The 72,089-nt window shown below is 48.6% G+C and overlaps 1 protein-coding gene across 1 annotated transcript; it reads left to right on the plus strand.

The window, feature by feature from the left end:
* Positions 1–220: 220 nt before the first annotated feature.
* On the plus strand, positions 221–54,576 carry LOC144125582 (ADAMTS-like protein 4). Its single transcript, XM_077659074.1, is given in 16 exon segments — positions 221–1,330; positions 21,937–22,003; positions 28,996–29,204; positions 33,435–33,513; positions 34,152–34,254; positions 36,528–36,661; positions 38,441–38,636; positions 39,163–39,221; positions 39,223–39,336; positions 40,481–40,673; positions 41,885–42,032; positions 44,728–44,977; positions 45,782–45,940; positions 46,578–46,727; positions 47,889–48,068; positions 49,596–54,576. Coding segments are annotated over 16 exon segments (2,370 nt in total). The 5' UTR covers positions 221–1,307; the 3' UTR covers positions 49,902–54,576.
* Positions 54,577–72,089: the final 17,513 nt, after the last annotated feature.

Consider the following 72,089-nt stretch of genomic DNA (forward strand, 5'->3'; position numbering starts at 1 on the left):
TTCAAGATGCAAGAGTAAGAGAGAAAGGGTGCGGACCCGCTGCGCTTCTGCTCGGCGGCGCTTTGCGAGAGCAGCGGCAGCGAGCCAGGCCCGTTCCTCTCGCGGCGTGTCTTGCAAGCGAGCCAACGACGACGTCGCGCGCCCCCTGTCGACCACGGAAGGGTGCTGCAGCGAGCACACACACGTCTCCTCCGACCGCGGCAGCGGCGGGAGCTCCTCTGTTTGGAAGTCGTGCGCCTCCACAGGTGGCCCGCGCGCACACACCCGCCGCAGCGTGCTGCCGCGCTCCTGCCTCTGCCTCCAGCGGCCGATGGATTCGTCAGCGGCGCTGGCCGCTCGGGAGGTTGGCGCGAGGCTGCTCGGACGACGACGACGCGCTTAGCGCTGCGGGAAGGCACGCCTCTCAGACGCCGCCGCTGGGTGGTCCCTGACGGCGTGCTGCTGGTTGCGCTTGCCAAGCTCTCCGTCATCGAGCTGCACCCTCCCCCAACCACCTCGCTCGGCAAGAGAGACTGCTGCGATCGACAACGGAACTCGCGAGCAGTCGCTCAGCGCGTCGACTCTGCAGCTGCTGATTGGTGTTCCCCGGCCGCTCCCGTGCTGCTGTAATCCCCTCCTAGAACTCCTCGCATCCGCGTCCTTTCGCCATCGCCCAACTTTCTTCGCCACACGCTTCGGTCGCGCTTACGACTCGCTGGAAAGTCGACGGGCAGATGCTCAATAAGACCGATAGAAGACGAGACGAGCCTCTTCCTTCGCTTTTTATTTTCGCTCCTCTATTTTTTTTTCCTTCCCGTTTCTCTTGAGCGACATCTAGCGCGGCGTGCCGCTGCGGCTCCTGCACCGCCGTTTTTTTCCCACGGGTGCGAGACTGTCTCCTAGGCGTCAGGCGAAGAGTGTCGTGCCCGCATCCCCCCTTTCTCCCTTACCGCGGGGGCCTCTGCTCTGCTACACACGCTCCGCGGCGTCGTCATTTTATGCCGAGCCATTATTTTCTTGCCCGCTTTGTTCCCCGCCAGATATGTGCCTCGGACGGGCGCGGTACTACCCCCTCCCCGTGAGTTGTGACCGGTGGCAAATTTAGCGCCGGCCACAAAAAACGGCCCCGTCGTCTGTCGGTCCTCTGCTATGCGGTGGTTCGCCCCGCGCCTGCTCCTCTGCTGAACAGGAAGCGTCGCGGCGCCCCGACCGCAAAGCGGCGACGCAAGTGGACGCGGCTCCGTTGCGAAAGGACTCGTCGCCGGTTGACGTCACCGATTCCGACAGGCTCTGACAGCCGCGGCGTGAACTTGAACTGCGCGGGAGCCATGGGTGGAGCCAAGCTGCTGAGGTAAAGTGTGCCTTCGGGTTCTCTTGTCTCCAGTTCGCGCGACTATAGTGTCTTCCTATTTAATACTGTACTCATCTTCAATGTTCATCTTGATTGTTTTAAATTCATTGAATAACTTATTGGTTTGAATCGGGTTGATGGGGTGGTTACGTTGGCGATCCTAAATGAGCATTTAGTACTAACATAAAACAGGATAGGAAAAGATAACGGCGCGTATCGTATACAGAAAATATTTCCAGGCGGCCGTAGACTGGTAGGAGGGGTGAGTTTTGACTGCGATAGCATCAATCGTTTGAAAGAATCTACGCTCCTGTACAGAATAATAAGTACGCGTATTGGCTCCCACAATAGCGTAAAGATGCTTCAGTTCAATTCCAGTCTCCCGCGATCATGAATGCTACTGACCGCAATACGACAGCGGTATACGCCACACGTGTCAGTGGTCCGAGTTGTGCTCCGTGTCGGCTCTCACTTTCAGTTGCAGAGAGCAGAAAATGTCACGCTCGGTTCACTGCGTGGAGCGTTTGGAACTCACGTCAACATGCGCACGTTCACTGCGCCTCGTGAGCGTCGTGAGCATTAAAGTCATCCCGCAAGTGTCACGCTAAACCGGATTCGCCGCATCCGCTGAAATATAGAGAACCTTGCATTCGCTACGTTCCGCGCCTTAGTTCGCTTGCACAAGATGCGAGAGCACTCGTAGGGTGGCCCACTGAGTATGTACACTTACGAAACAAAAATTTACATGATGAAGAGTATATATTTTTTTTCATTTTTCCTTTCGGTTTTTGGTGGTCAGCTCTCTTGCTCGTGGGGAGAAGGGCAATTAACGCGGGCCATAAATTACGGTTAATAACGGCTATTCACCGGGCCTTAAAGACTCTGCAGAAGGCGTGGGCGAAACCGGTCCAGGGCTATCAAGCGTGTCTCGTCAGTCCCGTTATACAAGGTGATTTATGCAGATTACGCGAGCATCGTCGTCTGTTTGCTTTTCTGCGCCCCTGGTGCTCGCCTGTGGCCAGCGGGGGGTCGTGAGTGCCAGCATAATGCGCTTCAAGGCAAAAACGCCTAATGACGGCAACAAAATGAACGTCCGTGCCGTCTACAAAACATAAAAATGGAAAAAAAGTCTTTGAGGCCAAGCCGGCAGAAACATGCTGCGGCAACAGAGATTGAGGAACCTTGCAATCTTTCCGGGGTTCAAAAAGTGCCTGGGCCGTTACAAATATAATGAGACCTCATTATTTTTATGAAACTATAGCGGCTGCAAGTAGCTGAACAGCGTTTCTTCATGATGCGCGTTGACACCTAAAACGCCGCTTTATGAGCATGGCCTCCGTCACTGACTATGCGTTTTTACTCACTCGCGGCGTTCGCAAACGACCATTTAGTGCCAGAATAAGTCTACATATGTCAGTGAATGTGTATAAACACTTCACATTGCACTTGGTAGCAACTTTTCCAGAAACGAAAAGAATTCCTCCACAGTCTGTCTGTCATCACCTCAAAGATATAGAAGTCACAGGCCGCCAAAAGCGGACTCTGTAACGAACGGGTTCACACGAAATTAGCAATGGGCTGCCTGGACTTCAAGCTGGTAAGGGGCCTATAGCTTTAACGCCTTGCATCAGAAAAGTGCCCTTTTTTTTAGACGTGACTCCGGAAAACGGGGCCTTTATCTTTACATTGGTTGTGTATCACTCAGGGAGGACAACCTCGCCAAAGTTAACTTTAGCGTCGCGTTGCTGCGGCGCTCCCTGAAAAACTTCCTCGCCGTGCATTACCACTCTCGTGGCATTCGTGGTACCCGACCTGGCACAGACATCGCAATATTGCAGCATTGCCAACACTGTTTCCAACATTGTGAACCCGAGGTGCAGTTCCATGCAGTGTTATTCACCGATCATAATCAGCTCTGTCGAGGCGCTTTTCATTTTGCTCTCTGAAAGATGAGTATTGTCTCCCCTAACGTCAACAAATTAAATAATTTCCGCACCTCAATAATTCAATTGTAGATATTTCCGTCATACGCGCGTCAATGCCACCCGCCATCTTTATAGTATTGCCCTCGTGCTGCGGACTGTAGCGCGGCGCAAAGTTAGCTGAGTATTGGCAGGAGGGTTGTTAACACTGCTGCAGTACTACGAATATTCACTAGCCGTCACCTTGAGCCAATATAATACCACCAGAGGTTCGACTTGAACGACTGTTCATGTAGGCTTTTCTATCTACGCCTTCATCATTCAGAAGCGCAACTAAACAGTTCGTGTTGGACGTACATAGGACAAAACACATGTCTAGAACGACCGAACTGCGTGTCCGCCAAAGCCGCTGCGACCAGGAAGGAAAAAAAAAAGTACGATTAAATTGTATGAGTTTAACTGCACATGATTGCATCGAGACCATTTTTAACCTAATTTTATCGCTAGATATCGTGTGTTCAGCCCAAAACACGCCCAGAACTTGTTCTAGGCAAGCGTTTTGCACTTTATACGTCATCCCTTAAAGTACACGCCATTGTTACTCTGAATTTACTTTAGTGCCATGATACATTAAGGAAAAAAAACGCTCGCTGATCATTTAGAATGAAAAAGAGCCACAAAGATAAATATGAGGTTTGAGGCGCTGACCTGTTTAACTGTGAGCACAAAACTTCCGAATAATAGTAACAAGCGTTCAGGTAGTGCGCAACGAATTCCAGCTCCTTGAAATTTTTCATTGCAGTTTCCTTATCACTTGCTTTCAGCGCTGGACTACTGACTTAGACATGCACCAGTTATACTAAAATTGCGACAGTGCTTTAGATCGGCGGTCAAAAGGTGAGGCGCAGGTTCCGGAAAGACTTTAATCACTTGGTGACTGGGCTCATCCGTTTCTGTATTTTTCGAATCATTTCGTGAACTGGGAAACTTAAACCGTGCGACGGTAATTGTAGTGGCGGTGAGCAGAAAAAAAATTTAGGTTTTGCGAAATCTCGACAAATAGACTGTGAACAATGCTTGCATCTTTTATTTTTCCACTCCTGTTGTACTACGCTTAGGAAATAAAATCTTACGAAATGGGATCATTACTAAAGGTGCCCTATGCGCTTCCCGTCACCTACAAGGTTTTCAAATAGTTGCTTAACCAATACGGGCCTTTTTTTATTTTTCCAAGATGCTCGAAGCAAATGGAGCAGAGAGCAAAACGGGAGAACATGTGTGCGAAGAGGACAAATCGTTTTATAACCTGAACTGCTAGCTGCATTGGCATAATTTCTTCCAAAGGCAATCGATCATACCAATGCCCCAAGCTCTTCTATAGTTTAATTTTGTACAGTCTCGTTCTCGTGGCAACGTATTACCATCCCTTCAGTGTACTTCTGGATTCACCAATTCTGATCAATTCGTATTTTTAAAGTGGTGCAGGACATGGGTGGATTAAGCCACACAATTCATTTCGTAAGTTTTCTCCTTCATCTAAGCGCGGAAATTGCTCGCAATGAAAATTGAATGCGTCCGCGAAGTTCAACTTTATTGGGCACACAAAACCCTGTAATCTGACGTCAGCAGGATCTCCCGCTTACTACAGCGAGGCCAGCGGGTTTCGGGGCAGTTATTGCGAATGCAAGTGGAACAATTCTTGTTGAATGAAAGACTGATGCACCATGGCCTTACCGAAAATCCCCTCAATTAGACGCAAAGCTCCGTATTTCAGGCCCTTTTTTTTTTTCTCGCAACAGCTCCAAAACTACGTCAATTTGGAAAAAGTGAGAAAATTTCGGTCCTCAAAATTAATTCCCTCAAACTACGTGAAAATTTTCTGTTCGCCAAATTTTGTTTCTCAAATTCTCTGACAAAGGAAAAATTTCTCGAATGGAGCACGACTGGTTAAAGAACGCGTTTGCAAATGATTGTCTAAGTTTTTCGTTAACGAGAGCCAACAAAGCAAAAAGGCCATTTCACAGTTGAAGGCTAAACTACTTTGGACGTCTGACTAGTCATGACTAGTTGATTTAGTCCCACTGTAACATACAGCATTGCTCATTTTTCTCCTAACCCTGCGTGTGTTTCTTCGTGATGTCAGGCAACTTCAAATGACCTCGTTTTCGGCCGCTTCCGCGAGCCGCCAAGCAGAGACGATCAATCATGACATGCCAAGTTTTGATCCTCAACGCCCAAAGTAGAGCCATGCACCCTGGTGGACAATAGTACTATGCAGCTAGGCGGATAGTGGAGTACCACAGCGTTCAGTTTTAGTTCCTTTGCTATTTAATACAGCTTTCATGCCAATGGCTTCCAAATTATCTGAAATATCACATGTACAGTTCGTAATTTACATAGATTATGTCACGATATCGCCCATTGATAAACACTTGGAGACGCAGAATATTCAAGCCGCCGCGGTGGCTGAGTGGTTACGGCGCTCGGCTGCTGCTGGCCTGAAAGACGCGGGCTCGATCCCGGCCGCGGCGGTCGAATTTCGATGGAGGCGAAATTCTAGAGGCCCGTGTACTGTGCGATGTCAGTGCACGTTAAAGAACCCCAGGTGATCGAAATTTCCGGAGCCCTTCACTACGGCATCCCTCATAGCCTGAGTCGCCTTGGGACGTTAAACCCCCATAAACCAACCATAAACCAAACGCAGAATATTCGATTATAAGAGGCCTTAAATACACTGCATGAGTATACGTCCATGAAGCAAGGTTAGAACGGTCTCCACAGAAGTCCAGCTACGTTCACGTGGCTAGCAAAAACGGAAGAAAGCAATTGGTAACTAAAAGTGTCGCGCTGAAAAGTGGCAACCAGATATTACAATATGTGGATGAGCTAAGAGTCCTTGACCTTGACATTCATTAGTATGGCCAAGGAACACAATGGCTCCGCAGGACAAAGAAGGCAGCAGCGACTACGTTACACTTTATCAAACCCGCATCATCCAGGGGAGTAGGAGTCCGGAATGAGATGGCCAGGTAGGTGTCTTGTACGTTCAGAACTTCAGCCCCGTATATATACTACACCAGGCTCAGTTTCATCGACTGAGCAGCCGAGAGTGGGCGGCGCTGGAAACGATAAATGGGAACGCAATGCGCACCATCACTGCCCTACCAAAACTTACACCCGTCCTGATTCTCCAGAAGTATGCACAGCTCAATGCACTGAATGAACTTTTTGAAATAACGAGTCTATTAAAAAGAAAGTGCGTTATGCCCATCGCAGCCGTTTTCAATGACCTAACAGCAAGAACGCCAAAATTACAGATCCCCTTCTACGGCGATACACGACTATAACTACAAACAAGACGACTAACTACGTAGTAAAGATAAGGCGACACCTCGAACAGCGATTGACGTAAGTCCAGGAACGTGTATCGCTTATACGGATGCGTCGGTCTTAGGGCCGTAGAACGGCTGCTAGTAACGCGACACACACTGAGTTAATCACACATCGGGAATGTGTCTCTGATCACCCGGACCGTCTTGCGATGGAGCTCAACGCTATCCGTGATGCTATGGAGTCTAAAATAGCTAGGTGTCTATAAGAAAACCCCATATTTACGCGGACTCTTTGGCGGCTATTAGGCAACTCAAGAGTGTTGCAAAGACATTAAGCATCACTCAACAGGTACGTGCCCTCAATATGAGAACGAAGAAACGCATCCAGGCACATTGGACACAAGAAGATGCGTAGAAAGTTCAGTAGAGGAGAGCAGACGCTTTAACACACCAAGTGCCTCACCAGCTAGACTTCATTTTTATCTCCCCTCCGCTCTTCCCACCTTGACGTCATCGTTAATGAGAAGCACGCGTGTCATGATTGCCCCGTGAATTTATCCCCTGTCTCAGAATTTGATGAGATTGGAGGAGGCGTCCCTTAGAAGGATTAGGGCTGAGGAGGCCCTTGCCGCATGTGCCGATGGGGCTCTCAAAAATATACAGTCCCGTAGCACATGTCCTAAGCATTCCACGTCCACCGCTGACGTGGAAGTTCGCCACCTTCTGTGGAAGTGTCCCGGAACAAGGGCTTCGAGACTACGGTAACCATGGAAAGTTGTAACGTCTGTCAGAAAGGAAGATTTCACCCTGTGGCTGACGGAAAACACTAAGAACCGGAGGCTGCTCACGTTTCTGGATGAAAACAGCCTCCACAGCCTTCTATGGTATACTGACTGCCCCATCTTATGCCATACGGCAGGCCCTAGAAATAACAAAAAAAAACACCCAAGTGGCTTATGACATTTTGTTCTCAATTGTACTCAAAATTCCCTCTTTCGGTCATTTTTTTCCGCGCAGCAGCTGGAACACTCCGTCAGTTTGGAAAAAGCGAGACGATTTCACTTATTAAAATTCTCTGAAAGTCCGTGCAAATTTCCTTTCCGCCAATTTTTTCCCCACAACGCGATAAGTTCGACTGTTCAAAGCCTTCGACCACGCGGTGGCAGCAAGGGTAACTAGAAGCGTTTGTCCCGGATCCCTCGTAATGATCGACAGAAGGCCTAATAACAAAAAGGTCCCGCTTGCACACGCGCGCCGAAGAACACATCCGCGACAAGCCTCGTCGGGCGAATCCTCTCAGCTTCCGCGTCTCGTCTGCACGCGCGCATACGCGACACGGCTTCTTTGCGTGCAGCGGCGAGGCCGATAATGAGGCGCTTCCTCTCGGTTCCGCCCCGGCGTCGTTGTCTTCGTCGTCTAGCGACGCGGGGCCACGCGTGAGGCTCACGCGTCCGTAGTACGGCCTAACCCTCGCGCTGCGTGGCTGTCACTCAATTAGCTCGCGCATTCATCAGGGCGCTCGGCGGGACTTGGCTGGTCGCGCGGCTCGTCGATTGTCGGGCCACCGAGAGGCCCTATCTGTCATCGCCGCCGGCCCCGGGCGCGCAGATTTACGGTCGGCCACACGTGGAGATCCACGCTGGAGCGTGCACACCATCCGCCTCCCGTTTTCCCCGCCGCGTATATATATATACACTTTCTGTTCCCTTCGCCTCTATTTCCTCTCCTATCGTTCTAGCTCGTTCCCCCGCTTATTTCCATATATTGCGTCTCTCTTTACGTCGCCGTTCGTTCGTTCCCAGATCCCTTCCCGGAATATAAAAGAAGAAGAAAAAAAGAGCTGCGCGTGCACGTTTTTCTGCACGTGCGGAAGCTCGCTGTCGGCTTTTACGGCCGCTGCCGCCGGGATCTCTCTTGGCCGTTCCTCGGGAGAGCAAGAAACAACACTTGCGGCCGCCTCAATCTCTCGGAATAAATGGCCGCTGTTTTTTCGCGCTGGATGAGAAAACAGGTGGCAGGTGCTGTGATGCGGCCTAAATAATCCGCCCTTATACGTGAAGCTGAGCTTCGTGAGATAATTTCTTTCTGGGAGCGACTGGGTTCTAATCCTAAAGCCCGGTGTGCGTGACGGTCCCTGGGCGACACTTTTCTTTTCTTAGAGGTGAGAAAAAGTGATGTGGTGGAACAAATCATCGAGGTGTTTTTCTTTTCCTGCACTCCGTCCCCTCCCCCCCCCCCCCCCGTAAAGAAAAAAAAACAGTCGAGGTGTGTTGTGTGGTGTGTAAGAATTTTTTAAACATGGCACAACGACAACAATTAACAGTTACGAAGTGTATACTATGTGCGTGCCGAGAAGAACAACGAATTGTTGCCTCTGAAGAAGGCCTGTCGTTGGCCTGAATTCGTGCGATAAGAATAACTGGATGTCACCATGTGAGGCACAAGGTGAAATGCGTGAACAAGGCTGTAATTCTGCCAGTTTCATCCAGGCTGTTTAGGCAAAAGAAAATAATAGGTGTCTCTTGGCAGCCTTTCGTGCACCGTAATTTACCGCTTGTACTCTTCGCTTTTTGCAGGCTGCGCGCCTCCGCGTGGCTCAGTGACTATGACGTTCTGTACATGAGCACAATGTCGCGGGTTCGAACCCGGCCGAGATGGTCGCATTTCTATGGAGGTACATTCGAAAAACGCCCTGGTATTCAGATATATGCCGCTGAGCGTTAAAAAATCCCCAGTGGCTGAAATCAATCCGCAGTCCTTCACTTGACACGCAGGCTTGGCACATAAAGGTTCATTAATTAATGAACAGCTGGAGCTTCACGTGCTGCAGGTCATTCAGGAGTGCAATTAGCCTATTGAGTCTATCCTTGCCCTCCGTGTCCCTACACAGCACATTTCTCATTCAGTAATCTCAAAAACTGTCCTCTTAGGACAGCACCGCTAATACAAGGGAACCGCTAATACAACGGAATAAGATATATCGCGTTCGAATAAATGGTTGCAGCAGTTCAAAGCGTAAACTTCAAGGCATTTTCTAAGTGAAACTTTTTTTCGTTCGTGGTCACGAAATCCCGAGCACGCTTCGCGAATCCACTCCAGTGTGCGACGTCAGTGCACGTTAAAGAACCCCAGGTGGTCGAAATTTCCGGAGACCTCCACTACAGCGTCCCTCATAGCCCGAGTCTCTTTGGGACGTTAAACCCCCCTAAAACCAAACCAAACCACTCCAGTGCAAACAAACTATTTATTTCTTAAGATATCTGGTAGGCTTATTATATTAAACCACAGTATTACTACTGAGAAGGGAGCAGACAAACGGAGTGCATATTTCCGCCCGCCAGCATTTAGAAGAGGAAAAAGCTAACGCATGATAAGAGGTTGCCGTTCGTTGGAGGAAACGTAACAACGTCAGCTGCGTCTGTATACGGCTGCCAATTAATAGTTCATGCGCGTATGCGCACTCGTGCATATATTTGCTTTGGAACACGTCCTGAGAGATCGATGCCTCGTTGACAAGTGTATACGTGTGTCCGGTATACGTGGACGTACACGCGGGAGGAGGCGGATGACGGGGGGGGGGGGGGGGGGGGGGAGCTACGCCGCACGCCTGTACGTCACGTCCGACGTGAAGAACGACGGCTACCTCCATCGCAGAGCTCGCGTGCCGGCTCGGAAGGAGAGCTGCCATTGAGCACAGCCGAAGGCTCCGGTCACGCGGCGGCGCGCCTGTCGTTCTGTAATTGCCTCACGACGCCCACGTAAGGAGCGTGACGGGATTGGCCCGCCATTGCAGCCCGAGACAAGGCGGCCCCCGGGATTGAGACGGCGCGGGTAGCGCTGGGCTACTATGCTGAAGCCTTGGGCTCTGAACTGCTGCTGCATCGAGCGGCTGCTGTCTTCATTTTCGGTATCACTTGGCGCTCGCGTGAAGTAAGGCCTTCGGCCGTTCAATTCGGCGCCTCAATATCGCGTAAAAGACAGCTGGATGGCGTCTTGTGCGCGCACGCGCCAATATCCGCGTGTGCTGTAGCTGAACGCTTTGATCTTGGACAGAAACGCCGGCGTCAGCGGATTCGTGCGCTGACAGAACTGCCAAAGGCTGCAGGAGACGCATTAGTCTCGGTTTGAGACGCCAGCTTTCTTTCTACTGCACGCGTGATGCGGACACGGGTTACTCCTGCGCGTCGAAAGTAACTTCCGAGATGTGGCGCCATCTGTGTCATTCGCAGCGAAATATTGCTTTCGGGCGAGTAGAACACCTGAGTTTGCTTTGGCTTCTACATCCTGCAGGTGAGAAGAATCGCTTTGCATGCATATGCGTCAGCAGTACAACTGTGAGAGCATACGCTCGACATGCATGCAGACGAAGCTGCCAGCAGGAAACGCGCAGTCGTGCGTACAGTGCAAGTGAGCAGACCAAATTTCCTGCATTAGTGCTAAGATCGTGTCTGCGGAGTTGCGCGAAAGCGCAGCGGCAGCTAGTGTTATTTTCATCTAGCCAACGTCAATCAACAACAGCCAAGCTGCGAGGAAAGGTACGGAGCGCTGGAAATAGCGTACTCTCAACTAAGACGTCACAGACTATCGTTTTCGCCTCCGTTCACCACCCCGCCTTCGTGTCGAAGTACCTACCCCCGTGGCTTCGATATTGATCGCCCCTGCCTGGCTCGTCCAGTTCGTGAACGTAGTCGTGCCCTTCGAGGCTGTGTTCCGCATGACTGGGTAAACCTGTCAGTGTTCCGCGATAAATTTAAAAATAATGTCTGCAACCCTCGCAAATGGCACCGGAGTAATTGATGTCTCCACCTGTTTTAGACTCCAGCCTGGCTGTTTCTCCGTCGCTTAAGTGTAAACGCACGTCCCTCAGAACTCGTTACCGCGAACAGCTGTTCAGTGGAACAGCCATTCAGCAAACTAGCGAAAGCTGTGATTTTTTATCACCGCTTTTTGTCACAGGGGCAGACGTTACAGATACGTCCCAAGAAATGACGACGAATTGGCGTCTGTGTCTGTGGCAGAACGACGGTGAATACATCGCTCGATCGCCAATCTTCACCGGTGATTTACCTGAACTGTGCGCACCCAGCGCACAGTTCAAACCATCCCTTCAACTTGAATGACCCCCCCCCCCCCCCCCACTCATCCTGCCCTCCTCCTCCACACACCTCAGGAAAGAAAGAAAAAAAAATGATTTTTTTTAAACGCCGTGTCTTCGTCCTCGTGCTTTAAACACAGCTCCAAGTGTTGAAAAACAACCACTCAATGGTAGATTTTCTGGAAAGAAACCCCTTTCTTACCTCTTTCTTCTCTCCGACCCATAGCGTCTGGATTTCGAACCTTGAAGAGTGGGTGCTGAGTAATATGATTTGGCAGTTAACAATGGTTAGGCAGTTAATGCTTGTTTCTGGTGCTATCTGTGCTTGTTCCTTAGAGGCGGCGCAACACAAAACAATGTTAGTGTCTCTGGATAGAAAATTTTACCAGCGAATCTAAACTATGATAAAGCAGGTTTATATTTTCCTTCCAACCGAAATAGGACAAACCAAGCTTAAACGTGGTATCTCATTTAAATAACATTTCAAATGGTCTGCGCCAAAATAACCTTCTGTAACCTTCTAGAGGCTTCTCTCGTTGATGACGTCATTGGTTGCGGTTGCTCAGTGGCTATAGAGCGCTCGGCTACTGAGCCGGAATACCCAGCTTCGATCCCGGCCGCCGAGGGCCGCGTTTCGATGGAGGCGAAACGCAGAAAGGCGCCTGTGTGCTGTGCGATGGCAGTGCACCTTTAAGATCCCCAAGTGGCCAAAATTATTCCGAGGTCCTCCACTACGGCACCTCTTTCTCTCTTTCTACTTTCACTGCCCCCTTCCTCCCTTCCATTACGGCGCAGTTGAGGTGTCCACCGAGAAGTGAGACAGTTACTGCACCATTTTCTTTTCTCTAAAGCCACTTAACTAGTTGAAGGTTACCTTCATTTTTTTTTTTTTCAATCAGAGGAGCAGGAAGTTAGGAAATAAAAAGGCGTGGTATCTGTGTCCCTCGTGAACCGTGCCGAGAGGTATAGGATAAAGGGGGCCTTTTTTCCTAGTCATCTATTCGAGTTCATATACTAACGCACGCCAGTCGACGTACACCCCTTGGGAAGCTACTTCACTGTCACAAGTGTCTTTTACTTGCGGGACACTCGGTTTAACCCATCCGCCTCGTCTTGCAGCGCACTGAAGGCCGAAGTAAGCAGAAGGGAAGAACTGCACTTGACTCCCGTCCAAGTAAATGCATGCAGAGTCGACAAAGCGACAGTGTAGCAAAAACAGGGGAGGCAGCAGGATGGCGCCGGCAGACTGCGCTCACCCGAGCGTGAACAGTTGTGACACGACGCGTGGCTTAACGACGTGAGAGGCAAAGTTATGGGCGGCTCCAAACGGCGAGCTGTCGAAGCTGCCAAAGCTAACGGAAAGTCTCCCTTCGTTGAAGCACGTTGGCTTACAGGAGGGAGGGGCGGCTTTCCTTTGTTCGCGCTTTTCTTAACCACCGCCGCCCCTTCTTTCTCTCTTTTTCTATTTCCTTCTTCTTCTGTGTGGGTCACTTAAAGCGGCGCCGGTAGCCGGCAATAGAGAGCGACAGCAATCTCTATTCAGTTCTTATATCAAACAGTTTCTTAGGTGCCCGATGTGGCAAATAAATAGCAAAATGAATTGAATCGACTCATTACGCTGTATTCGAGCCATTTAATCAAATCGAGAGTATATATGACCTTCAATGTTGGTCACAATTAAGTCTACTAAATTCGCCAGGTATACAAGAAGCAAATATGTTGGATTGTGGGTTACACTAAGGCTCACGCTTTAAAATTTCTGAGCAAAATTCGAATGAGCGAAAGCAAACAGGTCATAAAATAGACAGCCGGGGACTTGCACACTAAACAAATTCTCACCCGTAAGGGTGCAAATCAGCTGTCCCCAGACGAACGCCCTTTTGGGTGCTAAAAAGGGTGCAAAGATCAGCACCCTTCAGGAAGGCTGCAAAGCATGAAAGTTTCGATGGCGCGCATCAATGCAAGGCTTTTGCTTCATGGGTGAATCAATGTGGAGCACCCTTCCAACATGCAATCGTAGACGTGTTATGGAAAAATAGTACCCTTTAATGAGGTTGCAACCATTACATCCTCTAAGGTATCACTAAGTGCACCTCTCATTAAGGGTGCTGATCTCTGCACCCTTTTTTACCACCGAACAATTGGGAAAGGGTGTTAGTCTGGGGACAGCTGATTTACACCCTAAAGGGTGAGAAATTGTTTAGTGTGTGGGTTTTGGCGTTATAATTGTGTAAAAAAAGGACAGATCGAGTTGTGGCGTTTGCGTGAAGCGGAAATCCCCGAGCATTAATCGCAGCCCCGGTTGAATAGCGCGGATGATAATTTATGCAGAAGTAATTTCTTTAAGAAAAAGAATATTAACTGATCTGAAGGTGTTTCATTTCACTACGGTGTGGTAGTGGGAATAAAGTCTAACTGAAAAATTTGAACATATCGACCCTTATTGCCTATTTTACTAGGTTCGGCAACGTCCAAGCGCTAAGACTGGTTCTAATTCACGGCCGTGAATCTGCGCTACGCAATATTTTGAAGTGCGAAAAGAGCCTATACAAGTTCTATTTTTTTCTTGAGGGCATTCCTTCCTTATTTTTTTTTTTTGCAACCCGGATTAGAGAATTTGGGCGCCCTGCAATCATCTTATTTTTCCGCGAATTATTTGTTCGTTCGTACATCACTGGCGCTCTCGGGTTGAAAGAAAATGTTTAAATGATTTTTAGAGGCCTCTTTAGCAACGGTCAGGCTAGCCGTAGTGAACGGCTCCCGATAAATTAAGGCCACTCAGGTCTACATTTTCTTGCAATTTTGTTATTAATCGATTACGTTTTTTAAATGGTAACGTTCCGGGTAATTCAGTTACTTTTTTGTAATTTATTACAGGTATTCAATTGCTTTTTTCCAAAAAAAAAATTTATAACCAGCGGTACAGCTTTGAGAACCTGAACTGACAGCAAACACTGGTGCTAGCGAGGATGCTTCCTTCGTGACAGAGCGACCGCCTGCGGAGAAGCATCGCGCTTGATCATGTTCGTACCACACAGTGTCATCGCCTCTTTCAACGGCAGTTCTTTTACCTAGAAATATCACGTGACCGCTCTGTAGAGACCCCCCACCCTTTCCGATTTGTCAGATGGCGCCCAATTTACCTCCCACTACACTCAACTTGGAAATTTCCACACAAAGCATGGAGCAAAAATGAAGCGTGGCGCTTCATAGGGGACACTAGCATCGAAGCATTGCGCAATTACGAGCTGGTGCTAAGGGTGTTCATACGTTATGATACCGACCTTCCCTACAGCGCATACACTGAGAGAGTGTTCAGTGTAGCTGCTGCATTGTTCACGAGAAAATGTGGGGAAATTAGCGACAACTTCGAAAAAGAACTCCTCTTGAAAATTAGTGTGAAATGAAATATCAAGCAAGCGGCAGTAGTTTAATGTAGGCTGAGCAAATTTTTGTTACAGCAATAACGCAGTAGTAATCGATTACTTTCGTGTAATTAATCAGTTACTTTCCTGGGGCTGTAACTGACCACTGTAATCAGTGACAATTAAGATGGAGTAATTGCAAATGTAATCGGTTACTTACTTTCTGTAACGTGTACGAGGCTGGTTCTAACCCGTACGCGGCGGCCGCGTTTCGATGGAGGCGAAAGACGAAGGCGCCAGTGTTCTGTGCATGCTCAGTGCAGGTAAAAGGAAGGTCCCAGTTGGTCGAGATTACTACAAAGCCTTCCACTACGGCACATCTTTCTCTCTTTCTTCTTTCACTCCGATCTTCATCTCTTCCCTCGGGGCGCGGTTGACGTGTCCACCAAGAATTGAGAAGAGTTACTGCGCCATTTCCGTTCCTCGAAGCCAGTTTTACTGGGCTAGAGCCCGAATCATGATATTAGTTTGTTTTTTTACATCTGTTTGTCCGCGATTTAGACATTAAGGAATAACGCCTGATTTTTACCCCCAATATTCTGAAAGAAATTAAAGGGTGTCAGGTATTTAGTGCATTTAGGCACAGGTACCTGTATAAAATACTCCTCTTGTCCAGACATGCATGTCAAGCTGTGGCTGCGTATAAATGTATCTCTTGCTAAAGCTGTGTTGAGAACAAGACCGCAAAGCACTCCCTCCCTGCCGGCGTGTATTACACCCGCCTTTCATGCCTGAGGACGCTGACCGCGTTATCGGACAGGGCAGCGGTGAAGCCGCTCTCCAGTGCGACGAGTGCGGGGCGCAGTGGGGAGGGTTCCTAAAAGCGTCGATGGTTCGGCACTCCTGGGAGGCTCGTTAAGGTGGCAGCCAAGTGGCCCGCCTGATGGATGGACGGATGGATGGACAGGAGCAAAAACACGCCGCCGTCGTGTCGGCAACACAGGCGGCGGGCGCTGTGCTTGGGCCCCCACCTTTCGCTTCTGAGGTTGAGAGGCGCGTGGCTCACCGCATAGTGACGCATATATCCGCACATACGCACACACGCACAGCCTTGCGGAAGTTTTCCCGATGGGAAGGGGGGTGGCGGGTGATCGTGGGTCCCGAAATAAAACACGCGCCGATCCTGCTGAGGATCGAGGAATGCCGCGTGGAACAGCAGGTGCCTGACCTTGTTTTCGTAGCCGAAAGGGTGCCGTGTAGCAACTATAGCGTACAAACTATTGAACCGTTAAGAACCAGCTTGCGCAAGGGTTGCTGCGCTTGTTGCATAACGCGGGTGGCGTGTTTGCTGAAGTAGCTCCAACCAAGTGGCTGACTTGATTTTCTTATTGCACTGTCGACATGTGTGTCGAGTCGGGAGAGCTGCGAACAAAGCAGTATACGCGCTTTATTTTTTCCTTCTTACAGGCCAGACATGCGGTAAGCACAAGGTTATAGCTGCTACGTATCTTTTTTAACTATTTAGTTTTAAACGAGCGACATTAACTCCGCAAATCTATGTATCTACGACAAATTCTGCGTCGCTTGCTTCACGCTGCACTTGTGCTGTGTTATCGTTTGGAAGTCATCAAGCGTGTGGTATCGCACATGTGTCCATTATAAGGCAGCTTAAGTATGAGGTGTTTAGTGCAGTCTGCAATCTGTAAATCGTTTTCGGCCCAAGAGAAACACCTGTGGGTTATAAGGGGCCGTGACACACCCACGGTGTGTGTGTTTTTTTCTACATGAAGACGATCAAAATGGGCCGAATCCACAAGCTAACGAGGTTTCCTGGAAATTTCAGGCACTTTACTTCTTTTGTTTGGATTGCTTCCCTCGAACATGTATGAGGCACGTCTTTACAAGCGGGGTTGACGCTTGCGGGAAAGGAACCTCGCGAAAATGCCCGGCCTGAGAAAGTCTACCTCTGGGCTACCCTGCTGGTTAACTAACCTCTCAACGTTTCCTTTCCTGCTTTCTCATGCCCTCGATTCTGCGATGCAGGCTTTGCGATGATTTTTTTTTTTCATCAGTTAGTCCTGTACTGACCTGTTGTTAATATAAGTGGAGATGAAGGGGTGAATCAGGTGAATGAATCCTCGTTCGTGTCCGTGCATTCATTTGCTCCTTATTAAGCCGAACAGCACTTTAGACCACGTTGTTGTTGGTGGCTTGCAAGGTAGACCAAAGTAGAGGAGATGGCACGCGCGTATTTCTTGAACTATGTATATATACATACATACATACATATATATATATATATATATATATATATATATATATATATATATATATATATATATATATATATATATATATATATATATATATATATATATATATATATATATATATATATATATATATATATATATATACTTATGAAGGGAGCGGACAGTCACCGAAACAGTCGCCGTAGCTCAATTGTAAGAGCACCGCACGCGATATTCGGAGGTCGTGGGTTCGTATCCCACCGGCGGCATGGTTTTTTTTTCTGCTGCTTCATATAAGTAATTTTCTTTAAGCGATTTATTAATCTCAGTAATATTATCCCACTGATAAGCATGGCACATAAAAAAATAAAATAACGTTCCCCTATGCACCTTGGTTTGGGTGACTGTTCGCTCCCTTCATAAGTTTGTCTAACGGGCCCCTCATTTACTTAACCTTGTCTGCTATATATATATATATATATATATATATATATATATATATATATATATATATATATATATATATATATATATATATATATATATATATATATATATATATATATATATATATATATATATATTTCTTCCTGCTCTTCAGCTCCGCAGTCTCTGGTACTCACCTCTGAGATGCGGTATTACTTCGAACGTGTGATTAAGCCATGTGTTAGTATAGGGCATGGTACAGTACTTAAAAAAAAATGCCGAATCCATCGGTGGCATCGAATAGCTTGAGGACTCATTTCGATCATGCATTCGGGCACATCTGCCGCACATCCAGATATCTGGTATAGCGAAACGTGGTGCTAATTTTCCTCATGAATGTGATGGGTGGAAAAACTTTTTTTTCAGAGTCAATCAATCGGAGGGTCGCAGGACTTTGTCCTCTTGCCTCTCGCTTGGCGTCGGCCGTAACCCACTGGGACTCGGCGGCGTCCAAAGCTTGATTGATGATGTTCCTTTGGACTTCTGGGTCTGGGTTGGGCATCAGAGCCTCCCATGAGTCTGGTGTGCATGTGTTTTGCTGTGTATCGTGAGCATGTCCAGACCATGTGTACCATAGTCGCACATCCGCCGCAGCGTTTACATGTAGCATTGAATTGACACGGATATAGTTTGCTATTATAATACACGGAAGATCATGCATGTGAGGCGGGGAGCGTGCCATTTCGTGTTTCGATAGTACACGTAATGTTCCCGTCAAGTTCTTCCCTTCCTGCTGAGCTTCAATGATAGGAGGAATCTTCGTTATTAGCGAAGTTCTCGTTACAGGGACTGCTAAATAATAAACGGCCGTATATACCCGTCCGCCGTCTCCGCCTTGTGTCTCTAGCACGTGCGTGCAGCTCGCTGTCCTTCGGAATTTCCTCTCCTTCGTCAGCTCGGAAGTGCGCTTCCGTTCTGACGGGGAAGGAGGCGAGGAGGACCTGTACGCGCCGCTATAGGGCGGCCCATCATCTATAGATAGGGACCGTCCGACGCACTTGCGGGCCACGCGCAGCCCCAAGGGTGCGCGCGCTCATTAAAGGCCTCCGCTCGAACGCACAACAAAAACGCTCGCGAAGGTTCTCAAAATAAACGGCTTCTTTCACGCTGCCCGTAAACAAGCAGCTACCGCGGCCCGCCCGCCCGCCCGCGGTTTAGGCCCTGCGTAGCGCGCTCCTGCGCCGTCCTGTGAGGCCGGCGGCAAGGCTCGCAGGCCGGCGGTGGGCGACTGCGCGCGGGGAACATACTTTGCGGCGGCGCGGATCATCACACCCGCAGTCTGAGCCTGGAAGAGTCTTTTCTGCACTTCCTCTGGAGGCCGCGTTACGCCTGCGGCGCTGCTTGCCGGTGTGGCCCGTAGGGCCCCGTGTAAGACGCAAGCGTAGACGGTTTGTTGCGACGCATGCACGAGTGGTTTGGGCCTATGGCGCCGATATGGCGTTCGAGGCCGGCGTTGAAGGTACTTACATCTGCTGTTCGATCGGAAGGCGCTAGTTTTGGTCACAGAAGTTACATAGACCCATGGTGTGGATGCCAAGTTTCTATATATGCCTACCTTAGATAAGACTTCGATGCCTGACAGCGGTACAGCCCACGGGGTACAAAAGGCTTCCTTCATCAATGGACACTGCTTGCCTGCTTCGAAGGGGCGTAGGTGTCTCAACCGTGAATGGGCATCGGGACAATGCAGGTTAGACTCCCCCCCTATTACTTGCGCGACCCGCTCCCCCTGCCTTTCCTGGCTTCCTCTCTCCCACTCCCGCCATCCCCACCCATTCCATCACAGCGCCTCAGGTGTTCACTCAGGATTAGAGACAGTTACCGTGCCTTATCTTTTTGCATAATCTCGCCTAGTCTATCCTAGAACTACTCGTGTCTTCTGCTCCCTCCTTCATCCCTTCTCCGACGGCGTCGTTCAGGTGTGCGTCGAGTAATAAAACAGTTACTGCGTGCTTCCTTTCATGAAAGCCAAGGTTGCAAGACCAACTGGCCCTTGTGCGGCAAGCCCCCTACCAACTTAGCGGATGACAAAGTCTCATCTCACCCCCTCTTGTACTTAGTATCATATTGTCATCTTTGTCGAGTATTTATTTTATGCAACTCAAGTTCATTCGATTTTTCCACTTGGTTTTAGTATTTTCTTAACTGTACATTTGGTCTGCTCATTTTGTTTTTCTTTCAATGTTTTCTTTTTTTTTTATCCCTGCCTGCTCATTATGTATCTGCCTTGTCTTTACTTCCGTGTTTAACTAATCGTTAAGTGTCCCATCAGATTCATTATATACTAGGTGACTGTCGTCAGTGCATTATCATGAATGCAAATGTCGTTTAATGATGAATATCTTTCGATCCCTTGTAGCATGGTGCCAAGGAGCCTGCGGCCAAGCTATCCTTCCAAAGTGCGGTTGCAGTACACATTCTTTTCGCTGTTCAAAGGCATGCGGGGCTCTCTCGGCCCTGCCTGCTTCATACGGCGCCCTTTCTCTCCGCACGGCCTGAAAGCACGCAACGGAAGTTGCCGTCAAGTTTCTCAGCCGAAAAGCGGGTCGCTGTGAAAAATTGTGCGCCCGTGGCGGTGGTTGAATGCTAGAGCGCGTACTTGCCGAAGCCACTTTGTGGGCCAAGGATCGAGGCAGCGTGGTTGTCGCCCGTTGTGAGCAGAGCCGAGGCCACGAGGTGGGATCGAACATTTCCCCTCTTGGCCTGAGAACCGAAACAATCGCATTATTCGCTTGCATCCCGCCGGGTGGAGATCGCGCTTATAATTTGTTCTTTCAGCCAGAAAAAATGTTCAAAAATGTTGACACAGTCAAAGTGCGCTTAGGGTAAGCATACAACCTAAGGGGTGTCTGGCGGTTACATACAGCTTCTGCGGCTGAAGTTCGATTGCTTTTGAAACAAAATTACTAAAACAATAAACCGGGAATCGATACTTGGCATGCAGATGTTTTTCTGTTATTTCTCAATAATGTGCGGCAGCAAAGATGTCCGAACGAAACTCATAAACTTTAACAGCCCGCTGAATGGGACTGCGTGCATGAACGAGTCGTTTGCTCGTCCGTGCGAGGTTTTCTTTAGAAGAACTTGAGGTTGGGCTAGTTGGTGTTGATTCGTAATGGTGGTTCAACAGCGCAAACACTCACAGACCAAGAAAGAGACTAGATAGACACACAAAGGTTTTCTTCCAGAGAGAGTACTGTCTGTAAGGCAATTTTTATTATTTGGTTTCTGGACAGTGTGAGTTCTACGCTGGTCCAGTTAGGAAACACTGACATGCTCAAAAGTGAGCGCAGTTGTGATAATTAGAAACTTGGGCAACAAGTAACAGGCGAAGCCCTCGCTAGCGAGTCAAGGTTCGTCGGTTCCTGAGGAAGACTGAAGCAGTTCTAGGCTGCGATTTCTCTGAGAGTTTTCTACGTCCATTACCGGCCTGACTTCGTCAACAACTCTGCTGCAAGTGTAACTGTCGCAAAAGTGTTTCGATAACTATAATGTATGACAGTATTTTAGTCTAACGATGACGCCACGCATAGCTGCCGCATTTAGGGGAACATGAAGATTTGGTTAGTGACCCGTGCTAACATGAAACCCAACTGTGTTCAATATCAATGAAGCTTATGGCGACGGGCCGGAGCAGTAAGGGGCTAGGAATTTAGTAGTTAAAACTAGTAAGCAACAAGCTTGGAAGTGCTTCAAGCACAGATCCACAGTTGCTTTTGGGGCGTAAACAGGGCTTCGCTGCGTGCAGTAGTCGTCCACAAATAATATGCATAAGACTACCACGTTAATTGAAAATTTTTACAAACTAACGTGTTGTTTTTCACAAAACCGCAATATAATGCAAAAACGTTTAGAGATTTGTACCTTGTAATGCAGCCGAATTCAGAAGAGTAATATTTTGCCGCGCATGAAGTGGCACTATTGAAAATTCACTTCCCAAATACATATTCACCGTACGGAGCCGACTGCATAGGGGTTCGTAATGCGCAGAGGGCGTCACTCCAAAAGGGCCGACAGTGAGGCCACGTGCGCGAATGAACTCGTGTTCTCGACAAGGAATAGGGTAGCCAATTTACTAATGCGTTTTTCCTGTCACGAACATTCCGACACAAAAATGCTCTTGGCCCTAATTTCACGGCTGGCGCTACTCGCAGGTGGTGCCTTCTGCTCAGCATCTGCTGGAGGGCTTCGCCGCTGTCCCCCGAGATTGAGCAAGTGCCGGTGAGCTCCCTTTTATTTGCATACGCCTCCTACGAGTACAAACCGTGGCATGCGTGGTAGCTTTCGGCGCGCGTATGCCTGCAGGGCACGTGACCTGAAAGTTACGCGCATCGAATGCCTCGGTTTCAATATGCATGTCTTTCTTACCTGTTTGTCAATTCCGAAGCTCTGTGCGTGGGTCAGAAGGATGAAACAAAGGCCACATGCACGCGGAAGGCCCCCTCTTCTATACCATTCGGATTCGGAGCAGAGGTGGTTGTTGTGATCTTTATGTGATACGCCTTAGAGCTTCCCATATACGTGTACCTGCATTTGTGGTGGTTAATTGCGTTGACCCTAACACGGCTACCAAACTTTCGATCCCCCAAGGGGCGTGAGTTTTCCTTTTTCTTCTTTCTATTTTAAGCTTTCACATAAAAATTCTTAGGCTACTAATTTCTCACCTTTATCAACGCCATCATAAAAAAAATATTCCTCTGTGTTTTCCTTGCTTTTATTGACGGTTGGCTTCCTTCTTATGCATATCATAATGAGCCTTTCATTTCCCTGCCTATGTTTGCATGTTTGTATCAGCTTAGCCTACATTGCAAGCCAGTCCTATATATTTTTTTTTTCCATCGCGGTGCGCTTCTTGAATAGAAACCTCTGAAATATTAAAAATCTACCGTGTAACTCAGTCTGTGTCCTCATGCGCAGTTAGTGCACGTTATAGAAAACAAAAATTTTCCTAAGACCAGCAAATTTTAAGCCTATAGGTACTGCACACAATTTGCACATATTTCGGGCCCGCCTTTAGCTAGGCGCTAATTTATGTGCATGAGCTATGAGCTTCAGAAGCGTCTTCGTCGTCTTACGTGTGTTGCACGCATGATTGAACTTCAATTCCTGCAATGCATCTGATATCCACGTGCGCAGCATTAATTTGTATCTGGATTGGTGTATGCATTCTTTACGCATGTTCTTAGTGAAACAATGATAGCGAAGGCATGCTTTTCTTTTATCACTGGTACTTCGTTATTGACAATTCGGGGGGGGGGGGGGGGGGTCAGTGGCATTCCTGCCTTTAAGCATTTTATTACTTATCTTAAAACCATTTCCTAAGAACTTTAGGTGAACAAGAATTTATAACAATGTCAAAACGAAATTTCACTGCCTTCATGAGTTTGCTCAGGCAAGGAAATACCTGCCAGACTATGTCTGCCTAAGCTCGCATCAGAAACAACACAAATCAACCAACTGATTCCAGTTGCTTTCACTCGAGATCTGCGCTAGACGTTCCACCTTGGAGTAATTTGATTGTGCATCATAGACCGCTAGGTAGGAAGGCCCTGAATGGACACAGAGGTAGATTCCAACTCTCTCTCAGGTTAATAGAGCTTCAGGGATTTTGATGATTGGCTCTTCTGGTTGACGATAGGCGAAACGACAGCGCATGCTGCGCATTGAAGTCATGTCCTCTACTCCTTCAGCATTCCGGGCGAAAAGGGCAGCAGCCGTTTATACCAAGCCGCCCTTCATAAAGGCGTTCCAGCATCTCTTTGCACATTTGTCTGCGGATTGCCACTTTGCAGCATTTGAACAATGTGCCATCCACGAAGGATAACTCTGATTGCAGACTGACGGATGGGTGAGTTTATTTACCGAGGTGCAAAAATGTCATTACTTGCTTCAGTTCTGTATCGTTTTGCCTTTTTGTCTGCAATGCTTGTTTCGTTTTATTTATTTTATTTTTCACAGGATGAACGACCTTTATTGCCGTTGCGCGCCCTTTTATACCCCGTGGGTCTGACCAGTATAGCCAGAGTGTAACACGCTGCACATCGACCAACATTGAGACTTAGTGAAGACATCGTCGTCTAGGGACATTCTTGTGTTTCGAAAAACAAGTCACTACGTCGGTTGACCGACTACAAACTGTACGCAATCCAACAACATTTACTTTTCTGCGGGGTTGAGAGCAATAGGAACTCTTGTTTTATGCTGTGCACTATGATACCCGTTTACCGAATTGGTAGAAAAGCAACACCACTCTATACACCACAGCAGCGCAGTACATTCGTGGGCATGTGAAAACAAGCGAGCTGTGTGCGTAACGTTACGAGAGTGAAGCTAAAGGATTCTCACAGTGTCGCAACATGGTAGCCGAGCGCTGTCCAGGCGCAAGAGCGCACACTTCTTGAGCACCGCTCTTGCTGCCTGACATCATCGCGCGTTTGGATACGCCGTCTCAAGTTTCCCGCCGTCAGTAAGGCGGGGGGTGATCTCCACGAGCAGCCCAGGACGGCTTGACAAGCATCGCGCGGCTGTGGCGGCAAAGACGTCCTCCTCACGGTCCCGCGCGATGTCTGGCGGTTGGAGGCCACATTCTCGGCCTACACATGTCGGCCGCCGTCCGTCACGGGTGGGCAGATGTGGCGGGCCTAAACCGCACAACGTGTCATCAACGCACCCCGCCGCACTTCGATTGCCTCTTTCGCTGTCTCGTACTTCTCTCTCTCTCTCTCTCTCTCTCTCTCTCTCTCTCTCTCTCTCTCTCTCTCTCTCTCTCTCTCTCTCACACACACATCCTTCACGTCCCTGCACTGTCTCTTCCTTCTGTCTGCTCCATCGACTATCGACCACGTGGAACTGCCTGGCTGCGCGAAGGCAGCGGGATCGAAGCAAGGCGAGCGCATCTTCCGTCGCATGGGGAGTCCCCTAAACGACGCCCATTGCTCGAGCGTGTTGCCCTCTCCACGTGGAAGGAGGCAGCGCCACCGGACGTCCTCAATCGAATGAGCGAAGTGCGCCGGTCTCTTTCTGGCAGCCGCAGGCGCTCACCGAAGTCCCCCAACCCCTCGCCGCCTTTACGCGGCCGGCTCCGGCTTTATATTATATCCTTTATGCTCTTCATACGCGTTGGCTGTCCAGTGAGGAGGAGGCATCTTGTAGAAGAAAAAATAAAGAGAGTGAAGAGGAAGATAGTGGAGAAAACTAAGATAGTGAAAAATTAGATAATGAAGAAAACGCTGAGGAAGTTGATGGCCGGAACTATCTTCTATCAGGCTGTCGCAGAACTAAAAGCATCTGCGGGGGGGGGGGGGGGGGGGGGGGGGGGGGGGGGCTACAGAAGACATCAACGCTGAAGACGCCTTAACATCGTTCTGAAGGCGGGTGCCTAGCAGATGTCTCTTGAGTGCAGTCGTGAGCAATATGACAGGGAACAAATACTTTACACACGATTGCAAATTATCCGGTTATTTCTCCCGCAAATTCGGGAATTGCTATTGAATGTTACACTTCAAATGGAAAACTAGTAAGTAACTAGAAAAGGCTGCGCTTGACACGTATAATTATGTAGTAATCAATAAATGAATGCTCAGACATTGTTCCCTTTCATATTGCTCACGACTGTATGTCTGTATAGCAGCGACGAGTTGCCGCAGGCCCTTGAAACTCGCTCTCAAGTATTAGAGCTACGCCACATTAATGACAACCGCAATCACCGCTAGGCTTTCTCTGGATGCGTTTCAGTCGTTCAGGGGCGCTTGAAGGTCACGGAAGAACAAAAAACAAGCAAACGAATAAAGCATCGCGAGGAGGTTTCTCCACGTGCTAAGTAACCGCTGACCAGAGCGGAAGGAGGATCTCTGGTGCTCCTCACAACTGACTCCGCTCGCACACCGGGAAGAGCCTCAAAAAGGGGAGCGCCAAAAACACCAAGACAGGATGAAGACGGATGACGTCCTGCAAAAAGCGGCTGCGCACTCTCCCTCTCCCCCTGCGCGCCGCCCGTGGCGTGTGGCGCTCGGGCGGAACGATGAAGAGCTCAGCTTTCTCGTCCCTCTGTCAACGATGCGCCTTGTAATTCAAGTAGGACTCGTGAGGCCGCCCTCGCTACGCTCTCAAGATCAGGCTCTTTAACCTTGTTCTTCCCACTGCTTCTCTCTCTCCCTTTGAAGCCTTTCCATTTTTTAATTGCGCACTCACTCGTCGTGATCGGCTGCGCTCGCAGTGGTCAAGTTCGAGCTAGTTTCTTTCGCCACAAGGCCGTTCCCTGTGCCAGCAGAAAAGCCGTTAATTTCCGCATGTCTTCGTGGTGAATGGGCCGGCGGTGTCCCGGAGCATAGCGACACCCCCACCCAGAGACAGAGCGACTCGAGAACAGAGAAGAAGCCTTTCGCTCGGCTTGCGGAAGTTTATGATGCAAGCCGTCCAGGCGTGACAGTAACGACGCATGGCGAAAGTAATACACCTGTCACCGAAACAAATGGAGCAATTTGATCGGGCCAGTTTGCTGTAGCGTATTTACTTTACTCTAATAGGGTATTGCACTTGATGACGAATGATCGTGCCCTCAAAATGCTGGGTTATGTTTGCAGCACATGCTGGTGATGTGAATGTGTGCTGCTGGGTCACTTCAGCGCGCGTTATGCGTTTCACTTGGGACGCATTCCTGAAGTAACAATGGCTGATAATTTCGCCATTGTCCCTGTGAAACAGTTCATACTGTTTTAAAGCTCTGCTACCATGGTCGCATTTCGAAGTGGCGGTTGTATACGAAAAGTTTGAAGGGAAGCATCCGAGTCATCGATGGCTAGTTGCCCTGAATATACCGGGTGTTTCAACGAACACTTTCAAAAATTTTCAAAAATAGGCTTTTTGGGGTAAAATTATGGCTTCTGCAGCATAGATGCAACATGGTGTTCTTGAGTTGTATCAGACTATAGCGAGTTTTAGAATAGGGGGACCCTATCGGTTAGGGGAACACCGGGGCGCATGCGCACGATAGCACCCCACTATATTTCTATCCCTTGAACCGATAGATGCGCTCCCTATTCTAAACCTCTCTACTGACCAAGCCGAACCGATATCTTGCGAACTAAAATCAATTTCCTTGTCCCTGGACTGCACATGGGTGCTCCTAGGTCTCAAGACTTCGATTCACAGAGTTTCTTCGCGCTAAAGGTCGGGATTTGTGACTGACCAGCGTCTTGTAAGAGGCGATCACTTCGGTGGCTTTTCTAAGCTGGCCAGTACACAGGTGCCCCTTTGAGACCAACCGATCTCCACATATACGAAGAGCTCTGTGCATCTGGACTCATGGGCCATCAAGCTGTCGCCATGCGAGCAATCACATTCGCTGTTCGGTTCATTTTAGTGGAGGGCGATGCATACAGGCGTGGTCGAAGCAATGGTGCGTCCCCCCCTCTCGCCCCCTGCCTTAGTGGCTGTTTAATCTTCTTTCTTCCCATTCGGCGACTGCGGATGGTGCGCGGGTCGCTTCCCGGGGGCGAATCTGCAGTGGCGGGCACACACACACAGGCAGCGGTATACGTCCCCCTCAGTGGCAGCAGCAGCCGGCGCGGCGTCGGCTCACGTCGTGCATTATGTATACAGAGACACGGGCACAAAGGCCTTCGCCCCAGCAGAGAACGATGGCCGTTTGCATACGCGACGAGACGGGCTGTTCCTCTGCAAACGTTGCGCCCAGGAGGCACGCGCGCCGCCGGCAAGAAAGTACGGTGCGGAGGGGAGTGCGAAGGGTTGGAACACGCCGCCGTCCGTCGCAGCAGCAGACACAGCGGCGGCGGCCAAAAGGTTCCGCGCTCACGCGAGCCGCTCGCATTATAGCGTCGTGCCCCCGAAGCGGCACTCGGGTCTAGCGGATTACGGACGCCGTAATAATCGCCGCGCGTCACGTATTTTGATCGTTGTAGTGAAATGTGCAATTTGTGTGTGTGTGAGTGATTTTTTTTCTTGTTTGCTTTCTGTTTCGTAATCACACGCCGCGAGGCAACAATCTCTTGTAGTCAGTAAGCAGACGTCTACGGATGGTACTTCAAGTGCACACTGGACAAAGATTTAGAGCATAATGCTTAAGAGAACCTGGGGCAAACTAAAGGTACGCTTCGACACGGGGACGTGCTTAATAACTGACTTGTATGGAAGAGGCCAAATTACTGATTATACGAAGCACCGAAGCCGTGGAATTAAGGGAACGTGCTGGAAAAAGACGGGAAAATGTGGCACACCGGCCGTGGGGTATTATATACGTGCATGTAAGCTGTGCGCGTATGTAATATCCCTTACCTGCACGTGTATAATACGTGCAGGTAAGTCATGTTGGAGCGCGTGAATGGAAATCACATGAGAGGTTAGAAAACTATGAGCTGTGCCGGAAATGGAGTTGAAATATTTGTTAACACGTACGCTGAGCTGGGTCTAGCGATGTAAAAAGGAGAATACTACATCACTTGATCCCGGACTGACTTGCTTTGCAAAAAAAAAAAAGAAGAAAAAAATCAGCGGTGCCTTTTTCACAGTGCCTCAGAAGTGGTCGGGTTCGACGGAATATTGAGCAAGAAGAGGAGAGAGTTTTTGAGCATATACGACAACCAGGAGAGCTTGAGGTAGCTTGCTGTTCCAGGCACGCTGCCCACTAAAAAGAAAGTAAGAAGGAAAGAAAGGAAGGAAGGAAGAAGGAAAAGAGGGAGGATGGAAAGAAGGATAGAGAGAGAAAGAAAGAAGGAAGGAAAGAAGGAAAGAAAGAAAGAAAGAACGAACGAACGAACGAAAGAAAGAAAGAAAGAAAGAAAGAAAGAAAGAAAGAAAGAAAGAAAGAAAGAAAGAAAGAAAGAAAGAAAGAAAGAAAGAAAGAAAGAAAGAAAGAAAGAAAGAAAGAAAGAAAGAAAGAAAGAAAGCAACAGGCGCACAAAGACTGCCTTCGGTTCGAAAAAGCTTGCTTTACGTGAAAGACACCAAGGTCATTTTCCGAAATGGGTCAAATTTTGTTACACACACGACGGTTTTTCAGGAGGCTCTACAACTGTACCCTTTGCCGAGGACTGCGTTGAGTGAGCTCTCTTCCTGCGACTTGCTTGTTGAGAGCGTGCAGTTTGAGCGGGAATGAGGATCTCGAACTCTTGCTTGGAATACCTCATTCCTTTTTTTTTTTTTAATGTAGAGCTCGCCTTCCTCGCGGTCACTTGGGCGTGTGTCCGTCCCAACAGGATTCAGCCGCATCGAGGGCCTCACAACTGCGTCGGCGCAGCATCGGCACCCAGGGCGGCAGCAGTGCGCAGTCTTTATCCATGGCAGAAACAGCAGGCGCGCCCCTCAGCCGCAGTTGGACCAGCTGGAGTCCCTGGTCCCCGTGCTCGAGGTCGTGCGGGAGTGGTCTGGCCTACCAGACGCGGCGCTGCCTCGAAAGACCACCGCGGTGAGCGGATACTGTCCCTTACCCCTAAAAAAAAAAAAACCTCTCTGTCCCACAGCGCAAGTCACACTGTTTAAACGGCCTTTTATAATGACGCAAGACCTTTCGCTTGTCAGAACTTTCCATTGCAGGGCGGTAACTTTGCATCAATATCGGATATGGCGTTTCATGCCGAATAGCACATCACACCTAAGAGTTAGGAGCAGTGATCTCTGCCTCAGCCTTCAGATTTCCCACCAAGATGGCGCCACCGACGCCTTCCGCTTGCTGTTCTGTGGACGTTTATATACTTATTTGTACTGTTAACGCTCAAAGAAGGTCCCCGGAAGAAAAGAAACAAATAATGAATGAGGCTATTACGTATTTGAAAAACACAGACTGATAACTAAATCGAACACTCCTGCAAATACGCTTAGAGAGAACTCGAAATTTTGGACATCGGCTGTCTTCGTATCGTAAATTTGCGAATTATGCCGCATTTAAGAATGGGGACACACAGATAATGGTGCGCATCAGCACATTACGATACTACTACGATAAGTATGGGTTAAAATAGGCAGCCTGGCCTCATTGCGTTTGTCCGAACTTTGAAGACATCATTTTCGAGCCACTTTCTCATGCACTTCCGAGGTTATCGATACTTAGCTGCTCTTGCGTTACTAAGAACAACGATTTGAGCAAAAAAATCTGTCTTCTCATTTACTGAAGTTCTGAACCGGATGATTCAAATACTTCTATCGCGCAGTAAGTACGCACGCATTCAAAGCAGGCAGTGTGCACACATACTCGTGGAATTTGTTCATATTTTCGTTTTGAATTCTTGTGTCTGCGTGTACTTAGGATTGAACGCGTAAACATGCTACATCAATCAGTTTCAGTTCTTTAGCTGTGTGTTGGGCGTTTGGTGCAATATCAGATATATTTAAACCGTCCGGACGGAGTGTCATGTGACACGTCATTGTGACACATTGTGAGCGGCTTTTTTTTATGTTACGTGCGTTAACGAGCGTTTTTGTCATTAATTTGTGGCGAGGAGTGATTTTTGTTGAAATGAGGCGGAGGGTAGTCTTGATCTGATGCTATGCGTGAGCTAAAAACAACAAATTACGTTGTCATCAGCGAAAATTTTCATTTTATCTGGCAGCTCACCTGCGGCAAAAATAGCATGCCCGTAGAGCATTAACAACAGTGGACTTCAAGCATAACTTTCAAGCAATATATCGTGCGCCCCAGACAGATGTAATTAAGTTTTTGAAGGACTATAGACACCTAATTTTAGTTGTGTCTTTTCTTCAGAATAGATGTATCCCCGCTTGGTATTCGCCTACCACCACTAAATAATTTGCAATTTAATTTCTTCTCGCATGCTGTTTCGCTTTTATCAAGCGAACGATGGCTGTGTCTTATGTCACGGGAAACACGAAAAAAACTCCCATATAAACGCCGAGCCGTAGTTTTCACTACAACACTTTAACCAGTCTGCTTCAAGTGTTGGAATGACAACAAACGACGTACCAGCAGTTACAGTGCCTGTTTTTCTGTGCCTCACGTGGCCTAAAGAACAACCACACGTCACAGCCAGCGTTCGGTTGACAAAACCGAAACTAGCATAGCGTAACATATCATCTAGCTTTTTTCAAGGCTGTCTACAGCTTTCAAATTGACACATTTTGGTTCAGTCACCGCTGTGGCTCAGTGGTTATGGTGCTCGGCTGCTGACCCGAAAGACGCAGGTTCGATACCGGCCGGGGCGGTCGCGTTTGGATGGAGGTTAAATGCTAGAGGACCATGTACTGTGCGATGTCAGTGCACGTTAAAGATCATCAGGTGGTCGAAATTATCCGGAGTCCTCCACTACGGCATCCCTCGTATCCTGAGTCGCTTGTGGATGCTAAACCCCATAAAACCAAAGCCAAGCATTTTTCCTCAAGGAGGTATTTAAAATATTATCTACTTAGTGTGTGTGTGTGTTATGCCTTTTTCCCCTTCTCTCTTCCTCCTTTTAGTCCCCTAATTCCTCTTCCCCAGTGCAGGGTAGCCAACCGGAACCCCTTTCTGGTTAACATCCCTGCCTGTCCCTCCTCCTCTTTATCTATCTATCTAGTCATAACTGGTTAACTAACATTGCAAAAAATACTTCCCGCTAAGCCACACGACTCCCAACAGCACTAAGTTGGTTTCAGTTGTCTAGAACGAACACTACGTCTTATTTTAAAACATGGTTCTATTTAGCTGGGACACTCCGTGTGTGTGTTTATACATGCATATATTATTTTCAGAAAGTAAAGGCATGCATGTGATTTCTCTTGGCGCGGTGCTTCAAAACAGTAGGGCGCGTTCAAGCGCTGAAGGTTCTCGCTAAGCCAGCACAACTTATGTTCATCATACGACGCTCGTGATTCGCTTTACTCAAGGCCGCGCGGAATTAAGTCAGCGCGTGATTGTGAATGCAAAGGAGCGAGTTGTACGGCGCCGACTTCGTTCTTTCAGGGGACTTCCGCCGTCTGTGTCGCCTTTGGCGAGGAGTAAGCACGTTTAGCTGCTGCCTCGGGGCAGCCCCCTACAGCCTCACTTGCTCTATGACGCCGGAAAACTACTCTTAACCGCATCGCTAACGTCTAGAAAAGCGGCCGGCGTTTACAGGGGCGCGCCGGGCACGTTTAAAGAGCGAAAAGAAGTGCCGGTTCCGCACGATCGCAGCCGGGCGAGCGGGTCGAGTGTGTCCAAAGGGTTGCCCCCTTTGGCGGCTGCTCGTGGAGCGCGGTTCACGGGCATCCTTCTTCATCAAGGGGCGCGCCCGATGCCGCCAGCCTCCTCGCTTCCTTCCCGCCGCCCCCTCCGGCCTGCCTGCAGGGACTCGGGAGTGTCGACGACCCGCGCGCATAGGTTGGAAAGCCGCGAGTCACGGCCTCGATTCCCCGCTGGCAATTAGGGCCCGTGACTGGTATTCGTGCTGGGGTATAGCACTGAGCGCGGCTGCCGGCAGCAGGCGCTTGAAACGCTTTCGGCAGCGCTAGGCTCGTATGTGCCCGCAGCTGTCGCGTTTCCGTGGTTTTGTGCAGCGAGAGCTGTAGCTGAGACTTTCCTGGACCGAGTGTCGCATCGGATGTCCCGCACTATACCTTACCACCCTTTGCAGGCTGCCGTTAAATAAAAAAGAGGCTACCGGGATTCGAACATGGAACCTTCTGATCCGTAGTCAGATTCGTTGCGCCGCAGGCTCAGGCGTACGTCTTTATGCTGCACCACTGTGCACGTTCACACCGCGCTGCGTACAGGCGTTTAACTCGGAGATAGCAGCGTCGCGTATCCGCTCTGGTCACGCTTTGCACTTAATTCAGACTACTTCACACTTGATGCGCACTTGATTCAGCATAACAGTCATATGGAAAGGCTCACTAATAGTATTTTTGTTGTATTATGTGCATTTACTGAGTATTTTCTTCTGCGTTGTTTGTTGTTGTTATTTGTGTACATTACTAGTTTTTAATTAATTATTACGTGTATTTTGTTTCTAATGCCTGTGCCATATTTTTATGCTTGTATCGCCCCCCCCCCCCCCCCTATGTAATACCCTCGCACGAGGGCCCTTAGGGGTACTGTAAATAAATAAATAAAAATAAATGCAGTGGGTGGGCACCTGGACCGTAAGGAAGGAGGTGAAGAGGGGCAACGATAAAAAAAGATACTGAAGGCGTTTACGGTAGCTCTCTATGAATTGTTTGGTTTAGGTAGCGAGCGTATACGTTGTAATTTTACTGGCGGTATTATACAGTGTAGAGCTTAAACTGGCGCCGTAGGGATCGGGCTGGTACGAAGCAGGGCACAAAAAAAAAGCATAATTCAGGGGTTTCAGCGTTAATGGGTAGAGCCGAGGCAGGGAAATACCGCGAATAGTTGGGCAGGTCACCTGTTCAAGCAAAAGAGGGAAATTTTGCTAACTCTTCGGTTTCTGCTCATTTGTTCGTTGCTTAGTGAGTAGTACAGCTACGCAGAGCCGACCAGGTCTGAGAAAGTATCATTCGCTAGTTTGATGACAGTGTTTCTTTGCCTGTGTCCTATTATGTGACTTTTTCTTGCCTATCTTTTTTTGCATAGATTTTGAACCCATTCAGCGAAATATCGCCTCCTACTAGGCTGCCTTGCTCCGAGAACAGGCTTGCAAGGAGCTCGGAATTCTTAAATTAAGACGTTACAGCACTTCCTCCCTCGCCCCTTGTTGTCTGTTTGCAGGCATCGACGAGTGCGCAACAGCAAGAAGGCCGGTCGATGCCGTGGTCCCGCTAAGCGCTATCGCGTCTGCGGGCTTCAGGTACGCACAATCATCGTCAGGTTTCTCACTGATGCGGGAATAACGCGTTGTGATGCTTGCTTGGAGCGGAGAGCTTTCCTGACTATATAAGACTGGAAAGACATAAAAATAACTCATTGGCAGGCTTACCAAGGAGCCGCACTCAAATAACATAGTCCCGAAGCGTGGACGTGCGCAGCCCACCCTCTAACCAACACCCCATTCCGACCAATGTCCTTTCACGCGCACATTTGTTAGTTTTTAAGGAACTGAGATCCTTGCAACCATGATTTCCGGTTTACAAAAGAGCGAAAAATACACATTGAAGCAGTAATGAAGGCATATAGAGCCTGCATTTAGCAGTGAATAATTGAGAGGTGGTGCAGCATTTTTCTAGACTGTTGTTGGCGATAATGAGCAGTGCCCACTAACAGTGTTATTTATATTTAGTTTTTTGCGCTGCCAAGCTCGCATTCTCTTGGAACCCGTACTACCTCGTGCTATTGCTATGCCATCTGCTCGTTCTTCTAATGCGTCTGCTCCCTCTTCCTCCTACTGTCTTTTTTTATTGATATTACGATGTTTCCTTTTTCTTAATCATCCCAGTTTGCTAGAACTGCCCTGTCCGGCATTAATCCTCTCCTTTCACGCCCTTGTAGCCGTGCAGCTCGAACGAAACCGACCCGAGACAAGAGCAGTGCTCTACCTTCGACAACATGAGTTTCGGAGGCAAGAAGTACGCGTGGAAAATGTTCCTCAAGGGTGAGTCCACTCTGCTGGCTTCGCCACGACAGCGCGGTTGTACGCAGCTGGCAGCTTACAGTTTGACAGCAATGATCACGTTAGTTCGCTGTGCTGCTTCGGTGTTGTCGCTGTTCGAGTAAATTCGGCAACGTTATAAACTGAGATGATATCCCATCTTCTGCTAACTCTTGCTTCGCCTTTCGGCCACTTCATAAACACATCGTGTTGATCAGCTGCACAAGGGAACCATGACATGCACAGCAAACACCGGAATAATGCGAGATCAGGTTCGCCTGTACATAGCGCAGACTATACCACCGCCACGTATACAGGCCACCGCAAAAGATGGCTACGCACCAGGAAGTGCGATAGCATGAATGGTACTGAGAACGCTTTATTGAGTGATGCATGAGAATGGCGTCCTCCTATTCTCTTGTGTAGTCTTGGAGTCCCGGCAAGCGAGCGCAGCATATTCAAAGCGCGGTCGTCAAGTGCGCTAGTAGCCGTCACTTAAGCTCGAGTCGGCAGAAGACGCCTCCCGGCGCGGAAGTGCGCGATTCGCGGTCGCGCAGAAGAGTTTCAGAAGCACTCGAGCAGAGCGCCACGGAGGGACAATGAAGCCGCAGCGACTACAGCAGAGGAGGCAGTGCGGCCTTTCGCTCGGTCTCGCAACCCTAGCCCCATCTCGCGGGGTGCGCGTTCGAGGAATCGTAAATTGCTTTGGTAGCCCCCTTTTGCTCATTTATTCGTTGCGTGGCGTCCTCTATCGGTCAGAAGGGGGTGCGAGCACTGGTGCCGGTCGACGACTCTCTCTTATCAGCATGAGAGCGGCGGGCTGGGGGCCATCTTGGCAGCGCGCCACTGGCTTTCTTTCGGTTCTCTGCGCGCGGATTGGTTCGCGTTCTTGCGTGTGTGTGTATGTGTGTGGCTCGGATATGGATGCTTCGTCCGTGCGCTTAACCACTCAAGGGGATGATTCATTCGAGTTGCTCAGGTCTCCCTTTTACAACTTGTGCTGCAAACTGGAGCCAACACTGGCGGCCGATTATTCCACTCTTTGTCGTGAATGTATGAGTCAAGCGAGCAGGGAAATGCGGTGACTATGGCTGGTAGGTTGCCTGCACTGATGTGGCGTGCGTCTAGGTTGTTTTCAAGCGCACAGTCCAGTCAAGGGGAGAAATCCGCCAAGAGAAAGCCGCGGAAAATGTGATTTAGACCCCCGCCTCCCCGCCCCCTCCGCCTTTTTTTTCCCATTCCAATGAGAGTTTTGTGAATTTCATCCGCTTAAACGAAGGAGAAACAGAAGGCTCATGGCGATCGAGCCGTCCACAAGAATCCGGCTACGCTGTAGGATTCAATCTTTCTGGGCAACTATACAATAGAGTAAAGTATACGAAGGGTTTCACCTTAAAGAGCACAATACAATACAATAAAATGCAATACTATACAATACAGTGCAATACAGCATGATCTGTATTGTGCATAAATAAAATAAAATACCAGTATGCAAAGTGACTGTAGTATCACAACTAGTATAACAAAGTAAACAAAATGCAAAGTACTACACCTCCGTGCGTGATTCCAAATGAGGAAGGAATATTGTGCGCACAATGTATAAGGCAGCAGATGTACCTTTTATTCAGTTACGAAGAGAGTCTTTTATGACCGCTGCTTGCCGCAGATAAAGTGAGATAACGCAAATACACGCCGACTATGGGCGCTTTGCGTGCAGGCTCTTCTCTAAAGAAAGTCAGATTTAATAATGGTGTACCCTCACGAGTCTTCCGACCGAAATGAATCATCCTTCCGCCCTGTGGCCCAGCCCGAACGACAGAGACACCACTTAGCTCACACACGAGCCAGACATATGGGTCAGCCCCATCTCTGCTCTAAACACGAACGGAATCTCCATCACTCCGCGCGCCAAATTTGCATGTTTCTCCGCTCGCGTGCCTCTCCGCTCATAACACGCTTTGATACGCGGCCCGGCTCAGTGCTGCCCCCGGCGTTGTTTACGGACGCGTCACCCACGACGCGACATAGCAGCCCGCATAGCGCACAAGGGCACGCGCCTCGTCAACTAGCCGAGACGATGCGCAGCGCGAGCTGGTCCCGCTTAGGGCACGCCCAATAGTCTGCGCGTGCCAAGACAAGCGAGCCCATTAACTATACACGCGTGCGCGCAGCGCCCAACAAGCGCGCGCCCTTGTGCCAACCCGAGCCGAGGGAATGTCGCGCGCGCCAAATGAGAAACATGAACAATGTCGTTGCTGAGGCGATTGCTCACGCAGCTCCGGCCGACTGCCAGCTGCATTGTCAGCCGGTGGGCCATCGCTTCTACGCCACCCTGGCCAAGCTGGTCAGAGACGGCACCCCTTGTTCGACGGATTTGGACGACCGCGTCTGCATCACTGGGAGCTGCCTGGTGAGTGAGCCTTCCGCTGCATGCATGGTTCGATCCTTCTCCCCTCATCTTTCCCCTTCCCCTTTTCGAGGCAGTGACTCTTCCGGCAGGCACTTTGAAGCCTTTCGTCTGCGGTTTCAGTTATTTCGAGGCGTTGGACAACACCCCATGTGTCAAGCGAAGCGCGCTTTGCGTCTCGCGGGGAGGGGGCATCTGCTCTGGTGGCGGGCGCGTGCGGAGTTAATTTGAAAAACGCGAGGCTGCCAATAAGCGTGACGCTGGGTGAGCATATAGGTACGACAGCGGACGCTGCCAAGGCTCGTTACGAACACTTATGACCTAATTACCCTAACTCGTTTCTTCGCTGTGCGCTGAATGCGAGGCTTTATCTGCGCGCTGCGTCCTTCAAGGCTGCCAGCGTGCGGGTCTCGCTTTGTACGCGAACCGTACGCGTCCCGAAAAGTATTACGCCACTTATTTCCGGGTGATCTCGAGATTTCTTTCGAATGTTGTTACGACTCTTTCCGAATCATCATTTCGGCTCTCAGCATATATGGGTGTGCCGGATGGGACGTGAAAAAAAAAAGAAGTAAATGAGAAAAACGCTGTTACGAAATATGGCCACGTGACGTTATTTGATTGCAAACCGGGAAACTTAACATCTAGATTTAGAAGAAAACAAATATTATTGCGAACAATTTCTTTCGTGCGCGATTTTCAGCGAATAAAGTGCGTTCGGAAACTTCAGAATCTACATTTCCAGTGAAATGTTGATGTTTTATGAACAGAGGGCACCTGAAGAGTACAGTCCTAAATTCACGAATGTTCTCTTACCTAAGCAACCCCAGTGAAAGGTAGACGCCTTAGTCCCGTTCGCTGCCGCGATCGGGCTATCGTCTTCTTGGCTATTGTTACGGACTGACACGCTGGATAAAACTAGCCTCACGAATCGAACTTATGTTTGAACCCTCGTCTAATTAATTAGGCTATTGACGTGTGGCAGCGGTTTTGTTTTTGTCGGGTCGTATGAATATTGCAGGAAGCATTATAACGCATACAATAGGCAAACTGTATGTCTATTGTCTATTGTATGCGCTATAATGCTTCCTTAAAACGCAAACCATCTAGCCCGTCTACAAGTTTTTTGAATGCTGAAGGTGTGCAAATGTTTAACGTGATTCCGAAACAAAAATGCTTTGCGGAAAGTGAGGCTCTTTCTTCAAAATGCTTCTTTTCATAAACTTTGCCTGATGGGAACAGCATACAAAAGCAGAGATTAGTTTGGGCAGAAAGAAAATAATGAAAAATAGTGTGTGTGTGTGTGTGTGTGTGTGTGTGTGTGTGTGTGTGTGTGTGTGTGTGTGTGTGTGTGTGTGTGTGTGTGTGTGTGTGTGTGTGTGTGTGTGTGTGTGTGTGTGTGTGTGTGTGTGTGTGTGTGTGTGCGCGCGCGCGGGGGGGGGGGGGGGGGGGGGGGGGGCTGCCCACACCGCCAGTTGAAACAACGGGCTTAAGCCAATATAAGATAAAAGTATGAGCAAGAAAAAAATTTAAACGGAATGGACAGTAGACGAATGAAGTCGAGCTATTCAAATCGCATTGTGGTCTGGTGCTCGGCTTATTTAGGGTGAAATGCTTGGGAAATGGGTCTCTGACCCCACCTTGAGAAAAAGAAAAAATACCTTGTGACATGACGCTCTTTGGCCATAGCTGCCCTTGCGCCATAAAAATCTATAATCATCATCAAATCGCATTGCGGCTCGCAGTGGCAGTGACGATGGTCGCCTGTGTCGCCCCCTGCAGGGTGTGGGCTGCGACGGCGTGGTAGGGTCGCGGCGTAGCGCCGACCTGTGCGGCGTGTGCGGTGGCGACAACAGCACGTGCCACACCGTCTCGGGCCTGCTGACGTTGCGCAACCTGTCCAAGGACTACGAGGTGATCGCGGCCATCCCCAGGGGCGCCGCCAGCCTAGTGGCGACGGCCGAAGGAAACCGGCTCGGTGAGAGCTCCCCCTCTTCTGTCAGTATGGGCACCAGTGACGCGAGCCCAAAAATCTCCCTGTTTAATAGGGCACCATGAGAGTAAGTGAGGACTTATCGGAACATCTGCAACTTCCCTGAGGTTACATGATATCAAGTAGCACTCCGCACTCTCACCATGTGCCTTCGGTTTTCCGGATGTTATCTCCACTCAAGCGCGGAAGGGAAATGCCTTGTAAGTACACGTGGTTGTTCAAGAGTTCCACAGGTTCGTAGCGAATGCAAAAAAAAAAATCCGGCAGTACTGAGACCATAGAATTTAGCGTCTTCTAAAACAGTATATATTAGCCATAAATACGTGCCTCTCATTAGGTATCTGTCTTTTTATACCTGGTTGCGAAACTAATAATAAAAATATTTGATTGATTGATTGATTGATTGATTGATTGATTGATTGATTGATTGATTGATTGATTGATTGATTGATTGATTGATTGATTGATTGATTGATTCATTCATTCATTCGTTCGTTTTCGGTGCGCGCAGCCGTGAGGGATGCGGAGAGCGGCCGCTTCATCCTGAACGGCAACGCCAGCGCGTGGGACCCCCGCTGGCGTGTACGCGGGCGCCGGCACCCGTTTCTTCTACCGCGTCCACAGGTCCACCGGCGCCCAGACCCTGGAGGCCAGGGGACCCCTCGCCAGGGTAGTCCACCTCATGGTACGCAGTCGAGTACAGCGTCCTAGCTGCCACTCATGTCTCACGTGTAATGTTTGTAATGTCGGACGTCTGATGCCCGATTGCCTGTGTGGCGTGCTGATCTGTCAACAGTATGTAACGTAATACATCAGCATTGAACGTCCGACGCCGACATGTGCATAGGAACAGCGAGGGTCGTATCTTGCAGCTATTTTTTTTCCTGGATTCAATCTTCTGCCCGTTGACCAACCCCGAATTTGAGACCCCAGCAAGTGGAACTGCTTGTTAATTATCGTTTCTGTTGTCACTTGCAGTCTGTACACTAATGCGAAAAAAAAAGGAAAATAATAATGAACCGGGGAGAATATTGTCACGAACTCCATGTCTGCTTTAACACAAGGAGGGTTCGCGAATAATGAAACATTTGCACAGCTCTTTAATTTATGCCGATCACACAACAGCCATGTTTTTACGTTGCCTTCACGGTTTAAATCAATACTTTCTTAGCTAGGCTGTAGTCGCCGCGGTGGATCAGTTGGTTATGGCTCTCGCCTGCTGACCCGAAAGACGTGGGTTCGATCCCGGCCGCGGCGGTCGAATTTCGATGGAGGCGAAATTCTAGACACCCGTGTGATGTGCGATGTCAGTGCACGTTAAAGAACCCCAGGTGGTCGAAATTTCCGGAGCCCTTCACTACGGCGTCTCTCATGGCCTGAGTCGCTTTGGGACGTTAAATCCCCATAAACCATAAACCTTAGCTAGGCTGAACTGCGAAATGTAGTTTGCTGGTGATTCAGAAGAATATCCGTGCGTGCGAGCGGGTCTTGGATACGCTCGTGCAGAGCTAGCCTGCTTTTAATTTCACTGGCCTCCACGAGAACTGAGAAGTACGAGCTCGAGCCGTCACCGGAAGCAACTTCAGGCGCTGCACTCGTAGACAGCCGCCGTCGCAGAGACCAGCATGAGGCAGGTGGGTGCAGCTATCGAGGGTCTGTTAGTCCACTTCCTGGAGCAGTGGTCGCAGCCCGCAGTCTCTGCCACCAGTAGGTTCAAATGCTGACAGCAGAAACGGACGCCGCAGCCTTTGAGCATCTAAACGCCATCATCCATTATCGGCTCACTTGGCCCCAACCGTGCCACAGCTCTGATTTCTGCGTCCGTGCAGCTGGTGTTCCGCAGTCCCAACCCGGGCGTCAAGTTCCGCTACAGCGTCAGCAGCCGCGTGGCCAACAAGGGCGCCGCGCCGCCGGCGGACGGCCCTCCGCAGGGTGGCCAGTTCCTGCGCTCCCGAGCCGTCCTCGAGACGGGGCCCTACCGCTGGCAGGTGGCGCTCACTTGCAGCAAGACCTGCGCCACAGGTGACCGCTGAAGACCCATGCGCCAAGCTATTTTGCCCTTATGAGTCACAAGTTCATTGTACCAAATTGATATATTAATTACGCGCCGAATAGAATGAACTGGCGCTTTTTCTTCTTCAACTATACTTAAAGACGGTGCTAATTTTGAAAAAGAAAAGCAAGACAGCGAGGCGAACTCTAATGTTATCAGTTTAAAAAAGCTATAAACTGTATTTTATTTCACTGTCACATCGCTCATTTCAGTGTGAGTTGGAACTAAAAGAGTTCAGAACTCTTGACTTTTGGCAAGTGCTTGAAGCCCAGCTAGTGTAATGTAAAGCAAAAGTAACTAACGCTGTATCACCGTACCGCTTAACTGGTCACGATAAATGTAGAGTCCTCCTCCCCGATGTTTCACACACTTTAAGCCTGACTGCAGCCCCGCCCGAATGCCACCACTTCCTTAGCCGGGTGAAAAAAAAAACAGATTAGAATTTTAAAGTTAAGTAACCACAACAGACAAGGATTAGGATAAATAGTATTGTTCAGGGACAATCCTAGAAGCGACTGCATCGTTTATCGGGGTGGCTGGGGAAGACGTGGTTTCACTCGTTACTGGGTTCTAGAATTGGCGAATGAGCGCTCTGGATAACGTGGTAGTGTGAAACGCACATTTTATGGAAATAGCAGTTTTTCAGACCCGAGGCTACACGTGAGATACTTGTTGACTCTCTGCTTGGTCACAATAGTGTTTCTGAAACCAAGACTTTATAAGCCGACCGCCAGGGTCTTGCAATTTTTGGAAAATACTTGGCGTAACGCTGTGATTTGTGAGAGATATAATGAACGGGTCACTGCATAAGGGCGTGTTAAAGCGGACCCAAAAATTTTCATGTGATCCGTGCTTTTGGCTATGGCGATTATTTTCTTCTTCGAAAAACAGTACTGTGGTCAACCTACCTACGTGATCGTGTGGCATCATGTGAATATTGCGCTCTTTCCTCGTACTGCGCAGCTTAATTTCGAAACTCCACAAAACTAACTCTGACATGACGCGAGCCACAGAAAATAACGCTTTGAAATGAACGCAACAGAGGACTTCCACGACTTTTCGAGGACTTTTTTGAATTTCGAGGTGCAGACAAGGCCGAACATGCTGAACAAAAATGCGAAGCAGCGAGGTGCAAAGTAGCGCTCCTGACAGACGGTTGTGGGTGCAAAACGTGCTGCAGGGATTCAGCAGATGGTGGCGACCTGTGTGCTGGCCTCGAGCGGAGCGCCAGTGCCCGAGGACCTCTGCTTGAATCTGGCACCGCCCAGGATGCCGCCGACTCCTCCACGACCGGTGCCGTGCAACACACAGCCCTGCCCTGCCGACCGGTGAGCGCGCCTCGTTCGCGCTAGGTCACTCTCGCTTATACGTCTACACAGTGTCACTTGAGTGTGCATTATCCGCTTGGTTGGCGGAACTTGTGGCTAAGGGCGCGAAATCACGAAGCGGGGCTAGAGGTAAGGCTTAGAAGTGACGCAAGCGAGCTACATGCTTTGAGGACGCCCGAGAGACAACCAGACATTATTGGGCAATATCCTCGTTGATTACAACAATGCGGTAGCCCAGTTACGAGAATCAGCAAGCAAGCGGCTAGCAAATCACTCAGCCCATCTACGTACAGATAAGACTGCTCAATATAAACACGTTTGAGACACGCATGGAAGGAAAGTACACGGCATTTTATTGCTGCAGTGTGTCGAATTTGTGCTGTTTTCCCGATGTGTGAGGCCAACTCGTCCATAACTCAAGCATTTTTACTTATGGTAGCTAGAGATGGTTAATGAACCTCGCTTCAGACCTGCGAAACATGAATTGATTGGTTGTCAAAAAAATGAAAGGCGCGGTAACTCTCTAACTTCTCGGTGGACACCTCAAACACCCGGTGTCAGGAAATGAAAGGCGCGGTAACTCTCTAACTTCTCGGTGGACACCTCAAACGCCCGGTAAGGGAGAGGAAGATGGGGCTCAAAGAAGAAAGAGGTGTCGTAGTGGAGGGCTCCGGAATAGTTTCGACCACCTGAAGATCTTTAACGTGCACTAACATCGCACAGCACACTGGCGCCTTTTGCGCTTCGCCTCCGTCGAAACCCGGCCGCTGTGGTCGGGTGCGAACCCGGGTACTCCGGCTCAGTAGCCGAGCGTCCTAACCACTGAGCCACCGCGGCGGGTCAGCGAGACATCACACAGCGAGACATCAAGCTCCGAGTTGCGAGCGGTGCTGAAAGCTGGCTTAACTGCTTTACGACCCTTGATGTGGAGAAGACAGCTTACGTCTCTACCAACTGCGGTGTCTTTCCGCCAGCGGCGTTCTGCTGCTGAGCAAAAGCTCGCGGTCCCTAGCAAAGTGTCATCGGCCGGAGGCCGGTCTAAATGGGCTTTTATAGTGCGAATTTGGTGCTAGTTATTGATATGCTTACCTGTTCTGAAACAAACTTAGTTTTGCTGGTTTTTGCATTCATGGCTGTGTCGATCCTTCTCTTCTTGTACCTTCATCATGTGACAAGCTGGCACATGAATTTGATGTGCTCTTTCTCGTTCTTCTTTAATATCTATTTTTGTTTATTCTGACCTATAACTGTAAATGCTTTGTAAGTTACACTGTTTTTGTTTATTCTGACCTATAACTGTAAATGCTTTGTAAGTTACACTGTTTTTGTTTATTCTGACCTATAACTGTAAATGCTTTGTAAGTTACACTGTTTTTGTTTATTCTGACCTATAACTGTAAATGCTTTGTAAGTTACACTGTTTTTGTTTATTCTGACCTATAACTGTAAATGCTTTGTAAGTTACACTGTGGTGCTCTTTTCCTTTCTGTAGATATTGTTGGAAAATGCGTTTTGGATCCTGCTGCAGCCGTTGCCACTAAACTTTGTGCAAGTCAAGTTGCCTTTGAGCAGCGTTTTTCCCAGTTTTTCCCAACAACCTTGTGCAGCCTAGTTTGCGCATACAATATAAATCAAATACGCAATTACTCCGGATGGTCAAAATTAATTCCGAGCCTTCTACACCGAGTCCCCCCTCTTGCCTGTGTACTATTGGCAGAGAATAATACGAACGTTATTAAAGGGACTATGCAATAAATTGAGATTACGTAAAGCAGACGAGAGATAGGCATTTCATCACTCGTCACCCCAACGCAAGAATTTTTAAGCTAGCATCAATAACAACGAAGATATAGAAGATTAAAAATTACGCTCCTCCTCTCCCCCCTCAACTCGTGCACGCGGGGCACCAGACAAAAATAAATAAAACAGGTCTGGGAGTGGGCCCCGCCTTTGAATACGTTCGCTTTGCAACTTGCTGTTGTCGCTCCTAGCACCCCGGCATCAGCGTCGACGGCATCTCTCCGGTGTTGCGGCGCGCGTCGGGTTTCTTTGCTTGCCGTCTGTTGTAGTTAGCAGTAATAAACCCGGACCTCGAGGCGCGACTGCTCGCTCTTACAGCCGCGATGGGCATCGAGCCCTATGCGTGCCCACGAAGAGCTGTGCGAGTGGCTCCGGAACTCCCGACAGGAGGCGGCAGAGGAAAATTGAAACCATATGCGCGAAGGCAATGCCCTGGCCCGCGCTTTCCCGAGAGGGTCGCGCAGCGGCACGAGCAGACGATTTTCACGGCTACCGGAAGTGTGCCCGTGACGTCGTGGCTGCCGTGGCTCTAGCGAATGACAGCGTGTGGTGGCCTGGCGACGTCATGTGTAGTGTGACGTCTTTCTTCCAGGATTTTAGTTCCAAAATCGGTCACTACGAGCACGCCAATCGGCCCGCGAATTTTTTAAAAAACACGGTTTTTTTTTAATTCATAATAAATTGCCGGCTCAGATTCGAAGACTTATACTTGGTGTGAATGCTCATTAGCATCATTTCTAAACATAGAAAACATTTACCAGCGACTTGGAATTCTTTGCATAGTCCCTTTAATACACCTTTTCGTTCTTGCTCCCTTCCTGTCTTTCATTCCTTCGTTGCTCTCTTCTTTTCGTCCTGCACTCTTCCTTCCTGCTTTCTTCCCTCTTTTCTTCAGCTCCCGCAGCGGCATCATTGGAGACATGGACGGCCAACCGCGCTGGAAGGCGACTTCCGACTGGTCCGCGTGTTCGGTCTCGTGCGGAGACGGCATCCAGCGGCGCACCGTGGTCTGCGTGGGTCTCAGGGGCGGCGCCCTGAGGGACTCGGCGTGCCAGCAGAGCACGAATGCCGACAAGCCGCCCTCCGTGCGACCCTGCAAACTGGGGCCCTGCGCAACCACGTGGCACACCGGCCCCTGGGGAAAGGTAGCGCAGGCTAGCACTAACGGCTGCCGCCAGCACGAGTGCGCTGGGCTCCTTGCTTTCATCAGGCTGCTTTCATTAGGCCGGAGCATGCTTGTCTTCTGGGAGAATATTACACCACCGCAACGGCTGTGAATGAATGACGGGCGCGATAATGTAACGATTTTATCCCAAATTTCATTTCGTGTTGGCTGTATTTGTCCTTCATCATTTGCGTCAAGTGAGCCACGCTCCCGCCACCGCTACCAGTACTGTCAGTAACCTTACAGGTAAGTAGCTTTCGAAACAGCAAGAAACCCCGTTCAGGTTACGGAATCCTTGCGGAGAGAAACCAAAGGTTGAAGGTCACGAAAAAATATGGAATAATTGAATCAGGTAGACATGCAAGCTGTTTTCTAAAGCCCTGAGAAGAAACACTTCGTGAACACCCGAACATTTGCTATTTTCTAATAAAACGCTTTCATAGTTGCACTATTTCTGTCACCGCGTTAACCGCTAGTCAATGCAAAAGCACGCGCCGCAGAACTTATTCTATTTAAGCATTTTCCGGAAAACGCTACCGTGAGAACTTTGCGAAGTGTCAAAGTAGGCTTCCTTCCTGATTACTGTGGGATCTCTTTCCAAGCGAAGTGTTTTGAGTGACGTTTTATCTTGTGCGGAATATTCTGCCTGCTGAGATACGATGGGATGCCTCGAAGCGGCGGAAGCCGTGTGTATTGTCACTAATCATATCACACTGCAGTATTGCCTGCCTCCACTGTATCGATGTTTCCTGCCTCAACCCATTGCACCTGCCTGTGCGCGCAGTGCAGCAGCGAGTGCGGCAAGGGTCTGCGCAAGAGGGAGGTCAGCTGCGGACCGGGCCTAGACGAGTCGGCCTGCAGAGGGTCCAAGAAGCCCAGCACCGAGGAGGTGTGCGAGATGCCCCCATGCTCGAGCACCTGGTTCTTCTCCGCCTGGTCCGAGGTGCGCAACTAGACCGCTTGAAACTCACGGGCACCATTAGCTCGCACGGCCAACGGCAGCAAAACCGCGAACTGCATGGCAGGCTGGGACGCCTTGGAGAGATGTGATAGGGTGGTGGTGGTCGGGTTATGATGTTTGATAAGGTACTTAATGTCTTCGTTATCTACGGAGACATCGTTGCATCGGACAGACATTGCCAAGAGGAAATGGGTGGGACATGTAGTGGGCACAGGGTATAACCGATAGTCCCTTGGCTAACAGAATGGGTTGCAAGGAAGGGAACACGAGGGCAGGGGTGGCATGGTAAAGAGTTATGTGTAGAGATTAGATTAGAAAATTTGCGGAGCCTAATCGCAGGTCTGTCGGAGGGGCCTTGGAACTGCAGCGCGCGCAACCTGACTGGCTTTCATAATGGTGATATCTGCCACTTAATGCACGTTCACGAGTTTTAGACATAATGTCATTCCAACTGTTTGTGAATCTGCTGACGTTTCAACTTTGGCAAACGCGTAATGCGGCACAGGTCTCGTGACAGATTTAGCATTGCATACAGTATTGCAAACGGGGGTCCTCAGACAACAGCAATGCAGCAAGCGAGTGTGTGCGGCTCAGGAGGGTTCCGTCGTCTCTTGCGCAGTGCTCCGTCAAGTGCGTGCCCGGTGTGCAGAAGAGACGAGTGTTCTGTGTTCCCGGACATGATGAGTGCGACGTACTCGACAGGCCTTCATCCCAGCAGCCATGCGTTGAGCTGTGCACAGGGACCTGGTTCGTGGGGCCCTGGTCAAAGGTGAGTCTTCTCTCTTTATGCGACACCCTCTCCTGACTTCTGCTGCTTTCCGGCACAAACCACTGACAAATTTATTCTCCTCATCACTCTGCCTGGTGAAGTTTGACATTGTAATTTGCAGCTGGCTGCGAGAACAGAAATGTTTTGCTGTTCTTTTGCGGCGTTGGACGGCCTTTGTTTCGTGTACAGTCCAACGAGACCATGAACAGATTTAGGCGAAAGGAGAGGATCTCTCATTTGGTCGATAGATTTGCATGGCAAGAACGATAAGGTGGAATTAGGAATTTCTCATAAATCCGGCCCTGAAGCAGATGGTCTTCCGTTATTGCTTACTGGTCGTGCGACTCGTCAGAGACTCGTGACTCTATATACATTGCGGCTTGCTTCGGATGAAATCCACAAGCAACTTGAAACATGATGCCCTGAATTTCTTCACTGCCTCATAAAAAGCGCAGTGGGGCTGGTTGTTTGTTATCTTCCATCCACTGACTGCGTCGTATTGCGCCGTTATCACTTCCTTGTCACAGGCTTTTTTTTTCTAGTAACTAACCATCAAAAATCAAACAACATTCTCAGGAGAGTAGCGTAGGTTTTTTCGTCTAGCTGGTTGTCAAACCTTCGTAGCGGTTTCTTAAATGCTACAAACGACACCACGGGTATGCTGTCGGGGAAAATGAAGTTCCGAAGCACAACACAATACGCGTGATTCAAAACGCTCACGCAACCAGAGCAGTGTAGCTAACAAGCACACGACTGCAGATGTTTTCCAAGGAACAGCAAGAATGCAAGCAGTCACAGCATCAGCCAGTCAAGCATAAAGTTGACGCTTACACATTTTTATGGCGCAAGGGCATCTATGGGCAAAGAGCGCCATGACACAAGGTGTTTTCGACTACTCAAGGTGGCGTCATAGAGTTACTGCGAACGATTGGCTCTAAGGGCTTCTTCCTCCGCGAGCCGCTACGGAGGTCTACCTCGCGTCGCACGGCCGTCGTAACATAAGAGCTGCCAACTGCAGCCTGAATAAGCTTACTCAGCATTGAGCCCGGGTAACTGCGATGCGCTCCCTTTGAGGGGCGCGCTATCCCCTTTGGTGCTCTATTAACTTCTTTCTGACGTTCAAATGACCATCGGCATCATTCGACGTCTCGCCGCGTGCAGTGCCTTCCCGGCTGCGGCAACGGGACCCGCGAGCGGCAGGTGTTGTGTGTGGGCCAGCAGGGCGGACGCTGGACGACGGTGCTGCCGGAGGGCCACTGCGGCTACACCGAGCGGCCGCTCGCCTCCGAGACCTGCAACACGCCCTGCGCACCCGAGTGGCACACGTCTCCCTGGAGCCCCGTGAGTGCACGTGCGCTGATCACGATAAGCGAGGATAAGCACGGACTTGCTCCCAGTGGAGCGACAAGCAAAATTAAAGGATACACGAGGCAGACTTAGACACTGACGACCGCAGGTTAACTTCCGTCTTAATGCCTTACCGCATCATAGGCTCTGTGCGCCTTCCCGTATTTACTGACTGCGCCCTGAAGTCGGGCGCAGAATATTTTGTTTGTTTTTGTTAGCTACGTTCAGGGGTGCGAAAATGAAACAGCTTTTGTCTTTTTTAACCGCTACGCAGCGCGCAGGCCCCTTACCTATAAATCCCAATGTACGTATCAGATCAAAGCGCAAGGTTTTAAGCTGCGTTGCACTGTCACAGATATCACGTAAAGGCACAGTGGTGGAGAGCGCCGCAAGGGTCTCTGAGTTTTAGGGAAAAGAGCACGCAGCCGCAACTTGAGGACAGCCTTCCTTTCGAAAAAAAAGTAAACCGTACGTGTATGTTAAGAAATGGAAAATTGATTTGAAAGAGCGTGTAATCTGTAAGCATCAAAATAGGATCTAACAAAACAGAAAATGTTGGTTTATGGTTTATAGGGGATTAACGTCCCAAAGCGACTAAGGCTATAAGGGACGCCGTAGTGCAAGACTCCGGAAATTTCGACCACCTGGGGTTCTTTAACGTGCGCTGACATCGCACAGTACACGGGCCTCTGGCATTTCGCCCCCCATCCAAATGCAACCGCAGCGGCCGAGATCGAACCCGCGTCTTTCGGGCCAGCAGCCGAGCGCCATAACTACTGAGCCACCGCGGCGGCAAAGTAAAAAAGGTTTGTGCCCTGTGTATTGGGACCGCTTCGGAACTCGGTAAAAGGTGTTGCATGATTTCAGGCTGCTTCATGTAGCATAGTTTGTTTTTCAGCTTAGCCTGAGCAACATGCGAATGCAAGGCGTTGAATGCTCTATGAAAACAATGGAAAGAACAGCGGTTGCCAAGCGCGGTCAGATGTCACCAACTTTTGGCATTACTTTCCGCAGATGTTCGTGCTGCCTACAACCCGTGCAATTCTTTCAACCTTCCACAATATGGTACACAGATACCTGAGAAAAAAAGTAATGTTTTATTATATTTTTTTCAGTACCCAAGAAATCATCTAGTGTGATGTTAAGACGTCACTGTTTTTGTGGCTGTCGAGTTGTTTCTTGAAAAGTTTATAGACGCGATGTGCTAAAACATGCCGATATTTCATGTGCTCTTCAATGTGGGCCAGTACTGAAAAATGTTGGGAGGAAATGAAGGGCACATGGTTTGTAAGATGTTAGATTGTTCCTACCGCTTTTTTCATTCTTGTAAGAAATACCTTACCGACGGATAACCTCGGCATGTGGTGCTAAGTCCTACTTAATTCAATGCGAAATGAGGGGAGTAATGTGTAGATTGTTTTGGTGTGTGCCGTGGGATGTTCTCAAGGAACTCGTCAACAATCAGGGGCAGTGGAGACTCCATCAAAGGGGTGTTTTTTACACCTGGCTCCACCTCCGCAGTGCTCCAGCTCGTGCGGTGGCCGGGGCAGCCAGACGCGCCAGTCGCTGTGCCTGGACATCGGCGGCAAGGTGGCCGGACCCGAAGCGTGCACGGAGTCTTCGCGCCCTTCGGCCCGACGGCCGTGCGGCCTGTCCACGTGTCCCGCGGAGACGGCCGAAGAGCGCGGTTGCCGGGACACCCGCGGTCGGTGCGCGCTGGTGGTGCAGGCGCGACTCTGCAGCTACCCGTACTTCCGCCAGGGGTGTTGCGCTTCCTGCCGCCGCGCCGGCAGCCACGCCGTCGCCTCCGACGAGGACAGAGCTTGATTGCTGGCCGCACTCGTCGAGCACGTCTCTCGACGAGGCAACGGCGTACGCCACGGTGAAGCGGGTGCACCCAGGCGAAGAGCGTTCGTTCTTCGCCGACAGCGCCAATGGTCCAACGCCATCTCCTACGCGCCTTTCACATGATTACGACCATCGACATCGACATCTACCAACGCCATCTGCACATCAGAGGGCACCTCGAAGGACATCAACTCGTAGGACATCCACACAGACGGACATCTGCTCACAAAAGGCTCCTCGAGCCATACTGTTTCATGGTCAGCCATGGAGAACCCTTTACGGGACGCGTCAACGCACATTGTCCGCTTAAAAAAGACACTCGAAGTGCGGATGCCAGCCGCTTGGGCATTGCTCGGGGGGCGAGGTTGGGGCTATTTAGGCGACCTCGCCAGCAAAATGCTGACGGCAATGATTGCCAACGCTGTTTCGGGCTCCACGCAAGCGGCCCTTTTTTGGCGTGAACTGTCGTGGTGCGGCTAAAATCTCTGGGCGTCGAAGGGCGCACCTCGTCCTCGCAGGCCAGAAGCAGTGGGGATATGCTCAGACGTCAAAGTCCTCATTCGTCCGCATTCGGCGCTACTGGTCTCGTCGCATATGAGTAGTTCTCAAAATCGTGGACTTTGTCCGTACAAGGTGCGGTCCTCGTAGCAGCCTGCGCGCATCTGGATGGCGACAGCAGTTTCTAAGGTGCGCCGTTAGCCAAATGCCAATAACTGCCTCAGTGCGCTCTGGCTCACATGGTCGCCCGTGTGCTACTAGAGCCTGCAGAGGTCGTAATTCAGGTGTACAGCGCCGGATGTGCTCTGCACAGCCACGCTTTCTTGGTGCGAAATCTCCAGAGTGTTGGGCGTTGTTTATTGTACATACTTGGTATTCAGCGAAACATAACAGTAACATGGGCACGTTTGGCCTTTTTTTTTTGTTCACTTAGTAGAAGCGCGCCTACTGATCTGCGAAGCCAACGACATTTCTTTGAAGGTGTAACTGCAGGAAAGTGCTTTTTCTGCGCCTACCACGTATTCCCTTTCGGTTTAATAATAACGCTGAAAAACTCGAGTGGATTTCCAGACAAGAATGAAAGAGGACGAGCTCTGACTGATGCCACTGTTCGAAAGTGATTATAGCTAGTGGTAGCACAATTTCTTGTAACAGGCTTTGTGCAGACAATTTTGAGGATAAGTCGTATCCAGTAAACTCTTAGAGTATAAGGCTTCTCTGGTATGCGCGTTATTATTTTACGCTATCTTAGGGCATGATCAGATCATGCTGCATACAAAAATATTTTCTGTGGCTGCTGAGCGGCATAAACTTTGTTTTAAAGGATGCGCTAAACCATTTAGTTTATTTGCAACAGCCGCGATATGACGTTACTCACGGCAACAGTGTGAAGTTGGGCTAGTTGGTGATTCAGGCACGTATCCAGAGGGGGGGCGATCCCAACCAAATGTACAAGAAACCATTTTGGAGCCCTCCCGCAAAAGAAACTATGGCTACGTGCCTGTGGTGATTCGAGAACTTGATAAAAAAAACGCGCTTCTCGTTGTGTCCCCTCTCCACGCGCTGTTTTTTCGTCACACAGTTGAACCTCGTCATAAAGACACAGTTTAGAACTAAATAATGGATATAACGAAGTAATGACGATTCCCCTTGGAAGCTCGGTCAACACTGGCTATAGCGAAGCTACGGCTATAACGAAGTAATCGCCGGGCCCCTTCAACTTCGTTAGAACGAGGTTCAACTGCACTACCAAGGGCGATGTGACAAAGTGATGAAGTGAACGAAATGCGATTGCTGAAACGTTCTCTGTGCCGCGGTAGTTGTTTTGTGCTCCTAGCCTTAACTGCGTCTTGTACCATCCCGTAACAATATTATTTGCGGCTTCATTGTGATCACTGTACACGAACCTAACGTCATAAGACATCGGCCTTCCTGCTCACTTTCTGTGTTTGTCCGTTGCAATGCGAACTCCTCGACTTTAGAGTTACAGTTCAGCTACATAACTGCCTCATTCGTGTTCACTGAGCACTCGCTCTAATGCCCTACAGAGAGCCGCTGTAATGCATTTTTCACTGCCATGGGGTATACGCGAATTTCTAACAACACACTGCCAAAGAACAGTGATGTTTATTCCATAGCCGAAAATTCGCTTAATTAGACCCAAAAAACCCTATTTGGGGCTCTTTTTTTCTGTAACAGTTTGGAAAAGCCATCAATTTGGATGAAGTTAAGGAAAATTCGCTTGTTAAAGATTACCTGAAAACCCAAAAGATTCCCTTTTAGCCAAAGTTTATTCCTGAAATTGACAGAAAAGGAAATATTCCCCGAATTCGACATTACTGCCACAGAATGATGTGGAGCGGTCACCTTAGCCTTATAGTTATGCTACTTTTAATTCTGATTATACACAAGTTTTTATGGGGCGCTAAAAGGGGCGTTCAAAGCGTCCCTTATTTTTTTCTTTCCTTTTGCATGCATTCTGACTAGTTGCATTGCTTCCGGCTTATTCAGAGGTGTGGTATAGGCGAGTAACGCGTCTCACAAATATTGTTATAGTGGTGTTCATTGTGTTTGCCTCTGTTTTTTTACTACTTCTTCGTTTGTGATCGAGCTTACCTCTTTATGGCTAGTCCGTCATCGGACAGGTGTTTAACGCATTTCTGAAATCGTCAGTCGTTGAGATGTATTTCAAACGTAAACCAACGTGGGAACTGCATTGACAAAGTTCTACTCTTCACAACACAGAAAGAATTGGAATGGCCTTTCGGAAACCAGCTTTATTTACGCTAGCTCTCAGGCTAGATAGCGTTAGGTTAGGTTAGCGTAGCAGCTAACGTTAGTGTTCCATTAGAGTGACTATTATTGGAAAGCAGGTTTTGGTTGTGCATTGGCCGTATACCAGAAGTGTGGTTCGGTTTTCTGTCGGTGCACCTACGGAACGCGGCGTATTCTTGTTTGCAGAACACCTTACCTTCGATAATTATCTGTGTCTGTTCCACAATCTTCCCCCAAGGGTGGATACAGGAGGAGGGAGTCTCGAGAAATTTTGCATAAGAAAGCCACGCTGAACAGCAATTTTTCGATCAAACAGTCCAACAAATACATGGTTCAAATGGGGCTGACCCTCCCCCTCCAAGCCACCGATCCAAGAGCGACCGATAAATCCACGCCTGTCTTAACCTCGCTATAAAATCTCACGCCGACGCCGAAGCGGCCCAAGGCGAAATATTCGCAGTTCGTTCTCTCAGATTTCAGGCTCTACTGTGCCATGCTCGATTAGAATGTTGTACGCAAGCTGGTGCGAGAGCCTTTCTCTGTGCCTGGCTGCTTAATCTCCGTTAGTGGTGTTTTCACAGCAAACCACCAGAGCAACGCCAGAAAGCGAACTGTTGGGTATAGGCAGGCTGCGAGGTTTTATGTTTGTGCCAAAGACTGAAGCACCGTGCTTGAACACCGAGCCTTTTTATTTGTTTTTACGTGACACAGTTCCAGCCATCGTCGCGCACACGCTTTGTCAGTATGCTATTTTATTAGGAAGTTCTCGTTCGAGCCGAAGGTATTCTATGGCATCGAGTTCATGCTTTCCCTCTCGAATGTGCACGGCGCGAAGCTGTGTTTGTGCACTCGAGGTGAGCTTGACTACTGTTTAGTGCTTTTATTCCAAACTCGTGTCCTGTTTCTATAAGCGAAGCTGTGCCTTCAAATCGACAACAAGGGTGCCAAATTTTGTCCAGTGTGCGAGCACCGTTGTTCGCGGGACGCGTAGGCTAAGTATATATTTAAGCTTTTAACATTGACAATATGCGACGCCGTGCCTGTTGTCATGACTATTCGTCTCGTTTTATATAGACATATATTAGGTCAGTGAGCCACTTGGCAGATAGGTTTAGAACGGGGAATGGGTATCTGGGATATAAATTTAGAAAACGGAAGCCCTCTTCTCTCGTGTGTTTACATCATGAAGGGCACTCCTTGAGGCACGAAATCTACGTAAGAAGGCAAATCTCTATTTGACATTCAGTCGAAGCTCGTTATAACAAAACTGTCTATAACGAAATACTGGATATAGCGAAATAATGGCGATTCCCCTTGGAACTTCGGTTAACTCGGGCTATAACGACGCTATGGCTAAAACAGAATAAAGGCCGGGCCCCGTCAACTGCGTTATAACGAGGTTCAACTACTTTGGTTGGCTAGGCTTCATTATAACCACGCGCAAGACTGGCTCCTTCACGTGTACGCTGGCAATGAAGCAAAGGATGGTGTGAGCGCAACTTGCATTGAAGCTGCTAAAAAGTCATTCCCATCTGTGCTATTAAAAGCGTTCGGCAGGTAAAAACGGAACGCGTGCCAGAGCTTATGTTCCGTTTTCTCAAACGTTCTATGCATGCGACATATAATTATGCTGACTGATGATGCGCTTACTCTCCAGGAGGTTGGAGGGCTGCTTGCCTCGCCCCATCTGGGTCGTTACTTCGACGCACGAGATAGTTCAATGGCGTCTTTCAATCCGAGTATTCCTTCATGGCGGTTCGCACGTCTGGGCTTGTAAGCATAGATAGAAAGGTCAATTCTAACACCAGCAAGTTCTTGGCCCTGTGCTGACGCAAGTGATATCAACGCTTCAGAAAACTGAAATAAATGTTTAGGAACTTGATTGCAGTGTTTTTTGTGTATTTGCCTTGCACGTGCCTGACTTCCTGGGCAGCTTTATTCTGCGGCATCGCGCACTTTTCCTTTTTCAGAAATTCAGCTTTAGCGATCGAGCTTTAAATTAGCGTCATTCTGGTGATAGCGATCGCTTCAGCGGCGGTGCGGTATGATGTCAGGAAGGAAGCTTGGCTTATGGCTTAAGGGGGTTTAACTTCCCAAAGCGACTCCAGCTATGAGAGACGCCGTAGTGGAGGGCTCCGGAAATTTCGACTACGTAGGGTTCTTTAACGTGCACTCACATCGCACAGCACACGGGCATCTAGAATTTCGCCTCCATCGAAATGCGAACGCCGCGGCCGGGATCGAACCCGCGTCTTTCGGGTCAGCAGACGAGCGCCATAACAACTGATCCACCGCGGCGGCTCGGAAGGAAGCGTCCAGGTATGGGGTGCTGGTGCAGTCTACTGATGCCCAATCGCATTTTTATGAGTGGGCATAGGAGGCAATATTCAGGTAAATGGCTTTGGTGTCCTGTCCATACTGTTTGCGAGGACAGTCGAAGGTGGGCCTGTCTTCTGGCCATTTGAAGTTTGTGGTGCCTGTGTCCAGGTCGCCGTCTCAAATCGGAACGTCTGAGCCCATATGGCCCAACATGTGGGCGATATGTACAACGAGCCGTGGTCACAGTATTGGGCGGTGTGCCACAGGAGGTGGGTAGTGTGATGACTATGGGGCACGTGGGCATGTCCCATATGTGTGCCAAGAGGGTTTCAAACTGGGCTAGTAGGTTGTGTACATGTTCTTCCATTGTTGCGCTTTTGACACCACTAAACACACGAGAACAACATATAACACTGAATTTTATTCCGGAGTACATACATGTGTATACACATTTCAAGTGAAAAGCAAATTTTAAAACAGTTATGGCATCATCTGTGTTGTCATTATCGACAAGCACAAACCATTTCATGCATTACTATCGCCACTGGTCTATTTGCTTTCAGAAAAGTGGCAAGTGCCAATCTGTTTGGAAGATCATGTCAGTTGCGCCAGGTAAGGTTAACTAGTACCACTCCAAATTATCATTTGCTCACGCGCTGTTTTAGTGCGCAGTTATCGTTTTTCACACAAAGCCTCCAAAAAGGCCCATAAACGAGGCAGCAATGTGGAATAGTTGGTTGTTCCAGTTGTCGTTTTTGTCAGGGTGTAGCGTGTTATTCACATCTAGGCCCATAAAAATCACTGCAAAAGTTGCATATCAGGACACTCGGACAGGTGCTAAGTCATCATGGTGTCATTTGAAATTTTGGCTGTCCATTCTGATAGTGTTCGAGCTCCCAAGGAAACCGCCCCCAGCGCGTGACGTGATCTACCGGGTTTCTTTCCTGTATGTAGTCGGGCCTTCATAATATATTACTTTCTTTCCACCTATTTTCTTCTCTCTCTGGTACCTTTGCAGGCTATTTTCGTTACAGGAGTGAGGCAATTTTTTAGCCCCACTTCCCTCTTTTTTATCCATTTGCCACTAAGAGCACGAGTTGCAGTAAGCTCAGAAACATTGCGCTTGATCACTTGCCGTCTGCCTTCTTCAGACCTGGACCTCGCACCGCATCACACTTGGCGCAGTCGACAGGATCAGGACTCCGCCCGTCTTATCTGTTCATCTGCCTGTCTAGCTTGCCTCTTCGCTTGCGCGGCTCATGGTCCGCCTGGCGTTATAAAAAAAGAGCATATATCAGTGACATTCGACTGCAATTTCTGTTCCGTCACTAAGCGAGCTACAGGGAGGCATGAAGCAGCGCAGCTGCCAAGTAACCACACCGTAGCTTAAGTGCGGTAAATAATTCATTACCGACAGAATTCGCCAGGAAGGCTGTTGGCAGGCGACGGCATCTCGCAGCGGGAAACTGAAGCATGCGAGAGCTTTTCTTGAGTGCCACCAGATGGCGGCACCCCCACTTTAGACTCCCGTGGGAAATTTCGTCGCCTTCACTACCTCAGTATCTAGACACCCTCCCCTTAATAATCTAATTTTGCAAGAGCTTGGAGACTGGAAACTAGAGAGTAGTGTGACGGGTACTTAAATGCAACCATAAGAAATTAATTCTGCAGATCTCGCGATCATTTAACGTGAGCGCTCGCGCCGCACAGAGCGCTATGTCACTGCAACCTAAGTAGACAACAATTGAGACCACGTCAGCGCGATCGTTTGACAAAAAATGTGAGTTGCTGTACCGGCTTCAGCCGTTCAAGAAAGTAAAAAAAACGCAGTTTCAGTGGCTTCAAACAGCAGTTGCCCTTCGAAGTCGATGGTTGACTCCCTGATGTCGCGCCATTTATTGGTCACCTTGTTTTCCCCTTTATAAGATGAATTCCTAAGAGAAGAGAATTAGACGTTTTCAGAACCACAGATTTATTTATTTATTTGTTTGTTTGTTTATTTATTTATTTTCGTTTTTTTGCGCGAGGTCAACTATGGTAAAAAATTACTAACCATAGGGTTAACTGCTCTGCTTGATCAAGTCTTTCCAATTTACTGTTCAATATGAAGTGATTGGGAAGATGTGTTGCAACTTCCACGCGATCATACTGTGAAGGGGTAACCTAACCACTCAAAAACAAAAAAAAGTTCCAGCAGTCCCTCTTGCCAGGGAACAGAAAAAAGAGATAATGTCAATTGAAGGAGGGCCTGCCGGAATTTTCTCGAGAACGGCCTGTGAGATCTCGCAGTGCCCTAGGACGTGCAGTACACACCGACTCACACAAGTGACCACATACGGCACGACACAAAACCGAACTTATTTACAAATGCTTAGGTTAATTGAATTCATTACCTGATTTTTTTTTCCTTTGAAAAATGTGTCTAGCAATCACTTTGTCTTGCTCTTGAATCTTGTATAGAGCAAGTAAACTGTAGCGGACCATTTTGTACTTGCTTCAGGCTTGCTTTCTGAAATAAAACCTGCAGGTATTCGCAGCCCGCCTGCTTTTTGTGTTGCTGTTGTTTTTGCGCCCTTGAAGAATCGCTGAGTTGTCCTCGTTTATGTCGCCATTTGAAGAGAATGATATGGGCGAGTACAAGGCTGCATTGGGACTTTTGAGGGGCGCTTGACAAGGTTACGAGGCGTTGCCTTTCGTAACAACATAGGCTATTCATTAGCTCTGGGAAGCTTCCCCTCTCTATCAAAGGCCACATAGCGGCAGCCTCTAATTCTAAGAGGGCCTATTTGAAGGATGAATTGCAGAAAAACTTCGTGTGTATAATTTTACTGAAGATTCCAGGACGTAATCGCGGTATTCGCATACCCTGAGCAACATACACACAGTATTCACTGGTTGACCTAGGTTCGAGAAGTATTTGGTTTGTTTTACATCTACAGCGTGGTGACGCAGATAGCTTTTTTTGTTTTGTTCTCTTCGAGCTCTATGCCATAGGTAGCATAATACGGTTCTCGCACAGCTTGCGCCCTCACCGTTCGATCATGTTTCACGTGGCACTCGCGGTCATACAGGACGTACTACGCCCACCGCTATGGACGAGGGTGGCGCTGGTGAACACTCTTAAGGTACGGTTGCACTACAAATAAATACCCCCGAAAGCAGAAGATTGGACAGCCGTCGCCGCAGCTCAGTTGGTAGAGCACCGGACGCGCAATTCGTAGGTTCGGATCCCCCCGGCGGCTTGTGGTTGTTTTTATTATGCTTTCTAATCAGTTATATTTAAATAATTACCCTAATAATCTCCCATTGATGAACACCAAAAATTAGATAGATAAAGAGGAGGAGGGAAAGGCAGGGATGTTAACCAGAAAGGGGTTCCGGTTGGCTACCCTGCACTGGGGAAGAGGGATTAGGGGACTAAAAGGAGGAAGAGAGAAGGAAAAAAAAGGCATAACACACACACGCACAACGCTGTCACAATTTGTCACTCAATCCAGTCGCTCTCAAGTGGGCAAAGAGTGCCTTGTATGCCTTGAGGGCAGTCGACTGCTGTGGCCACGGACCGAGGATCTTTTGCTCTGTTAATAGGCGAGGATCGAGGCAGTCCAGGGCACAACACAGTATATGTCTTGCACTCGCAAATGCAGGGCACTCACAGAGAAGATGAGCGATGGTCTCCTCACAACCACAGCTCTCACAAGCAGGGCTGTCGGCCATCCCCATCCGGAAAGCATAGTAATTGGTAAAAGCAACACCGATCCATAAACGGCATAACAGTGTTGCGTCGCGACGTTCTAAGTTACGTGGAAGACGAAGGCGCAGTTCAGGGTCCAGTGCTTTGAGGCGGAGGTTGCAAAACTCTCCCGTGTTCCACGCTGAAAGTGTGAGCTCCAGCGCCAAAGGGCGAAGCCCACACGCTGCGTCAGGTCTTGATATTGGGATCCTCACTGGAAGTCCGTCGTTGTGAGCCGAACGCGCAGCCGCATCGGCCTGGTGATTACCGTTAATACCACAGTGCCCTGGCAGCCATTGAAAAATGATGTCATGACCTTTGGAAACAGTGCCGTGGTACAGTAGACGGATCTCAGCAACAAGTTGCTCCATGCGACCCGCGGCGTAGCGCAGCTTGCAGGACTTAAAGGCTGCTTTAGAGTCGGTGAAAACCGTCCAGTCATGTGGAGGTTCTTGACTGATGAACTCTACCGCAGCCCGTAAGGCTGCGAGTTCCGCACCAGTTGAAGATGTTGGATAGGTCGTCTTCACTTTCATGAAGATGGATCTGGCCGGTATCACCACCGACCCCACAGAACTGGTCGAGTGAACTGATCCATCTGTGTAAATATGTATGCGGTGACTGTGGTAAGAATGCAGGTGATTCAATGTCAGTTGTTTGAGAGCGGGCAGTGATACACCAGCTTTCTTTCTAATGCCAGGAATATAGAGGTGAACCCGAGGTTCATGAAGACTCCATAAGGGTGAGCTCGGTCTTGACGCAGGGGTGAACTGCGATGGAAGATATGCGCGATGAGCTTCAATGACTTTGGCAAATGCAGTACGCGGCCTAATTATTGGGAGTGTTGCGAGGTGATGACAGGGAACCCGTGTGAGGTGCCGAATATGTGTTCTCATGGTGTCAACAGCATTGTATGTAGTAACAGGATGTTTCCGGGCAACAAGAACAGTTGCTGCTGTTGATGCCCATTTAGGCAGTCCAAGACAGATACGGAGAGCTTGCGCTTGCACACTTTGAAGAGTCTTGATACTTGTTTTTCTAATGGAACTGAATATCGGGAGACTGTACCGCATGTAACCCAGAAATAGGGAACACCACAAATTAAAACAAAACATGCCCTATGTGCCTTGGCTTCTTTTGCTGTTGGCCTCCGCCATGGTTTTGACCTTGAATTTCAAGTTTAAGTTCTTGCTCAGTGGTACTGTTAGCATCGTAGGAAGGAAAAAAATTACCTTTCCATCTCAAAATCCTACGTAAACCTGGCAGAGCCCTTCTTGTGTTTGCAAAAGATTACCCTTGGGCATCATCCGAAAAAAGCTTCTGGCTGTGTGCCCAGATCTATCGCTCGAAAGCTACACGTTTACTCCTAACGCGAGAGAGGTGAGTGGAGGGCTGATAAAATCAATGAAATTGCATTTCGGTCATCTAACTGGATTTTTAAAAAAAAGTTAACACTGGATAGTTAACCCCGCAAGGTGATGAAACACGAACGCATAGAACCATGCCACGTGCAAGTTCTCTGCTTCGCAGGGCTGTTGACGCCGTTCGACGCAGAGCTGCATATCACACGCGAAATAAGTCTTTCGCGAACAGGGTAGCGCTCGTGAGAGGACCGTTCCTTAGTGTTTCCATCCAGGTACGGTGTCGAACGATGAATGCGCTTCTAAAGCAGGACCGCGTCTCGCGCCGGCGCTGATGCATTCACTAATTAATCGCTCTCGTGCCGTCCCTTCGGCGCATCATCAGCACGCACACGAAACTGAATGACGGCCAGGCTCTCAGGCGCCGAAATGTTCGAAACGAATTCAATTAAACGAGCGCTGCTCTCCCGCCTTTGTGCGGGAAACAACGCCTGAAAGAAGTCGGCCGTGAGCGAAACGCCCTTCGGAGAATAGAGCTCCTCCTCTCAATGGCGTGCTGCATGGTGAGCGTGAGCTGTTCGGGCCGGAAAGGATTGGGCCAAAAAGCCGTGCTGACAGTGAATGAGGAGAATCGCGTTGCGGACGCCCGCTTCGCCTGCATGCAGAGGGTGTAACATCTGCGCCTGTCATTGACTGAGATTGAAAGGAACGCATCCCCTCCGCCCTCGCTTCAGGGTGCACGCTCGGAGATGCTCCCGCTTGAAAGAGGGGGCCAAGTTTAAACGCCGTCATTAAAAGCGGAATGAGAAATGCCCGTATGAGCAGCTCACGCTCTTTCACGAGGATGGATGGGAGACACAAAATCTGTTCGGCGGGGCGTGTAACAGAGCACTCGCTACATTTCGCTCGCGGCGTTCGAGCACGAGCCCCGCGGATGGAGGAGGCCCGAAAATTTACAGCCGAGTGGAGATTTCACACTCTCCAACGAGAGAAAGCTTGAATCTGCAGCGTTTTGCGTCTTCTGAAGAGACACCTGGGAAAGAAGCTGGGAAGAAGAGAAATTTGAGTAGAGGGGAGGGGGTTCAGGAAATGAATTGCTGGTTCGCTTTTGAGACCGTATACTAAACTGATAGACTGCACTCAAACATGACCATGTCCAACATTCTGGGATAAAAATTTTTGAAAAATGGAAAACTCTAAGATATACTGTTTTGTAAATATTGAAGGTAATGGTCCATTCTTACATGTAGCAAACTCTTTCCTTTAAACGCGTTTCCATCCATCGCATCGAACAGTTAAGACTGCCATAAAAAACAGTGGGGTATGATTCTGAGGACAGCAAAAACGTTAATAGAAAAAAAATGCAAGACTGCCGTCGGGTGATCTGCGGATATATTGATTGTTATAGCGAAATCTTACATTATATGAAAAAATTGCCTACATCAACGGTTTCTCGCTCAAAAATGCTTTTGTCCAGAATTGTTCGGTATGACATAAGCTACAAGGTTCCCTCACTGTTATGCACAAACCATGACTTTATACCTTAATTCTGCTTTGAAGAACTAAAAGTGCAGTTGTGCGCCTTGCCCTCTGGTATACGGTTGTTCCACACTTGATTAGACTCGAAAGATGGGATCTGTGCGGGCGCAGTAGATCGAAACATTTCCTCGACATTTCCATTGCTCTGAGTGCATATATGAAAGCCACAGAGTAGCTTGTTCGGTGTTGTTTTCAGTTTCCCGTATGCAAGTTGCGCTGCAGAGACATTGCAGCGATTGGCTAAAAAAGAAAATACGATGAGTGCCCTGATGGATGCAAGCAATCAGCTGTTTATCCTTGAACGCGCCTTCCGGGTCTGCACAAGATAGGCGACGGTCAGAGCAAGTAGACAGAAATTGGAAAACAAGATAAAAGACGAAAATAAGCTTTGACGTGTGCGTCCGCGCACTGCACCACAAATGTAGCTCTGACAACAATGCATGCTAAAGGCCAAATGTGCATTCTTCACGAATTCCAGTTCCTTCTTTTTGCAAGCGGCAGTGGCTTGATAGCTTCGATGTCGCCTTAATTTTTTTTTTGCTTCAAAATTTTTCGAAAACAACCGACAGCATGAAGAAATAAGCGTATTGCTCAGATGGAAGGTAAGCGAAGCTGTCTTCTAGTTCACTTTCGCCCGCCACCTATATATGTCGGCTTTAGGACGGCAAAATGTGTGACGTGACGCAGAACCAGCTGCGTCTCATTAATACAAAAAGTGCAGGACCCCCGCCCTCCCCCCCCCCCCCCCTTTTTTTTTTCAGCGCCAACAACATTCGATGCTATTGGCCCTCTCGCCACAGTTCTTAAGCTTATTTCACTTTTTCTCGTGTGTCACGTTGTAGTAGGGAATGAGTGAACTTTGCGGGAACATTGTTTGTGCGGCAGTGCGGGAGACTGGCAATAAAATATAGAGAGTAGATACAAAATAAGTGCGCTTTACGGCTAAACAAAACTCCAAATGTTAGGCGCGTAATATCACAAGTCTTTCACAGTAACCATATCCGGCTCACAGTGGTTGGTGTTATGACCGGCAGCGGCAATGTCCTTATGCTCCGGTCTCACACGTCGCAACACATGTTGCGCCCTTTCCTTGACCCATCATACGGCTATTCGACCGTCTCGGTATGCAAACGATACTCTACGCCTGTATTGTTTCCTCGTGCTAGGTTCCTCGTGCCGCGCGTTTATATCATTTTTTTTTGCTTTCTGTTTACGAGTGACGACGGGATCTAAAAATCTGTCCGACTGATCACTTTTCACAGTGGGAATCGGAGAAGGATGCCTTCAAACGGCTGCTGTCTGTCCTGAACGAGCCAGGAATGCTGGGGACACGAAAAAAAATCACACGACAAAGCAGCATGAGTCAAAACACACTGAAAACAGCACAGCGACAAAACAGCGCAGGGGAAAAAACGCGTGAAAACAGCACGCCGAACAGAACAGCACAGAGAAAAGACAGCACGACGGCAGAAGAGCACAGGGTCATGTGCTGTTCTTTCATGGCGCCAGGGATGCTGACAATGGAGCCTCAGTGTTTCGTTATGCGGCTGAACAATCATTGCTAGAGTTGCTCTTTCACTGGGGTCTGCATGAGAGTAAAAAGCACCTGCAGCGTGCTCCATGCACTCGAACTAAGTTGACTTTGCGGTAAATGTTTTCTTTATCTCAGAAAAAGACATTAAGGCGCCCTTTTTCCAAGAAACGCGAATCGTCTGCATGTAAATGCCCCACCATTGGTAGTACATTGCCTCTAGGGGAAGTACGTTCCCCAAGAGTAACATTTAAATTCGGTTTACTGGTCATTCGTGTTGAGGTCAGGAGCACGCACAGGCGAAAAAAAGCTAAAGAAAAGGCATCTTGAAAAGCGTCCGTGCTCCTTGAAATTGATATGTACGCATGCAGAAATGTTACTTAAAATCAAACTTATACGTAACGCTTTACAAGTAATTGATTGCTTGTAATAAATTACATTTTATTGTAATTTTGTAATGCATTATTAATTCTGTAAGCTCTAACGCTTTCATTAATCCAATTAGTTTTTCAGCAATCACTAGTAACGTATTACTTTTTTTTCGCCCAAAACAAGTTCTGACCGGTGGTATAACTCCGGGTACCTGAACTCGGTGGCAAACACAGTTGCGTAGCGCGGAATTCACATACAAGCCCGAGTGGCCTACATTTGGCTAGTCCGGTGTTCCGCTCTTCGCATTTCTCAACGGCGGTACAAGGGAATGTCGCGTTCAGTGAGCCTGAGTTTTAACCCCTAGAGCGCGAACAACAACGAAGAGCGGCGCTTAGCGTAACTTCACCTTGTAACCATCACCATGTAAATATGAAAATTATGAAATAAACTACCCTCAAAAGAGACGAAAAAGCTCCAAATATTTATTTTCTGATTATGGCATTACTTGTAACAGTGACATTTGTATTATTTTCCTCAAAAGGACTGTTTTATGCCAAATTGTATTACTGTTAGGCAATCGATGGAGCTCCACTTAGGATAACGCGTGGTTTGCATGGTCCGTTAAATACATATGAATAGTTGAGGAGAAAAATAAGCAGGCATTATCAGCATAGGCGCACATTGTCTCACAATTACAAATGTTAAATATTAACGGCCTGTAGATGATTTATATGCAATTTGCCTGATTTCAGATATGTAGTTAATTACGGTATCTTCGAACTGCCGATGCCTAACATAATTTTTCAATGAAGTTAACAGCTTTGATATCCTTATATATCTATCTACCTTGTTTTTGTAACTTACTGCACATTATTTGTTCAAAGGCCATGATATGTCAACAAACTCCTCCAAGGTTAATGAGTTTCGTTTTATTGCATGCAAACTGTTTTTTTTTTAGTTACAAGTGTCAATGTTACAAACATTTTTTAACATAAAAATGAGGATGCATTACCATGTTCTACCTTCAGAAAAGTTAGTCATATTTTTTTGTTAATTCGCTCCTCAAATCATTGAAAAAGAACAGGAATAGACGTCGGCCTGTAAGCGACTACATATCTGTATATGTTTGGGAAGTATGCCGTACGTGGTTTCCAATTTGTTTATCTGTGAATGTCTCAATCGCATGGTTTTCTGTTCAGGGAAGCATAAAATGGGCTCCAAATTCCTTCAGGAGACTTCATCTTGGAGTGTACTTGGCATGATTGACGATGTTGACGACCTAAATGAATGATTATCATTACCAGCCACCTGAGTCCATCTAAATGATTGCAAAGAAAATCTATACGGCTCTCTAAATCTTCACAGCTGAAAATAAAAATTGCTCTGGGCATGGACCACAACAAACTTTTCTTAAAATGCAACACTTTTCACACAAACAAAAAAATATAGGAACTCTTAAGCCCTACCCCTTATGTGCGCCAAGACAACATTTTATTTCAAAAATGCTTTCCCGGAAATTTTTCTGCTCAATGCGAAATTTGTATTGAGAAACGAAAATGACCCCGAGTTTGCATTTATTGAGCACCAACTCGTCCTACTCGCTCCTCAGCTTTTCCGAGTACGCTTGCTTTGCAGTGCCACCTTCATGAGTACTTTAGGTTTATTTTTGTATGCGCAGGAGACAGTAGTGCCGATTGGTGCTTGGCGCATGATAGCCTTATCTGCTTACGTGCCATTAAACCCAACACAACAAAACGCAACGCAACGCAAACGCACGTGTCTGTAAAAAGCGAAATACGTTTTGATACAATGGTGACGTTGGTAAGTTTTCCTGTCTTCCATGCATGGTAACCCTCAATAGCTTGGAGTGCCTTTATACGCAAAATGAACAACCTCTCATATTTTGTCAAAGATGAGGTGCACCAGACCAGGGCACAAAATGATAATATAAAAAAATATAATGCGTAGTACCTACACCCTTTTAACGAAAAGGGCAAGAGGTCGGTGATTTAGTAAACGCAATCAGCAGTTTTGCTTAAGTCTGTGGTATGTTTTGACATGTACGTATTCCATGATAAACTTTCGCTGAACTGGACATAAGACGTTTTTGAGTGTTACCTGCCGTACTTTAGTGTTCGCATACTTCTGGTTAAGCATGTAATGAACTGCCACATCAATAGGGTTGAAACTAATATAACTGGCTAAGTCTAAAACTAAATTCATTAGCTTGCATCCAAGCATATAACTTAACTAAGTCAGCACTTAGGATATTTGTTGATCAGGCAGAGTTCAGGCTGTAAAAAAATATTCATACCATCAGCGTACATGATCAGACCTGGTCAAATTGATATGGCGCAGAAATCGTTTATGTATATTAAAAACAAACGTGTGCCTAAAGTGGATCCCTGCCGAACCTCTTGGGTAATGCACAAGCTATTCCAAACAAAATTATTCAATTTAAAATACTGCAACCTGTCACTTGAAGAAACGTCTCAACAGGTTGATAAGAGTTCCGCGGATTCAGTAACTGTTTAATGAGCATAAAATAATTTCGTGCCGCACACAGTCAAAAGCTTATCGGGTGTCTAAGAACAGACCAACAGTGTGTGAAGTAAACTGAATGTTATCAATAGGTTTTTCTCGTTCACCTGTGAACTCTCGCAACCGCAACCTTTGCACAGCGTCGACATTGAAGCGCCGCAAGTGACGACAGGTACTTCACATAAGGCGTGACGCACGTTTCGACTTTGTTGTATTCTTGAAAACATAGAAATGTGTCTAATCCGCCTTTCTCCTCTTCAGCCCCTTTCTGCTTTCTCTTTTTTCGATGCTGCATGCCGACTTCTTTTTTCATTGTGAGCCCTTCTTCAATCTTCGATGCAGTGAACGTCTCCTTTTATGCGATTGCATGTAAGCCTCACCGGAGCAAAAAGATGGCGGCGACCGCCCGGCAAAATCCTGATTGGCTGGTGAGCAGTGGCATCATCAGTGACGTCACCAGAACGGAGAATCCACCCATTTGGTTGAAGGGACGTGACGTCGCCGTAGCGGAGGCTGAGGCTGACAAAACTTTGTTAATCATAAGAGTAGGAGACTGAGGCAAGTTAGCTATATAGCGTGCCGCAAGCCGCGGGGACCTTTGGAGACGCCGGCCCATTCGACGGCCTTGGGCTGAATACAGGGGTCTTCGCTGGACCTTAGCTTATCCCAAGCTTCTTTAGAGGGATCAGGCAAGGGCTTTGAGGGCGGCTTATGGATTTTGCACGCCCAGATCATATGGTCGAAGTTATCTTTCTCACCACAAAAGCTGCAGAAGGGATTGATATCCTTAAGAATGAACTCAGATATGTAGTGCGGGTTGGGGAGAATTCCTGTCTGTAGTTGTCCCCACATGTCCTGTTGTTGTCTGGTCAGTGTTTTACGGGATGGTGGGAGTGTTCTTCTTATTGCTTTGTAACGCGCGGTGAGTTCGCTGCTTATATTTCGTGGGAGAGGTTTGATGGTGATCTTCTTTTGGATGTTGCTCGTGACAGCTTGGGGGAGATCTTGTAAGGGTTCACCCTCAATTCCCAGCGTTTCGAGTATTCTCCTACCGGCGGAAGCGCTAGACAGGCGCTTGATGTGGACAGTTTGCTGTGCTTCCTTTAGTTCCTCGCGGGCATTGTGGACCTCGGGTTTGAGTAGCTCTTCGTTGGGGGTCGAGCGAACCAGGCCCATTGACTGTTTTGTAAGCCACTGTAACGATGGCATCGACTCTTTCTACCCCGTCACTTCTGAGTTTTAGGTAAGGGAGGCAGTATGTAATCCTGCTTATGATGAAGGCGTCTATGAGCTCCAATAGAAAAGAGGCATGACAGAGCCGGCCAGGCCAGAGAATGCCCATTGGCCGGAGGGGAGCCACGTCACCAGACCAGGTTTGTCTGCGTGAAGCCTACACCTACCAACCGTGGCAGGTGCTGCACGGAAAGACCTCGGCAAGATCAACGTGGGTCTCACAAGCCCCACCAGTCACTTCGGGTAACTGGGCATTAACAGTAGGGGTATGCGAATAGAACTTTTGCGAAAACGACGGGAACACGAATTGGCTAGCTTTGCTACCGAATGGAATGCGAATAGTCATCATCATCATCGTCATAATCAGCCTGATTACGCCCACTGCAGTGCAAACCCATGGCTCTCCATTTAACCCTCTCTTTTACCAGCTGCGGCCACCCTATCCCCGCAAACTTCCTCATCCGCCCACGAATAGTACAGTTTAACATCAAACAGAATACGAATCGAGTATTGAAAGCAACTAAATCGAATACAAACCGAATATTTCTGCGATTGTTGGCGACTCGTGCGAATATTCACATAGAAGGAACATTCACGCGAAGCAGTGAAGCGCTACTGGTGGCGTTATAATTTATGGAGTGAAATCTTTGCCTGTCAGAAGATTCGACACCAAATCAGTATACTAACTTTTTGACCATCATGACATATACGCATAGGAAAATGATATTTTGCTTCTGACCGTGAAAGCGAACTAACTAGCGCCAAATCATAGTCGATGAGAGGGTCGAGAGTTAGAGCCATGACCTCCGATATCGAGCATGAAGGCTGGTTTACCGCATTGTTCTAAAACTGTCTCTCCTGCGATAATGCCCCAAAGGCGACGCAGATATTCTGTAAATCAATTAAGAACGCTGCGTCCATCTCTTTATATTTTTTTTCCTGTGAAGTCCTATTGTGCTCTATAGACTTCAAGATGAAAGTCTGCCCCTCCATTTGTTCGCTGCTCCTTTGTAGCGCGATGTTTCAAAACTGTAGCGTTAAATAGTGCAACGAATAGTGCTTTTGCACCCTCTACCGCACGAAGACCATGCTGAGAAACTCCTCTGGCCGTAGGAAGCAAGAAACATTTAATTATTCGCGTGCTCGTTGCTTCAGTCGAGCCATTGAACGCTGTGCCTTGCAAACAGAACTTTCAAATGTTAAATTATAAATATCGTCTTTTGTTCAGCAATTTTTATTTCTCCTATTCTCTCTCACTTTTTTTCTCTGCGCCCAGGAGAGCTTAAATGGGGGAGGGGGAGTAATGCTCGGCGATGTTCATTTACATATGATCTGTGACAGTGACGGCCAAGGTATACTTTGACGTAGTCTCTATGCACTCCGTCAAGTGCATTGCGGTCGTCTTAGTGCAATTATAAACGCATGAGACAAGTAACACAAGCGGTGGGCTGAACCGCACGCCGTTGAAATGTCACGCGCGACATCATGGTTGTGAAAATTCTACTCGCTCCTTTGACCTTTTGTATAACACACGCTGTTACTGGCTTCGGCGCGAACAGCTCTGCACACTAAACACGGATACTCATAGACGCGAGTAAAAAAAAAGTAAGCTTTCCTCTAGCGCTCTTCCTTTTATAAAAGAGAGTGCACTATAGGACAGCGTATACCCTTTTTTTACTTCTTGCTGTTTAGAGTGTGGTTGCTCGAACATATTATGGCATAACATGCTTGATAACGACTATAGTCTATGTACGCCACGAAACGATTGATTGATTGATTGATTAATTGATTCCCTTTATTCCAATCTGGATGGCACTGTGCCGTAGTTACTGGGTGAGGGATTACAGACCACGATATACAGACGATCTACAGACCACTTCAGACCACTTTTTTGGGGGGGTCCCCTCCTGTTCCAACGCCGTTCATGTTGGGAGCTTCCTGCGTCTGTTACATTTCCTGCTCGGCCTTTTGGCCCCGTGTTCAATGCGGTTGAGTTCCTGACACGGAAAAAGGGTCGAGCGGAGGAGAGAACGGAATGTTTCTTTTTTCTCCCTCTCTCCTTTCATTCCCTGAGAACTTGAAGCGGGAGGGGTGAGCGACGCACCGGAGTCCATCTTCTTGCTTTCGACCGACTCCCAGCGGGATCCCGCTTGTTGTCGCAAGCGGCGGTGCTGCAAAGTCGCCGGCAAGCGTTTTCCCCCTGGCACACTCTTCACGCTTGAACGGATAGGTGTGTGCATCGGATGAAAGATGTGAGGGAAAGCAGGGAGGGAGGGGAAAGTAGCGGTGCAGGGAGGACACGCCGCTCCCAGCAAAACGAACCACCGCTGGGAGTGGTCGGAGGCTTTGCTGGGCCCCGGAGGGAAAGCGAAAAAGCGAACAAGGGGGCCAGTGCTTTAGAGGAGAGGCCTGATAATGCCCACCTGTTTGCTGTTTGCTCACTCTTCAGCTCCCGCGGCTATTCAGTAAAAGAGGGAGGGGTAGGGGCACTCGTGGCTTGTACATCGCCCCGTCGTCACGGCGTTATTCTGCGCAGCCACTTTCACAGGATGCCGGGAAGGGGGCCACTCGTCGGCAGTAACACGAATTTTCAATTTCCTGGCCCCCGCTGGCGCGCACCCGCAAGCTTCCCTCTTGATGTCGTCACGTGGCAATGGTGCGTTTAAGTGCTGGCCATCGAGCAAGATTTTTGTCGTTGTTGTTGTTCCTGCTCTCTTTAACGTGCCAGATACGCCTCAGTGTACTTACGGCTTGCTTCGCTCCCTTGGTTTTATTCCTGACCATCCGTGACAAGAGCTGCCCTTGCATGACTAGAGTTAATAAAAGCGCGAGGGCTGCCAGTAAGGAAGTAGGCTCGTTTACATGGTTGTCGGCGATAACGGTTTGGATGCAGCACACGACACCCATTGCCCCCAAGTTATTTCTTCCTTTTCTTTTTTCATTCTTATGATACTCTACGAAGGAGATTGCGGAGCGGACGCGTAGAGCTTCGAATCAAAATGCAGCGAGACAGCAAGTCCGCGCGTGCTAAGCTAAGCGCGGCCAAAGCGCTTGATCCGCCTTTCAGCTTAATTCATGATTCAGCTTTAATCGCTATGCGGGCGCATATTATTCCTTCGGATTACTTACCTCAAGGCTTACGTAGCTTCCCTCCTTGCGTATAATCTCTCCACATATACTGCGCAAAAGAACACGATTTCTTTAACATGATGATTTCATGGAACAGTAGCGCGCCTGCGAGTTCACTCAAGGGTGGATTTATGGGTGACTGCCGTAGGGAGCGATACTGCAGTACTTTTATTCAGCCTTCTTCGTTGCAAAAAATGGGTCTTTCATCGTCCTCCAACACAAAATTTCTTGCTAAAATGAAGATCCCCACCCAACATTTCCCCTAGAGTACCAAGAAATTCTGACGTAACATTACCTACCCTTTTCCTGTTGCTTTTGGGTACGGAAATATAACCATGTCGTTCATGCGGACAGGCAGGTGGTCGATCGTGGGGGAGACACAGGCTTTAAAAATAGGCTAGAATAGCGTGGCCACCGCTGGCACAAAACAAAAACACTAATCGGAGATCATTGCAACAGGCCTTTGACCTGAAGTGGACTTGGCTCGTCTTATGGCAGCATTTGTGATGTTGATAAGGTAGACAAAGGCACAGACTGAACACCATGTTTCGACTGAGCAGCTGCAACTTGGAAGCGCAGCGGTTCAACGCTGCTTTCCAGCATCAAGCGACAGTACTCTTTCATTGTGGAACGTGACGTATCACACGCACATCCGCGCAGTTAGCGGGCACGGCGCCTTCACACTACGTCATTTTCTAGCACTCCTGCTTTGCAAATGCAAAAAAAAAAGTAAAAGAGCGCACGTGAACTGGACATATTAAATCACCCCTTCAATGACAAGAAACTTGCCCAACCAGGCAGCATTCGAGTGGGAACACCAACAAGTCAAGCCGAGACGACAGAAAACGTTCAGGGGTGAACGACAAGCGCGATCGAGATCTCTTTATTTGCTATGACAAGCATGTTTGCGCGCGTTAGCGAAACAGTGGTGGTGGCACGGCTCCTAACAAGCGGTCGAACAGGAAGGAGGAGGACCGTCTAAACGAAACAAAAAAGTAAAACAAAAACCGCTTCCGAGAAGTAGTTGTGCCCCCGTCGAGCGTGCATCCAGGGAGAGTTCGAGCGAAAAGACTAACGACAAAACGCCTCCCGCTACGCGGCATTCAGACGACGGGGAATAAAAGGAGAAAGCGGCGCGTGTGAAAGAAAAACTGGAAAAAAGCAAAGACGGAGGGCGAATGCGAGGAGGATGTCCACGCTAGAAGAGTAAGCAAGTATCGCAGCGCAAAGGCACGGGACGCGCCAGCCGCGTCACAAAACGGAGAAGCCACTCGGGTAGAGGGGACGACTGGCGCCTGGTCACCCCCCCCCCCCCCCCCCCTTCCAACTCGTAACACCCCCACCCCTGCTGGCCACCGTCAGTTTGGCCGCTTTTTGCTTGTCGTCGTTATCGGGAGAAAGTTTTCGCCCCGCCGTCCTGTTTCCCTCTTGCCTTTGGTCCACTTCGATCACTTGCCGAAAGCGGCCGAAACCGCGCGAGCGCTCATATAATCGCCCTTTCCTGGTTCTGCCCTCTCTTCGGTCACCTAGTCCCTGCTCGCTGACCCCTCCCCCCCTCCCCACCTCCTCTTCACTTTGTGGGCATCCAACAGTAGTCACACGCACAAACATGCACTAGGAAGCCGAATCGTTTGGAG

Source organism: Amblyomma americanum, chromosome 3 (assembly GCF_052857255.1).
Source record: "Amblyomma americanum isolate KBUSLIRL-KWMA chromosome 3, ASM5285725v1, whole genome shotgun sequence".
NCBI lineage: Eukaryota > Metazoa > Arthropoda > Arachnida > Ixodida > Ixodidae > Amblyomma > Amblyomma americanum.